Source organism: Emys orbicularis, chromosome 8 (assembly GCF_028017835.1).
Source record: "Emys orbicularis isolate rEmyOrb1 chromosome 8, rEmyOrb1.hap1, whole genome shotgun sequence".
Classification (NCBI taxonomy): Eukaryota; Metazoa; Chordata; order Testudines; family Emydidae; genus Emys; species Emys orbicularis.
Genome location: NC_088690.1, coordinates 20,243,317 through 20,315,405, shown reverse-complemented (window position 1 = coordinate 20,315,405; position 72,089 = coordinate 20,243,317). Strand labels below are relative to the sequence as shown.

General features: G+C 39.6%; 2 protein-coding genes across 3 annotated transcripts in view; one reads left to right on the top strand and one right to left on the bottom strand.

Moving 5' to 3' along the window:
- SERBP1 (SERPINE1 mRNA binding protein 1) overlaps nucleotides 1-23,613 on the top strand; it is a 24,854-nt gene extending 1,241 nt beyond the window's left edge. The window contains exons 2-10 of one of the 2 annotated variants that reach the window (XM_065409238.1): nucleotides 3,851-4,007; nucleotides 4,952-5,098; nucleotides 5,238-5,309; nucleotides 6,495-6,569; nucleotides 13,807-13,984; nucleotides 17,723-17,770; nucleotides 20,243-20,416; nucleotides 21,821-21,859; nucleotides 23,219-23,613. In XM_065409238.1, the coding sequence (XP_065265310.1) occupies nucleotides 3,851-4,007; nucleotides 4,952-5,098; nucleotides 5,238-5,309; nucleotides 6,495-6,569; nucleotides 13,807-13,984; nucleotides 17,723-17,770; nucleotides 20,243-20,416; nucleotides 21,821-21,859; nucleotides 23,219-23,275 (947 nt within the window). In that variant the 3' untranslated portion in view covers nucleotides 23,276-23,613. Of the gene's footprint in view, nucleotides 1-3,850; nucleotides 4,008-4,951; nucleotides 5,099-5,213; nucleotides 5,310-6,494; nucleotides 6,570-13,806; nucleotides 13,985-17,722; nucleotides 17,771-20,242; nucleotides 20,417-21,820; nucleotides 21,860-23,218 lie in introns of both variants that reach the window. The other variant, XM_065409237.1, reaches the window with a different exon arrangement.
- Nucleotides 23,614-36,650: 13,037 nt separating this feature from the next.
- IL12RB2 (interleukin 12 receptor subunit beta 2) lies at nucleotides 36,651-63,235 on the bottom strand. Its single transcript, XM_065410035.1, has 15 exons — nucleotides 63,178-63,235; nucleotides 61,193-61,408; nucleotides 60,049-60,163; nucleotides 59,366-59,541; nucleotides 58,947-59,089; nucleotides 57,789-57,933; nucleotides 53,974-54,053; nucleotides 49,379-49,598; nucleotides 48,030-48,218; nucleotides 46,895-46,996; nucleotides 46,654-46,809; nucleotides 42,267-42,404; nucleotides 40,185-40,272; nucleotides 37,520-37,619; nucleotides 36,651-37,196 (listed from the first exon to the last, which is right to left on the bottom strand). Exons 1-15 carry the CDS (start codon nucleotides 63,233-63,235, stop codon nucleotides 36,651-36,653), a joined length of 2,472 nt encoding a protein of 823 aa, XP_065266107.1.
- Between the last annotated feature and the right edge of the window lie 8,854 nt (nucleotides 63,236-72,089).

The window sequence follows — 72,089 nt, the reverse complement described above, 5'->3', positions numbered from 1 at the left end:
CGCTTAAAGTGTTGGGACGGAAAATTATCAGCCGAGTCTGTTTTTCCAAAGGGAGTTGCATCACTTTTCAAAGCACGGTAGCCGCGTGTTAGTGTTAGTGAAGCTGAGCTAATTATACCTGAGCCACGTGCGTTTTCTGTATGTTGTCGATCCCCTTCCCATAACGCAGTAGCCGAAGCTATCTGCCGCCGCCTTCCACTGGCTGGGAAGCTCAAAATGGAGCCGTTTAATTTGTGGTGCATCTAATGTCTTTATTTTTGTATGTTTGGACCCAGTTGTGGTAAAATTTTCATTGTTGAAGTGGGGTACTCACCGAACTGTCAAGAGAGGCATGAGTAAGGAAACATTTGGGAATATGAATTAGAGACTGATTAATAATCGTCTATTAAGTCTAAATTGCATCTCTAAGGACATGTCCCATTTAATAGTAAATTTAACACTCTTCTTCTGGGTTCTTTTCAGTATTAGTTCATAGCCTTTCAGATTCATTCTGAAATACTGTTTTGGTTTTTTTAAGAATAATTTGAATTTGGATTGAGATTAGTAATAAAAGTACATTGTCTTTCAGATGCATTACTATTGAAGTTACATTTATTTGAGTGTATGGTAAACATTTTTATGGACTGTAATAAAGTTTAATTTTTCTCATGAACAAGTGAAGGAATACGAAAATATAGTGACATTAAATTTAATGTCTTTGATTTACTTTTTTATGGGTTGATCCTGCAAATAAATGCTTAATTTTAAGTATGTGTATAGTTCATTGGCAGATAATATGGCACATTTCATCATTAGATCTCAAAGCACTTTAGGAAGGAAATCAGTATCATTATCCCCGTTTTACAGATGTCGAAACTGAGGCATAGGGAGGGAAGATACTTGCCAGGACAGTGATTGAGGGCTATTTATGTACATAAACTTCAGCACATGCATGATTGAAAGATTGTGGCCTAAATTTGTAATTCTCATCATATAATTTTTGAGTGCATTGAAAGTGCTTGGTAATATTTGGATAAAGAACTATTTGGCAAACTAATAAGATAATTACGACTTAACCAAAACTAAATGAGCTCTTAAAAATCTTACTACCTACAGAAGAGTAGAAATAATTACAGTACTAAAGATTAACACATTGCATTACTTTTTCTTAAAAAGAAATGCAATATTGCAATATTGTCTCCGGGTGCTTTTTTTGAACTTTTGGTAAGTGCGAGAATAGCTTTACCAAAATATGTCACTTTAACCAAGGAAATACTAAGTAATTCTGAGCAGTGGAATAACAGGTTCAGAAAATACCAACTGACAGTTACTAACCTGGTAGCTTTTTTTGGAAGACCAGCTATCATAAATTTGCTCTGTCTTCCCTCATGAAATAGATTTTTAAATGTGGGTAATACTCCTGATTAAAGCTACAGAACAGTAAGATTTTGACCCTTAAGACAACTATCATATTAAAAGGTCCTGACTTACTTTTGTTTCTTCCTGACCAACAGGGGCAAGTCCATTCACTGGAATAATAAAGATAGAGGGAGTTTTAAACTTGGCATGTTGTATTAAGGACAAATTCACTCATGATTGTAAGCATGCCTGATTTGCTATAGAACACACATGTTTTATTTCACTTTTAATGGTATTCTTAATTTTATATGCTAGGATAAATTTGTATATTGGTACATGTGTAAATACAAATGCCAGTCATAAATAGGCATAACATTGTCAAAACTGCCTCTCCAATATATTAGTCTCAAAATATAAGAGCTGAAGAACTGCACCTTCAGGAACTCATAAAAAAGGCTGCTAGAAATGAGGATTTTTGTGCTGAAAGCACTTGACTTGGACTTTTGAGATCTAAGTTCAATTCCAGGTTCTGCAACATATGTCCTGCACGGCCTGAGACCAGTCACTTAATTTCTCTTTGCCTCACCTGTGCATCTGTAAAATTGGGATAATACTTCCTTTCCTCCAAAGAGTTCTATTAAAGTAAATCTCAGTGAGTTTAACTTCCATCTTTTCATATGGAAAAGGATTATTTAGCAAGAGTTTTGGGTCTTGAAAACGTGTTTGTAGGGTAAGGAAGTTATTGTTCATTTGTGTGTGTTTGGCTTGGATATCATTACAAATAGCTCCACCCAAATATAGCATTGCTTTTTCTGCAGGCGGTTGGCTTATTATAGAGATTGAAATTTGGCAGTTTTAAATTTGGGATCAAAGACAACATGGCTTGACGCTTATGAATAAGAGCCTACAAAACAGTAGGTTCATGGGGAATATGGCTATTGTTTTCATAGCTGAATCATAATTTTTTAATAAGCTTTTTTTTTTTTTACAGTTTCAGTGGATGTGTTGCTTTTTTTCTAATGTTGATATACATTGTTTTCCTGCTTGTTTTGATTTTATGTTAAAGCAGCTGATGTTTCATGGAAATGTGTTTGTTTTTTTTTGTTTTTTTTTTTTTTTTAAGCCAGCTTTTGTATATTTTTAGCATTCTGAACTTTGCAATACAAAAGAGATTTGCATAAAAGCAGGGTTGCTTTTTCTTTGAGTTCTTTTGTCCCTTCTGATCATAACTTACGAAGTCATAATGGTCTTTGACATAATATAGATTTGATTATATCAATTAACTTAGTTCCACATAAGGAGTGAACAGCAGGAGGATATTAATACCAATAAACAAAGGTTCCTTTTTCATGAAAATAACCGTAGTAGTGTAAAATGGGGAAATGAAATATCTAAAATTCTCTAACTAGAATGTGTTCAGGAGAGAAACATAGAAATCAAGCTGTTTCTGTTGCTTTGAAATGATGTGGCTTGTTATGGAAGGTAATGGCAGAGTGGGAAACGAGCTTATAACAAATTTGTTGTGGTGAACTGACTTTTCATTCTAAAGAGCAGTAAGCTAACTTTTTTTCTAAAAGAACAATACCATACAATTGTCCATTTAGAGTCCTCCAGACATCCCACAGTGAAAAACTGGTGTAATGTCCCTTTAAAAGTGACCTGCAAATGGGAGTGGGGAAAGTGAGCTTCTGCAGGGAGAAAATAACTTATGCTGGTGGCACAAAGTGTTCCTAAAGTTTATAATGGTTTGGGTGAATCCTTCGCTGTCACAGAGCCAGAATAGCTGGTTCTACACCATTTGGTAGGCAGAGGGAAAAGTTTATCCATTGTATATCACAGTGGGGTCTCTGTCTATGAGTAGAGCGCCTAGGCAGCACAGTAATACAAATAACAAACAATATCTGGGTTAGGAGGATGCTTGGTTAGAGCACAGGGGGCCCTGGCAATCCCCAGCCACTTTACCGGTCCTAGGATGAGTGAGGATGGAGCAGAAAGGTGATGTAAGGCACTTTCATCCATCCACACATCAGAGCAGAGCTCCAGTGCATCTGATGCAGATGCTAACTTTCTTTAATGTGACACATCTGAAGCACAGTTGCCAACTTTCATGTGATAAATAAGCACCCTGACTTTCACAATAAGCCAAAAATCAAGCCAATCCCATTTCAAAACAAGGCCAAAACGAGCCAATCCCTAAGAACCCCAACACTCTATGTGACTAGATCTCCTGCAGTCTGGGACTGTGGTGGGCCTGCTGTGCACCCCTGACTCTCTTGACACCCCTTGCCCCTGCTTGCCAGGAGCCAATAAAAAAAAAGCCACGAGCTGCTACATTGTGGTAGTAAAAGGACAAAACATTACTTGTAAAAGGAAATCCTCCCAAACCCCTGGCCATCAGGAGATTGGAAGTAAAACCTAAATGTTAACACTGTATTGTGTGTTGCTTTTGTGCGGTAGTCACAATTTCTTGGTTGCTCAATAATTTGCTGATGCAGATTGTCTACTATTTTAGGTATAAGACGAATTGGCAGACGGCCTGATCAGCAGCAGCAGCCTCAGGGTGAAGGCAAGCCTATTGAGAGGAGACAGGAGAGACGACCGCCTCGTGAACGCCGATTCGATAAACCTGCTGAAGAGAAGGGTGAAGGAGGGGAATTTTCTGTGGATAAGTAAGACTTTTTCATCTTGCAAACAATCTTTGTGATGATTTGGGTCAGTACTCTTATTTCCCTCTACTGGTGTACAAAATTAATAAAATCTTTGAGTTGGTTGGATCAGAATATTGGTATCTTAATTTTGTTAACTTCATCAGAAAAGATTTGTAATCATGCAAAGTAGAATAACGATCTTTATCGTTATTGCATGATTTTGTTTATATACTTGATCCAGATTACGGTGGACCCAAGGTCTAGTCTAAAGACACAGTTGAACTGATTTTAACTAAAGGTGTGGGTTTTTTTTTTGTTTTTGTTTTTTTTTTTAACTTGTGCAGAACTCTGTCCTGACTCTATTATAGGTCTAAATCAGTTTAGCTTATGTCAATTTACAGTTATTCAATTTACAGTCAAAAGCTAAACCTATAGATCAAGTTTTAAGCCATACAGGGGATTCTGTCAGTTTAATTAGAGGTTTTCAAACTGATTTTAGTTAGACCAATGCTACTTGTGTGTAGACAAGGCCTAAGTTATGTGAATTCCAGAATTGTGTGTTTTAAATATAGTGCCACCAGGTATTATAATTTTTAAGCAATTGTACCATAATGAAAACATCATTACTTTTTAAAGAAATAAGCTGGGGGAGAATGGCCATTATTAAAGAGAATATGTGGTTCTTGTGATATTTGTTGTATTGCTTGCAAAAATATGGTTGATTACTAGATGAAATAAAGTATGCAGTTGACTTCTAAAGCATTGTTTCAAGATTTTAGAACTCAGGCTGCATTTAAAGTGCTATTTTTTCATATAGTAATTAGATCATAGTATGCCTAAATGGATGTTTATATTCGACTAACGATATACAGCATAGAGTTTAAAAACAAATATATTGAAAGGCTCTGTGAGCTGTGCTTTACATTTTGGAAATGTAATATTTAATGGCCTCTGTTCTATGATAGACCCGTTATTGACCGACTTGTGCGTGGTCGTGGTGGTCCAGGCGGAAGAGGTGGACGTGGTGGTCGTGGACGTGGAATGGGCAGAGGAGATGGCTTTGACTCCCGTGGCAAGCGTGAATTTGACAGACATAGTGGAAGTGATAGATCGTAAGTCTTAAACTCTTCCTATTGTGTTTTTCTTTAGCCTTTAATAGAATACAAATCTTCATTTGCCTTTGAATTTCTGTATCCAGACACTATTATGTTAACTCAGTTTTGTTAGTTCTCTCTCACATTCCCATTTCAGTGGCCTAAAGCATGAGGATAAACGTGGTGGCAGCGGATCACACAACTGGGGAACCGTCAAAGATGAGCTAACGTTAGTAATCCGTAATTTCTTGAAATTTTAAATTAGAAAAATGTAAACAGGTCCCCCAGTTTCCACTATTTATAAAATATAAAAAAAGTATTTGCCTCTCTGGAATTTGTATTTTTTGGTGGGAGTTTTTAAGTCTCCAGTGTTAGTGGAAACAGCATTACTTTGTTTTCTTAAAATCGGTTTTGAAACCTTATTAACACTTGACAAGCAAAAGGTTACCTAATAACTTGCTAGTAACATTTGAGGTTGACTCTAAGATGTTTTTCTTTTCCACTTTTTGAAAAGCAGTGATTGTCACTTTGCATCATTTTACATCTACACTTTTTCAAGGGCTTCATTGTCTTTCTAGTCCTCAGTTTAATGCCTGGGTCAGTTTTACATTTGAGGAAGAGGCAGGGCACTTGAAGTATTGGGGATTGATACTAAGAGCAATACAAGTCTTAGGAAAATTGCCCAGAAAATTGCAGCAATTGGCCTTCTTAAATCTATAAAGAGACTCACGTTTTTCATGAAATAGTGAGAAAAGCTCAACTTCATGACTTAAGGCTCTGTGTTTGACATGGATTCCATGACCTCCGTGACTTCTGCAGCGGCTGGTGTGTCTTGGCCAGGCGCGCCAGCTGCTGCTGGGGCAGTCTTGGGGCCCCCCGTCCCCCAGCAGCAGGAGTTTGGGTGTGTGGGGGTTCCAGGGCTGGGGATAGAGGTTGGGGGTTGCTTGCCTTTGGGGGGTGAGGGGGCGCTCCCCGGAAGGGTGACAGCAACTCCTTTCCCTCAGCTCCTGCAGGCACCGCCCTTGCAGCTTCCGTTGGCCACAGTTCCCAGTCACTGGGAGCTGCAGAATCAAGGCTTGAGGTGGAGTGGAGGCAGCAGGTGGAGCTAGAAGCTGGGGTCCCTGCTTCCCAGGAGCAGGGTAGGGGAACCAGCCCCCCAGGGCCGCCCTCCCGAATTGCACCTTCCCACCTCTCCCCAAGTTTTAGTCAGGGATATATAGTAAAAGTCATGGACAGGTCACAGGCCGTGAATTTGTTTACTGCCCGTGACCTGTCCATGCCTTACTAAAAATACCCGTGACTAAAACGTAGCCTTACTCATGACTATTAAGTGAGTCTGAGTTAGAGATTCAGTAACATCTTAGTAGTTTTAAACAGTTAGGTGGTGGTTTGAAGAAAAATCTCTTAATTGCAGTGATTTGGATCAGTCAAACGTGACCGAGGAAACACCAGAAGGAGAGGAACACCCACCTGCTGATTCTGAGAATAAGTGAGTACTATCCTTTTTACAACTTTCTTCAATTGCTTCACGTACCATTTTTTCACTATTTTACTTTTTAGTTTCTTGGTTTCTTTGGCCATGGTGCCATTGGCATGAGCTGTTACCCATGGGACCATTGGTATTTCTTCCACAGATATGTAAATGGTCACAGTACTGTTGAAAGACTGGGGAGAAGAGGGGCATGTTCTAAACTACCTTTATTTCTAGATGTTTACATGTTAATGGTTCATCAACTACTAGGCCGCCTTCAGATTTATTTTGCTAGTAATCTGTTAAATTATAGTTTTAATATGCTTCCAAAATAAGATCTTCAAATCAAAACAAAAAAACTTGAAAGCTACCCAGCCACATCTGAGCAGAGTAACTACGCAGGAAGAGATAGTTGGTAGGCAGCACTTCTTTTTACTTTTGGGTTTCCAAAATAGTTGTATTGATGATGGCCAAACTTCTGAAAATATTGCATGTCTCCCCAGTTCTGTTGCTGTGTGTATGTGTTATTTGCAGATAACTTGACTACTTTTAATTTAATTTAACTTAACCCTCAAAGAAAGAGGGAACCAGAGAATTGGAAATCAGTGATTTTTTAACACCTGTTGGATTGGTTGAATAAAAGCAAGTGGCTATATAGGAAACAAGATAAGCAGTAGTGGGACCTGGGATTCATGAAAACGTAATGTGAAACTTTGATAAGATAATAAATGTAGTAGATGAATGAAATGTAGTTTGTCAATTTTAGTATGGCATGTGATACAGTTCCATGTGACAATCTCTTAAGAAATGACAACTGGATTAGAGGGTAACTCGGAGTATACATTTGTCTAAGAAAATTCTAATAAGGGATGTAGTACCAGTCAGTTTTCTCATTAATGACTTTGGGGATAGTCATAAAGAGGAAGGCAAAGTTTTTTTATTCAGTGAGGAAATTTAGATAAGAACAGTCAGACCAAAGGTCCATCTAGCCCAGTATCCTGTCTTCCGATAGTGGTCAATGCCAGGTGCCCCAGAGGGAATGAACAGAACAGGAAATCATCAAGTGTCCTTGTCCATTCCTAGATTGAGTATTAAAGGCCAAATTTTGCCCCTGTAAGGCTGGGGAGACTCTGGTACAGCCGAAGTGCAGTTTGCCCCATGTCCCATGCGTCTCTGTTGTGGTGAAGATCCCCACCTTCTAGGGTGTAGGTGAGCAGAAGTGGGGTCAGTGGATCCACCAGCAGATTTCCCGTGCACTAGGGATGGCAGGGAAGTGCTCAGGATGTGGAACATCTTGATTGGTCCTCCAGAGCCTGAGGCGAGTGTATGTGATGCATTTCCAGGGATTTCTGGCTCAGTCTAACCACTTGCTGCATGCTGGTGTTTTGAGATTTGGCCCCTAAAACAACAAAACAGTAACACAAAAATCTGCTGTGGAAGGGAGACTTACTCAAGGTTAGAGTAGGGATCCACCCAACAGGGAGGGTTTACAGATAACTACATTTTCCACAGTGCTGCAGAATTGAGTATATGATGCACTAGATTCCCACTACCCAAAATGATAAATCAGTTGTTAATATAAAAATGTTCTTTAAAACAGATTATCGCTGAAACACTTGGTGTGAAGTTGGGTGGATGAAAAACTGCATGCTTCTGTTTGTGGCTTTAATAGTAATACCTTTTAAATGTTAACATTTTGTTCTTTACCCAAAAGTAGCTCTTGACATCACTCAAAATGCTCAACTAGTAAGTCAAACACAGTTTTGGAAAAATCAGCGTTGAGAGCAATAGTATGATAAACATATTATTGATAGATTATTTATTTAAAATTACATTGATGTAATTGGAGTTTTGATACTGAGTCCATTTCTACTTGTTACAGCTGTTTAAACAGTTTGTCTGGTTCATGTTGAAAATCATTTTTACAGTGTGAATCACATGGAAGTCTTGCATTTGCCTCCCAGAATTGCATTCAATATATACTTTATAGGAAAACAATTATGTTAAACTAAAACCACTAATTTCAATAGCTGTAATGTTAAGCATATTTTGCTGGGCGTGTTAGAAGCTTAGTTTGTCATTATTAAAGCTTGTGTTAAAAATGAAGTGTTTCAAACCAAAACAGACTAATATTACTAATATTAAATATGTTTAACAGTTGATCAAACAATTTTTGCTTCTCCTGGAAGTTATTGGAGTAATATCCTATTCTAGCATGCGTCTGAGTAGCATACTAGTGTGAATCTCAGGTGAGCTGCATTTAGTGGAAATCAGGTTTCCCCTGCAGCATGGAGTAGCTTAGGTACCTTTGAAGCAGATCTGGAGTATAGAATGCTAAAGTAGGAGAAAGAACTCTAGTAATTTCAATTTGGACAAGTTTAGGTAAAAGATGGGTGGGATAGAAAATAAGAAAGTAAGTTTGCAAGCTCACACACTGCTATACATCTTCAAAGAGCAGTACACACATTTATTAGTGTTCTTATTGAATTAGATGTGTTTCTATTGAACCATGGGGTGGTTTACATAGAATTTCACCCTAAATTTGGAATAGCAATTTGTAATCTGTTTAAATAGCATGTAGACACTTTCCATTAGTAAAATATGCAGAATGCCAACAGAAGGGACGTCCTTAGCCAAATGGGGACAAATAGGTAGAAGGTAACTCAGGCATTGGACAGTAAAGTTAACTGTGGATGTTAGTTTACATAAGCTTCATGGAACAGATTGGAAGGGAAACTATCCATTGGGAGGCTGCCCCCACCACCTGAGACAGCATAGAAAGTAGCATGGAAACTGGGAATCATGCAAAGAAGAGAAGAGGTGGTTGGTCAAACAGGCTTGAGTGGGAGCATAAGATAACTGGATGAAAATGGAAATGATGTGGGTAAGTGGGGACTGATGTTGTGTTCTCACATAAATAGGGCTTCTGTTTGTACAGAGCTATATATATCTTGGAGTTTACACTGAACTCATTTATTTACGTTCGATTTATTTTAAATGTTTGTTCAGCACTCTGGAAGCATGATCATACACTTCAACATTATTTTCCTTGATGTTCTTTAAACTATCAAATTAAAATTATTTACCCCTTGTTAATGAGAGAGCTTTATAGAAAGCTCTCTGAGGTTTTTAAAACTTTAGAATGAGGTATTTGGTAAACTTCTTGTTGGAAATGGAGACTAGGGAGGCAAAACTAAACAAATCCAAACTACTTTGCCGCTAATTTATTATTTTGTTTATTCCTTTGGTTGTAAGTAAAGACCTTTGAATTCAATTTTCTCCTTCTGATTGATCTCATATTGAAGCCACTATGGCCGTATGATATGCCACAACTGATTATTTCAGTGTAGCATGAACTAACAGGAGAGGAATATACTTGAATTGAGAAAATTCTGGCTTGAGCGCTAATAACTTCTAAAGTCCCTCTTTAGGCATAAGAATGGCCGTACCGGGTCAGACCAAAGGTCCATGTAGCCCAGTATATTGTCTACCGACAGTGGCCAATGCCAGGTGCCCCAGAGGGAGTGAACCTAACAGGCAATGATCAGGTGATCTCTCTCCTGCCATCCATCTCCATCCTCTGACAAACAGAGGCTAGGGACACCATTCCTTACCCATCCTGGCTAATAGCCATTAATGGACTTAACCACCATGAATTTATCCAGTTCTCTTTTAAACGCTGTTATAGTCCTAGCCTTCACAACGTCCTCAGGTAAGGTGTTCCACAAGTTGACTGTGCGCTGCGTGAAGAAGAACTTCCTTGTATTTGTTTTAAACCTGTTTAATACCAGTAGGCACATCATGACCTACTGGTATTTGTTAGAAAAGGCCAGTGCAGTGACTTACTGTAGCTTTTTGTATTGCTAGAGAATTTTCCAGTGCTGGAGGAAGAGACTAGTCTCTTGTTGTGTATTTTATTTATGAGGTGCAAAGCTGTCTGATTCAGTGGCAGTATGTATTACATCCAAAAAACCTACACTAAAAGAACATTAAGGTTGCAAAATCAAGCTCTCAAAATTAGAAAATGCCAGAATTAAGGCTGCCTGTGGAACCTTAATTTGGTGCTCTTGTGAGTATGCATTATGAAACAGTCCTTACTTACAAGAGCACACGACCTTTGCTTCATGCACGGGACAGACTGTGCTCTGGGGGATGAATCAGGGGTTTGTAGTTGTCTGTAAGGACCCCTACCTTGTTTGTAGTGGAAGTTGGAAGATGTACAGTGAATGAGGCATGGAACTGCAGGTAGAGAAAGGATGTGGTTAATACAGTTGAAAGCCACCCTGGAAAGATAGGTTCTATCCCTGCCTATGCCAGAGAGGAATTATATGATTCTGGGCAAATCGTGTAAACAAAAATTTTCATAGGCAGTCCTAGGTTTCTCATTTTCTGGTTACCCCATGAGACACCCAGTGTCTGAGTTGCAGCAATTGTGAGCACTTACAACTGCAACTGTTGTAAATGGGGGCTCTCCTTTGAATGTATAAAGTGCTATAAAAAACTAAGTAATATGAAAAAACAGGCCTTAAATGTAAATGAGGTAATACATTAAAATAAAAAATTAAATTAAAATTTGATGCCCAAAATTAGTTTACATTTCTGACAATTTTGGCTTTAATCTCTTTCTCAATGGATATAATGCTTACCTCACTTCACATGAGTGTTGTGAAGATAAAATTATTCATGTTTGTAAAGCAATATATTATCATAAGCACTATAGAAAGGGCCCAGAAGAAATTAATGATACTGTTTTCAGCACAGGGTTTGGATGAAGATAAAAAAGAAATATTGAATAGCTTCCTTATCAGTGAGTGCTGTTCATCCTGTGTTGAATGAGGCTGGGTCATATGGGGGAAAATATGTGATCATGTAATTAAAGACAGTATCATCATGCATATGCACGAGAGGGGCTAATGCTGTACAAGCAAACTTAATTTTGGAATTTCCTAACTTTTGAGTGCTTGACTTTGTGACGTTCATGTTCTTTTAACATGATTTCTGGATGCAGTTTCCTAAGTGGTGTTTTTTTTTTTTTTTTTAAGTTTAAAACTTGAAAGAAAAAAATCATGTGGAACTATATTGATAACCCTGCCCGTGGGTCATCAGCAGGTTGGGATCTTTAAATTCACAGTAGTCCTCTACTGCTTGAGCTAATAGAGTAACTGTGGTAATGGAAGAAGGTTGTGTACCTGCCATTAGAAGGAGATGGGGAGACACTTTGCTAGTGGGTTTCAGAAAGTTCACTCAAGAATAATTAAATCAATTCTAGGTTCTCTAAAGGCACATCTACACTACAAAGTTAAGTCAACCCTACGTTAGGTCTCCTTACAGCACCACAGTAATTACTGCAGTTTTTCACGTCCACGCTGCCGTCCTTCTGTGTGTGGTGTGTGTCCTCATTAGGAGTGCTTGCACTGACTGAAGAGGGGCAGTGTGGGGGGCTGAGAGCCTGGGCTCTTGGCTCGGTGCCAAGCTCCAAGCCGGAAGCTTGGCTGCTACCCAGGTTCTCAACTCCCCATGGAGCTCCCAGTTGGAGGCCAGCTACTGCCAGGGCTCTCAGCTCCCCACTCCCTGCGGCAGACAGTTACAGATGCTGCATCACCAAAACTACATCAACCTAAGCTGTACGCCTCTTGTCGAGGTGGATTTACTAGGTTGGTGTAGCAGGCAAGTTACGGTGGCAGGAGGAACACGGTTGTGTGTACGCTTACATAGTTAAGTTGATGTAAGCATGCCCTAAGAGAGTGTGCTTTAGTGGTTACAGACCCTTTTGCCCTTGATCCCCCCCCCAGCGTCTACCTGCCACTTCTGCTCCTGTCCCCTTCCCTGCTACTCCTTGTTGCCTCTAGTCATCTTCCCTATGCTTTTTTCCTATCTGCCCAGCATCACTTCCCTTATCATCCTCTTCTGCATTTGAGCTTCTTCCTTTTCCATCCATGCTGCGTGGGCACCAGGAGGGGGTAGTATTGAGGGTGCAAGGCAGACATTCCTGTTTTTTAGTTCCAGTGCCCCTAGAGGCAGCATGCTTAGTTGCTCTTTGGGGATGGCACATGCAGTCTGATCTCAGGAGCTGTGTCTTTGCTGAACATGTGCAAACTGAGATATTTTTGGAGGCTTATATCTTTCCACATCTGTGCAAATTTTCAGAGATGGCAAAAGGCATCCTGAAACCTGGGTGATCCTCCTTGCCAAATTTCAGATCCTTCCTCCAAAGCATGGAATAGTAGAGCTTCTTAGCAAAGTAGCTGAAAACAATTTTTTAAACATGGACAAACATATTTTCCATAACCTTGTTCTTTGAAACAGCTGAACTGTTTCAGCTGAGTACTTAAGTCTGAGTCAAACTTTCTCATTTAGTTGATGCTTTTATAGTATTTTACATATGCCTATGTACACTGTTCTCCCAAGAAGTCCAATGAAATGTAAATACTGAATGTTAGTGGTATAATTTGCCCTATATAAACATACTAGGTGAAATAGGTACAGCATTGTGTTCTCAGTATGGGTAATTAGAGCACAATCTGTTACTGAACACAGTGACTGAGTATTTAAAAGTTACAAAATAGGGTGGTTTTTTTTGGCAGAGATCAGAGACACTTAGTGAGTGAAACTGCAATACTTAGGAATCAGATCTTAAGTTGTTTACAATTATTGTTTCAAGGCAGGTGAGACTATAACTGTGATCTGGTGGAGGTGTAAACCATTTTGTGCATTTTAAGATTAGAAATTGAATGAAGAAACAATTATTAAAATACGTATTTGAAAAATGGCCAAGACTGAGAACAGCATATGATCGTGTCCCTCACTTAATTTGCTTGCCATCCCAATCTTATTTTCATCATCTGCCAGGGGACATCTGAAAAACTGATTCCATGGCAAAAGGTAAAAATCTCATTTGCTGTGAAAAATAGCATTAATGGGTATAGGAATACATAGGGCCTTACTAACTTGAAACTGTTTACTGTGCTATACTCCCATTTTGTTGTTCAGAGGCACTTTGCTCTGCTGTTGCTGAGTTTTTATTTGTTGGTTAGGGTGGACATCCCATCTTACTTTTGAAAAGCAACACACCCTTTCTGTAGGGCAGAGTTCTGAAGATTTTCTACTCTGTATCCTAATAACTACTACTAAATCTTTGACACAATGAATTCCCCTATATTCTGATACTGATGCACTGTTTTTGGATTTGCTATGCATAGTTATTTAAAATATTAATAGAAATTAAGTAATCATAATAAAAATGAATTTCATTCAGAGAGAATGAGGTGGAAGAGGTTAAGGAAGAAGGCCCAAAAGAAATGACCTTGGATGAATGGAAAGCTATTCAGAATAAGGATCGTGCAAAAGTTGAATTCAACATCCGTAAACCAAATGAGGGTGCTGATGGGCAATGGAAAAAAGGATTTGTTCTCCATAAGTCAAAGAGTGAGGAGGTAAAGTAAAACTTAATGGTATTCCAAAGTGCCTAGATCTCATGCTGTTAAAATATATTTACTGTTTGACTTGCAGATTTTATTTCTTGACGTGAAGATTATGGCAATAAAATTGCTGTTTAAAAGCAGGAATAGGGTGCTTTGCTACTAACATTTTTAAGCAGCATAAATAAAACCGTTTAGTGCAGTCAGTTTCAGCTACTGGGCTGTCTCTTTTTAGCTTAGAGGGTATTATATTTTTATCTACAAAAGTAATGTGTTAAAACTGGAGAGGTATTGCAGTTTTGATAGGTTCATAAGGAAGTTCTTTTTGAGCATTTAAAATAAAACCTTACCTTATCAACATGCAAGTCAAATTATAGCTTAAACTTTGAAAGGCATTTGATCAAGTATCAAATAATGCATTCAGTAATTTTTTATTGTTACTGTCATGCCCAAAGGTCTCAGTCAGGATACGAGCTCATTGTAGTAGGCCCTGTACAAACATGTCTGAACATATAGGCCCTGTCTGTAACATCTAATTTCATAATGTCAGTATCCTGATGTTTTGCAGTGCTACCTAGAGCGCCTGTAAAGAATATTAAATTAAAGAAACCACGGAGTACTTGCTATTTTTCTGTAATGTTCATTCTAGTAACTGTTTTATGAACCAGAAACAGGGCAATCCAGTGTTGTGAAGAATCACAGTATCCAATCCCCACAATATCTAGCAGATTATCGGACCTCGCACACTGGTGTTAGAAGCTTCACAGATGCAAATTCCTTTGAATTTGCTTCCTCTCCTGAAACTTAAACAGCATCGTTTTCTAATGCAGACTAGCCAGTGGTTTAAAACAGCTTTGCAAACAGTCGTTAAGGGGCTTTTTAGTTGGTCTTTGTTTTAAATATTAGCTTCAAAAAAGGATGAGTGACGTGGTCTGTGACAAGCCAAGGATCTAGAACTTTGTTCCGTAGTTTGCACTGACTCCCACTAAGCCAGTAAATTGTAATTACTCTCCTTAGTTTTTCTAATTGGATAAATCGATGCTCTCAACTTTTTACATCTGTCACTTTTGTTAAGTATACATACCTAATTTATTTTTCATAGAATTTAAACTACATGTATGGATAGATGAGCACTCTAGCCGCAGTTCGTCATCTATAAAATGAGGGTACTAATACTAGCCTCTTGTTGAAGAGTACATTCTGAGACTAGGCAGTACTTGGATAATACTGTGATTGTGGCTATATAAGTGCTTAGATCTGTGTGCTGTTACAGACTCAGTACTTGCCATTTTACTTAAACTAAAGAATATTTAAAATTTGTCAATAAAAACACTTGAATGTGCATGGCATCAGTAGAAAAGACAGGTTTTTATTTTTTAGTTTAAATTTTGCCTCGCAGTATAGAAATAAACAAATTCACTCTTCTGAAAAGCCTTTTGGAATGACATCATTGGGAGTCCGTATTTTATGGGGAAAGTAAGTTGTAAGCTGCGGCAGTGACTGTCTTTTTGTTATGTGTTTATATACTGCCCAGCACAGCGAGGTTCTGATCCATCACTAGGGCTCCTAGATGCTACAGTAACAAAAATAAAAAAAATAATTTCCTGGGTTAATTTGTTTCTATAAGACCCAGCTCTTGCTAGAAAGGCGAAGTGGAGAATGATGAGATTATACTAAGAAAAACTGACTTCCAAGGCATATAGACCATATAATTCTTTCAGAGAGAGAGAGAGAATTTTCTAATTGCTGTTAGATAATTGATTTTTTATTTACCTATATGTTTGTGTGTTAAGACAATCTAATATTGTTTTGGAAGTTTAGCAGCTCTTGAAGTCATGCAGACAGTCTGGAACCTTTTTCTCTAAACCAGATCAGTTTGGCATCTGGCCAAGGAGACTTGAATTTTATTGTCTCCTCTAAAAAATAAAATAAGGATAAAATACTGCGGCAATACTGTTGAGCACATGCAAAGGTATATACATACTAATTAAGATAAAAGATATGGTAACTGTCTTATTTTCTGGAGTTGCAATTTTTAATTTTTAAAAATTTATATAAAGACTCTCAGTATTTCAGCTCAACAAACGCCTCTCCCCATCCGTATTGATTTGTCATTGATTCAAAGAAGGGAGGTACATTTTTATTAGCTAAATATGGAAAGGGAGCTTTTCATAACATAGAAGTCCAGAATAGCAGTTGCATGAGCTCTCTACCAACAGATTGAGGAGTACAATAATCCAAAAGTTGTCAAACAGAATCCAGAAATCGATATTTCTGGCTATTTCCATTCCTCCTTCTTTCATACCACCTGATCAACCATGAAAGCATGAAATCTGATGATGTGATATGGAATAATTCACATTTAGGCCACTGGTGCAAACCTTGCTCTGATCGATAGCAATCAAAAGTTGCCATGCAATAGTGGTTTGGCTTGTATATAAGTTTGAGATTTCAGTCCAGGTCCTTCTGGACTGTTGTGGACAATGCAGATGATCACAGTGTGCCTCAATTGATAGTCTCAACAGAGTAATCAGGCATTGAATGGGCTTAGTGATGGAACAATTTTCAACCCTTCAAATACGTTTTGAGATAATTGGTGGGCAAGTGCCACCCGGAGTCTCTAAGGATAGAGGACTTAAGTGTCCAGTGCTCGCCATCTGCCTTAAAGTCATGAAAGAATTGCCCCCCATACCAACCTCAATTTTCTTGTTTGCTGTTTCAAGGAGTTACAGCCAAGCATTTATCTAGCTGTTTTATCCTTTTCAGATTTTCCATGAAACAGTAAAAAAAAACAACAACGGGTGGTTGTCTAGTAAAATTCACTCAAAAGTGTCTCTCATTGTTAGATTTAAGATGAGATCTGTTGAATTTTGGGAATCTTGATCCAAATCCAATAAAACCCTTTCCAGGTACACATTAAATTGGATTGTGTGACATAAAACAAATCTCAAATGGTTTCCCTTCAGATTTGTTTTACTGAGTCAAATACACAAATTCTGTTGACATAGCTGAAAAATCAAAATGTAAATGGCATTGTAAAAAGGATTTAAAGTTTCAGGTTTAAATAATTTTAGTGGTGAAAGACTTGCTGGCAAATCAGTCCATATCATACATGGTTGCTATACAGATTGTTTGCTATGCTTCCAAGCTTTCTTGCCTGTCCTAATTTTCATAGTGAGAGATATAGTGTGATGGGAGGTACCTGAAAAAGCTTTAAATTGTTTGTTGGAAAATACCTGAGATCTTTGAAAATTCAGAAAACTGTAAGTCCTCTTTGTAAACTTTTTCTGGTTCTTTTTTTTTAATGACCCTTTGTGAAAAACACAAGATTTCTTATATCAGCCTTACAGTTGGAACAGTGACACACAAATCCAAACTATGTTTAGATATTTTTTTACCGGATGAGCAATACTTTAATATACCAGCTTAGGTTCTTATACTGTACAACTCACTGTGGTGGCTGAGAACCTGAGATGTGAATTTGCATCTTTGTTTCCTCACTGGGTTTGCAGTTGTGGTATTTTAAATTTGACCACTGTTGAATCAAGATACGTCACTCCATGAATCTGCAATTGTACGCAGAGTTTTTCTATTTGTGGGTACTTGTGTAGCCTTTTGTTGTTTCATGTACTCAGTGGCGTATGTATTCAGCGGGTTCACTTAACCTTAGTGTCTGGTATTTCTGTATGTAATGGAGTCTCATTTCTTCCTTTTGTTTTTATCCCTTTGGTGTGGACACACAACTTGCATCAGACAAAGGGGATGACAGAAATGCCGGGGAGTCCGCTGGAGTCAAATGAGGTACCAATCCTTTATAGCTGTAATTAGTGATATTTATCGTATATACTCATTCATTAGCCCGTTCGTTTATAAGCCTACCCCCCAAGATGGTTACGTAAAAATAGCAAAAACTGTATGTCCCTTTCATAAGCCGACCCTATATTTCAGGGGTTGGCAAACTTTGGCTCCTGGCCCGTTAGGGTAAGCTGCTAGCGGGCCTGGACGTTTTGTTTACCTGGAGCATTCACAGGCACGGAGCCCTTCAGCTCCCAGTGTCTGCGGTTTGCCGTTCCCAGCCAATGGGAGCTGAGGGGCTCCATGCCTGCAGACGCTTCCGGTAAAAAAAAAAAAAAAAAAGACAATGTATTAGATATTCAATTCAGTGATTCCAAAGAGTTTAAAATCATCAAATTTTGGTGTCGACCTGTTTATAAGCCAATCCCCGCTCTTTGATGCGTCACATTTTACCAAAAATATTCGGTTTATGAACGAGTATATACGGTATGTTTTGATGTGACCTCCTTAATCAGCTAATCATTATATGAAAACATTTATATGCAAGGAAATTAATAACAATAGAGCATATAATATATGGTGTATAACTCTTCTGTCCATGCCTGGTGCCTTGCTGTGTATCATGAAACGGTCATACATAACTAGAATGTTTGCTCCCCACAAAATTACAACCCTTTTGCTTCCTAAGTGTCTGCTTGTCTGCTTCTTTCATAAGTCCCTCTTACTTTTTTCATACCACGCCTTATACACAGAAGCCACCTCCCTGAGATAGTCCATAAAGTTATTTTTCACAACCCACCTCAAGAACCACTTCTACCATGATGCCTACAGGAAATCATCAGCTGATAATGGCGAGATAGTGCCAGAGAGAATTGCTGTTTGTTCGTTCATACTTAGAATAGCTTTCAAAATGAGGTGGAAACATCAAGCCATGCATAAAATGTGCCCGTGTAATCATATGTTCTTATTACTATTGCCCTCATTTCCCTCCTGTTTTTTTACTCTTTTGTTAGTTTGTCTTAAATTAGATCGTAAGTTCTTTTGAGCAGGGACAGTATCTTCATACATGTTTGTATAGAGCCTAGCACAGTGAGGCCTTCCATGATCCTCACGGTGGGGCTTTTATGTGCTACCCCAGTTTACTAAAAATAGATTCATTTTCTGATGTGTTATGCAGCCTCTGGTTGTTCAAGCCATAATGTATATTTATTGCAATAGTTGAATCATCTCCTCCTTCTCTCCCCCCCTCCCCCCCCAAAATCATAGTAGAAAATAATCGGTCTGAAGTCAACAAACATTTATTTTAACTTCAGCGAAAAAGGGGGGATTATGTTCTCTTTGAAATTAAATTAAATTATTTAATGTTAACTGACAATTGCTATTTATGGCTCTTTATTCTGATAAAATCTGTTTTTGAATAAGCTGACTCTTTTGATAAAACTAATACTTCTGGTAGGCTATTAAGTTTTCAGTTACAGTAAGTACATTTCAGGAAGCCAGCTCAAAAAAGATGCATGTAAATGGCTTTGTAATGTTGATATAGTTTTCTAGACTTCCCACTGGTTTTGTTTTTTGTTTTTTAATGATTAATTGTATTATGCATGTGTTTGTTAATAACACCCCCAGCCTTACTGACTTGCCAATATACATTTTGGTACTGGTACTTAGGATTCCTCAACACAATAAATGCTGAATACCTTGGGGGCCAACTAGCTCCAGAAGATTTTTTTAAGTATGCACTAATATGGCACAAGGTTAGGGCTCTTGTGTAATTTTCACTATAGCTCATGATACCAATTTGTTCTTTTTTAAGCATGGTATGTTCGCTGCCATCATGGTTGCAGTATATTGTGCGTACATCTAATCCATTGGCCATTTGGGGCAATGGTATGGTGGGTGAAGTACTATAAAACTTTTTTTCTTGGCTTTAGATAGTGCAGAGGGATATGCAAATAGAGAAAGTTAAAAAGCAGTCATGTTAAATATGCAAAGGTTATCGACACTCAATGAATAACAATTGAAATATAGAACTAGCAGGAGTCCTGGAAGAGGAAAGAGAGAACAATAGAAAATGAGATTCAGTATTGCCTTTTTATTGTTCTTAGCAAGAAAGATATGGATGCTAAGTAAATTCTTTCAGTTCTGTTTTCAGAAAAGCTAAATCAGCTCTTGTTCCTTTAATGGAATACAAGAAAGATCTAGGAATAGCCCAGTGTGTTCCATTTAAAGTTCTTTTGGTAAATGTTTCCTTTGCTGTAAGCTAGCTTGTATGTTAGTGGAATTTCTGTATTATTCAAACAAAGTTGATATATTTCTCATAAGGAGAAGAACCTGCTGGTTTCTTGATCTTAGACTCTGAACCTAGCATACTTATGTACTTGCTTAAAGCTAAGCTCATAGCTAAGTGATTGTAAGAGCAGGGCCTTAAATCGGAATTTTTTTTAAGTGGTGTGGTGGATGCTTTCGTTTTAATTTTAGGCTCATGCTGAAGACTCTGTAATGGATCATCACTTCCGTAAACCAGCAAATGATATTACGTCCCAGCTGGAGATCAATTTTGGAGACCTTGGTCGCCCCGGACGTGGTGGCAGAGGTGGTAGAGGTGGCCGGGGGCGTGGTGGAAGGCCCGGACGTGGAAGCAGAACTGACAAGGTAAGTAATCTGCTTAGATCCACAAATTATTTTCTTTTAAACAGTCTCTCTCCCAGCAAATTGGGTTAATAGATCATAAAGCTTTTCCAGAAATCTCTGCCATTTTTAGATAAGCTATTATTTTTAACATGAGCAGTTAACCACTGCAACAGTTTACCAAGGGGTGTGGTGAATTTTCCATCACTGACAATTTTTAAATCAAGATTGGGTGTTTTTCTAAAATATATTTTCTAGGAATTATTTTTGGGAAGTTCTGTGGCCTGTGTTGTACGGGAGGCCAGACTAGATGATCAGTGGTCCATTCTGGCCTAGGAATCTGTGATATATGTGTATTCTTTTTATAGAGATCATTGTTTTAGTAGTCCATCCTTCCTCCTCCTGTTGGAGCGGAGAAAGAGCTTGTCACAGCTAGGAAACACATAATCAGCACTTTTGAGATACTTAAACTGCACAATTAGCATGTATCCCTGTAAGTTTCAGGTAAATTAGTTTTCTACTAGAACTTAAGGATGCAACTTGGCAATGTTTTCATTATTGGCAAAATTGACTCTCAAATGTTAGTATCTCTCTACAGGGATTCTTTCAGGTTTCATTATAGGTTACACGGTGCCTAGGAATGCTTTGTCATCTCTGATTGTCTATATTATCCCTGACACACAATTCACAGTTTATGGTTGCATTTTTTCCATTGACTCAGACATGTTCCAGAAGATGTAAATTTTCCTCTAGAAAAGTATGCAAAGTTAGCAGACTGTAGAAACCAGGTCTTCATGTTTTCACTTAAAATACTTCTTAATTCCCTCTACCTTTTCTTGTCCTCGGTAGACTTCCGTCATTACTGCTTTAGTAGTTTCTATTTTCCTGGTTTCTGCAACAATTCTCTCTTACTAGAAAGCGAAAGCACCTAGGGCTTGTCTGCATTAGAAGAACTGTACCAGTGTAACCCTAAAGCAAATCATCCCTGCTATAGATACAGTATGAGCAAGTTGAGTTGGTCATTTAACCAATTTAAGTGCATCTATGCTAGAGGTTTGCACCTTTAAATTTATTTAGTTGCAGCACTGGTGCAATTTTTCAAATGTAGGCCAGCTTGTAGTCACTCCTTATTCAAAATACCTTGCTCACTTGCACCACTCACAGAAATCTGGTTTTCTTTTCTCTTCTGCATTAGCTCATCTTGGATGTTTAGATTTAGTAGTTGGGAAATGATTCTACAAATGCTGTTGAATTGGTTTTTCTTTCCTTAGAATCACACCCAAATCACACCCAAAATCCAGGTATTTCTTGTTCTAACTTGGTACTCCAGTATGACATCTAATTTCTTTGACTGTTTTTGTGATGGCATTCTTGAAGGCTTTCAGATCTTGCAGCTATTTTGTGTTGACTTTGTGTGTTTCCTTCCAGTTGGTGAAGGAGTTTGACGTGATCCACACACCCAATCAGGTTGGTGATTTACAATGATAGTGTTTTGTTTATTTTACCTTTGAATTAGGCTAGTCTATTGTGGAGACAATTGGTTTCTGCATGGATTGGCTTTTATGGCTTATCTTTTTAGTTTTGATGGAATGGAAAAACGGGAGGGCTAGAGACCTGGCGTAGCAGATCCTTGCCCCACTGATGTCCATACTCCCAGCGATGGAGGGGGGTGTGTGGGAGTGGGTGTGTGTGTATGTGTGTGTGTGTATGTATGTATGTGTGGGAGTGGGTGTGTATGTATGTATGTATGTATGTTAAAAAAAAAAAAATAGGGGACTGCTTTCTTGCCTCAGTCTTATATTTGGATTTTGGCATTTCTGCCCTTTCTGTTTGTTTGAAATTCCTTCTTGCTTGCAATTGCAGTTGGGATTTTTGGAACATTTGGGTTGAGGTTGAAGCCTCTTCATTCCTAATTTAATCATTACATCCTTATTCAGATGCAGCATAGCAACCTTCATAAAAGATGGTTGAAGATGTGCTTAAGGGACTCTTCAGTTCAGCTTTAGCTTGCCAATTGTTGCTTGGTGTATTTCAACTCTAGTATATGTTAGCACAGGTTTCCACTTGAACTCAGACTTGGGTTTAACAGAATTCTATTCCTGAAAAACTAGTCTTATTTAAATTCTGTGAATTCCCAAGAAACTTATTTTCCCCCAGTTCTATTGTATATCTCTGTGTTGGCATAAACAGTTACAGATTTTAAAGTGACAAAATATTTACATTTTCATCTATGAATAAAAACTATACATACAGTCAACAACACTGTTGTGACCCATCCCTTCATGCCATGACAAGACTTAGAATTTGTGTCAATATATGGCCACATCACAGGTTGTCACTTCGTTCATGTCTAAGGCTGTACTTCTAATAGAATGGGATCAGCCATATGCACGCACGCACACACACACACACACACACACACACACATATACACGCACACACACACTTTTTTTTATACCTTTTGAAAAACACATGGCACTATGAGAGAGATGTACTATAACTATAGTGATGCCCAAAATGGATAACTGAATAGTGGAGTAGCAGCAGTAAAATGTTAGTGTGAGAGATCTGACAGTACTTAGAATAATTCTCAGTGTGATTTACTGTGGAAAAAATCATAGGAAATTTCAGTAATTTTATTTTGACTGTTTTATATACTATTTTGAAAACCCATTGTTTGGCATTTTAGCCATTTTCTTAACTTTAAGCTTCCAACTTGCTAGACACAAGTGTATCATTATGCATAACATTAAAAAAGACGAAAAGTGTAAAGATTAAAAACTTTGTGGTTCTCCAGTTAATTTCTATAATATGTTTTTCTTTCAGTCAAGTGCTTCTGCTCCTGATGTAGATGACCCAGAGGCTTTCCCAGCTCTGTCCTAAACTGGATGTCATAAGCCACCTCTGCCCCCTCGCTGGGCCCTCCTCTACGAGGCTTGCATGCTTAAGGATCCTAAACAACTAAGAAATTTAAAAAATGAGACTGTCATTCATACCATTCACACCTAAAGACTGAATTTTATCTGTTTTGAAAATGAACTTCTCTCGCTACACAGAAGCAACAATATGGTAGTCAGTTTTGTATTTAGAAATGTAATGGTAGCAGGGATGTTTTCATAATTTTTTCAGAGATTATGCATTCTTCATGGATACTTTTTTGTATTGCTGCTTGAAAATATGCGTTTCCAAACTTGAAATATAGGTGTGAACAGTGTGTACCAGTTAAAGCTTTCACTTCATTTGTGTTTTTTAATTCGGGATTTTAGACATTTTCTCCAAACTACAAACTGGTTTTTAAATATTGCACACTATTTCTGTTTCCTTTAATACCTACTTAGCAGATTTTTATCAACCCATGGTCAGTTGGGATACGTAGAATTTAATTTGGCAAATTGTTAGTACCATGTGGAATACTATTCTGGAATACTTTAATTTAGTTTTTAATACTTAATTTCAGACTTGGAAAAACAGTCATTTTTCATCTATCTTTGGTAGTTTGTTGTGTATGCAGAATCTTTATACAAAGTTGATATCAAATACTTGAAAAATAGTCAAAGCACATTAGTTTTTGGTCAAGTACCTGCATATTGATCCAGCAGTGATGTGCAGATGATTGGTCTAAAGTTTTTTAAAATTATATTACACCTTTCACTCACTCTTTTTACCTTTATTCCTTTCTCCTTTCAACAAAACTAGATACTTTATTGGTAAACGTTGTTTATCCTACTTAATATTATTCTTTGGGAAAGTATCCTCTAGACTGGGGCAATTCTAATTCTTTCTGTTCTACAGGACTGGGAGGTGGGAAAGGGAGCATCATCTATTTCTAATACAGTCTATTTAAATTTCATTTGGACTATGGAATTTTGGCAGTGCAGTATGTTTATATAAATACATCACCATCTGATGTATTTACACACTGTTCCATTAGCTGCAATTCTTGTTCTGAAGAGGAAAACAAAGGACACCATCTAGGTCTGGGAGGAGAATATTTGACTCATTTAAGTCAGAGAACAAATCCCTTCAATAGGAGACATCTGTGGTCTGCATTGGATACAAACCAAAAAAAACCTTACCTTTTTGCTCTAAATTTTGTTCTGAATTTTTGCTCCATTTCTTCACCCTTTGATCTCTGATTACTCGCTGACAAATAAATGTTTTTCAGAGGGTGATTGTAAGAAGACCCGCTACGCCCTGTAGAAATTCCTTCTAGGTTAATTTAATCCCTGTGAACAGGAACATTACCACTTTCCAAATATGAAAGGACTTGAGAGAATGACTAATAAAAAAAGATTTCTTAGGTTTTTTCTTTTGTCTGCAGCATTTGTTAGGAGACTAGAAACAGGTTGCTCATTTTATTTAATGTTTTATTCTTAGAGCAGCTTTAAAATATTTGTAGTTTCTTAACCAGGTAGATAGAAAACAAATGGTAATGCCCTATTTTTTTAAAAGCTGTATAGGACAGGCAAAAAATATTGGAAACCTTTGGATATGAAACTTTTGCTGTTTAGCTGGCTTGCTTTATCTAAACTATTTTCTACCCAAAAAACCCCAATACACACTTGTGCTGATTTAAACAAATGTTAATACCATTGGATTAGACTCTTGTAGTGCACTCACTTATCAGTTTAAAATAGTTGGCTCTGTGAAGGAGTACATTTTTCCAAACAGTGGATAGTAACATTTTTTGTTCCTGGATCAGACACTAAACATGTTTTACACAGGTGCTTAGCATTGGGGTATTCCAGTTCCTGGCACCAAGAGGTAAATCTTCATTAATTACTTGTGTTCCCTTTGTAATTGCACATTCCACACCATGGAATATGTTGAAGGTTATAATGGCATCTGTCAATTAGGAATACAACTGATAATACAACTGTGCAAATAGCTTGATTTCCAGAATCACCTTAATTGAAAAGCTTTTGCTGTAATAGAACCCCTTCCACCCAAACTATATATTTGTGCTCTCCACCATGAATCTTAACTCTTTATTCAGACTACTCCTGTGCCAGTCGAGCATTTTGAGCCTTGCTACCCCGACATTGTCACAGAAGTTGTCTGCCTCTTTGCATATCAGAGTATAGAGCAATACCTTGAATAACATGTCAGATATAATACACCTTTTAAAGACAGCCTGTACATAAAGTTGGTCCATCTGCTGTTCTGATAGATGTAAATTTGCCTCTTTTAGTCCATTTATGTCAAGAACTAAAACTGTGAAGTTATCTCTCTCTAATATTAGTGGGTGTTAACTGACATAAAGGTTTATTTTCATGCTCTCTTTAAAAATGTCCTAAAAACAGACATAAGAATCCATTTAGGTTCAGGCGTCTCTTCTAGTTTCTGTCCCAAGTGTTCTAAATCTTATGGTGGTAGTGCCCTGGCATATCCATTGCCAGCAATGGACTTTGCTTTGGGTAAATGTCTCCCTCCATTGAGTAGTTCCAATATTTGCTATTGATGAGCTTCTCTTCAGTAACTTGTCTTGTCCTCTTGCTTGCTCATCATGCTGCCATGCTATGACCAGAGCTTGTTCATATTTAAAAAAGCTGGGTCAGAACAGAAAAGTTCACTCAATGTTTATGGAGGGAAATGGACAGAATCACAATACAAATTGGCTTATGATTGTACTAATTCAAAGGATTGAGCATGAAAGTTCATCTTATAACCTGAATACCATTGATCCTGGTAGAAAATATTAAGATTGATAGATAAATACAAGTGTTGGCCTCATGGAAAAGGGCATAAACTATTTTAAGGAAAATTAAACAAGGATGATAAGCCTTTTTTTGTGGATATGGTGTCTGCACCTGTTACTTTCAAAGAGAAGAGATTACTGTCATTTGACCCAATACCTTTTGCCCAATGACATTGATTTGTATATCCATGTCCCTTAATAAATGCAGTACATATGCTTAGGACTGACCCTTCCAAGCATTTTCTAACCTATTTTATGATTGATTATAGGAATAGCTTCAACCTCATTTAGCCTCAGTATCCCTCCCACATCTACATTTATTTACGCTTGAAAAATTGCTAGTTGTAAAATTAAAAGCTACCGCTTTTGTGTGATGTGATAACACACACTGCAGTCTGCATAATGCTCTACAAGAGCTCTAATGGATGCACAGATTCCTGCTGGTGTCTTACGATCCTGGTACACTGATCCGTACGCCAAGGCAGCTATGTTGGCTTCTGCAATAAAAACAGCAAAGTAACAGTCTTGATAGTGAAATAAAGAAAAGTTGGGGAAAGAAATGTTTTATTCTCACGAGCATTTATACAGACTATGGAGTTTAAGTACTTTACCTCTGGGTCTGAATGTGGATTTTATGATTGATGCCAATCAATTTTTCAAGCTTGAAACGAGGCTTTTAAGCAAGTTTCACATTGAAACTGATTACTGGGTCAACAGACTTCGTAGAGCTTAAATTCTATAATAGCAAAGAATATATTAACTGCTTAATTACAGTTATTGATGCTGGACTTCTAGAATCAGCTAGCTGTACATGAAGTGGTGTGCAGCATTATGTGGATGAGTGCTGGGAGAATGTCAAATAAAATAGCTGTTTTTAGACTCCCATTCTCAAATGATTTATAATACAGGCATCTAATTTGGTTGTGGGAAGATGCCATAAGGTACTTACCCGTGGGTACTACTTTTTCTCTGACATGCCCTACCAGAATCTTCTACCAAAGTTATTAACAGATGAAATATGCAGCTCTTGAAAAGGGAGAGATCTTCTTGGATGTCATAGCCAAATATGTTGTTTTCCCTGACTGTTAAGTCTAATGATAAACCATTGGACCCACAGGACTGAAGACCTTTGCATGTACTCCTGGCTGTGTTGCTGATAGTAGTTGTCGAGCAATAAGCTTCTGGGACCTGAAAATGAAGCAGATAGGGTAAAAAGCCGGTAGTATTTCCTTAGGGAGAAAAAATGTTGTTTCTGTTTTGCAGACCACTTTCATTAGAATGACTAATAAGAAAGTGGCCCTGTATAAAGCTAGGACAAAATTCAAATGTTGTATTGGCCGTCTGCAAGGCTGCCTGAAGCCCATATGGCATGATGATTTAAGTCTACTTTGTTCACAAGTGAACTTTCAGTTCCATTGTAAAGATTGCTGTTCCTTCAGAACAAATCTTTGTCATGGCTTAAAGCTATTTTCATTTTGCCTTCAGCAAGCTTTAAATTTTATATAGAATAAGAATAAAAGAGCAGTGATTGCAGTGCGCACTGCTCTTATAAACAACTGGCCATCTGCTCAGAGTCCTGGGGACTATTAGAGCGCTTCCAGGGTAAGATGCATTGGCACTCAGAAGAGGCTTGCAGAATACCACACATCTGCACTACTTGGTTTAGCCTAAGGACACAAAAAAGCGGCGGTCGCACTTTGACTTGTAGCCTCATAGGCCACACTTCCACATGAGAAGTCAGTGCTCTCTATCAACATTCCCACTTGCTGCTGGCTGGAAATTCAGTGGAACCTGCAGGTGTTCAGCATCTATGACATGCATTTTAGACACTGAAGAATGAGAATTCTGGCTAAATTTGAGGCTTATAGTCTACCAGGGTTTCAGGCAGCAAGGTCATTATATGACAGCTTCTATTCAAAGATCAAAGTATTGTTTGCTGGCCGCTGTGCTTTTGAGCTGAAAAGAAACTAATGTGCTATGTGGCCTCATATGTACTTGTCTTTTAAATGTATTTAGCAGTGACTATAAATACTAAAGGTTTTTCATTTTTTTTCAGCTCTGCTGCAAAACAGTGCTGGACATATACCTGTTACGCATGTGTGAACAGTTTAAAATGAAATAAGGCCATTCTTTATTGGATATAATGACATAAAACTACTTCTGTTTCTGAGAAAATTTGTCTGTGCATCAAATTGTGTAAACATTTGAAATAAGTTTGGCTGTTAGTGTTAGACAGGGCCACCATGCTGCTTAATAGTGCCGAGTGTGGGTGGCTTTACTCTTGCCAATGCTGGCACTCTCACTTTCATAAACACTGAATTTTCCCAGTGTTTAATGGTGGAGAGAGAATACAAGTGACATGGGATTGGTCATAGTCTATTGCAGTTGAGTTAAATTAACATGTGATCAGTATATTAAGCAGCCTTTAAGATGTGCACTTCAGAGAGTTCACATTGCCTGCTGTAATTTACTCTTTATACAGAACACTGAATAAAAATAAAGACTTGTCTGTTCTCTCTCTGATCACAAGGCAACAGTTGCCCGGTTTTTAAAGTCAAATTGATTAAATCCAAAATGAAATACTGGAATTACAAGATAAAATGGCAATGAGAAACTTGCATTGCTACATAGAAGATTAACTTTCTAACCATAGATATTTAAGACCGTTAAGGAGAAAAGAGGCTGAATTGTCCATTGCTGGTGGTGATATAAGATAAACATGCAGTTTTTTTCTTTTTTTTTTTTAAATTTCCCCTTCAAGGTCCTTCCTCCTAATATCACCACAAGTCACCATCTTTTTGTTCTGTGTTTGTATATTAGACTGGGGTCCTGGTCCATGACCTGGTTTCCTAGGTGATAATACAAATCTGTTCCAGAGTTCGAATAGCTTTATGTTGTACTCAAGAGAAAATATGCTTCATCAGTAGCAGCACAAATGTGATGGTGATCTTCTCCCTTGTTGCAAATTTTTGTGAAACTTCACTGAGCAAGCAAGTTCTTTGGGAATGAAACGACCAATTTATTGCTGCATTCGTTTTCAATTGCTATGACTGTCTCCATCTTTAGCTATGGTTTGGCCATCCTAACTGCAACAATAAAATGAATATTGAAAGTGATCCTAGTGATCTTAAAACACTTGCTTATCATGACTCCCAGGATCAAATGGGCGGGAGGGGATGAGAGAGGGGGAGATCCAGGTTCCTTCCACTGATCTCTGTGGGGATTAGAGGGAATATTCTGATCAGTGCTAATGGGTTTTGGGCATAAATACCTTGCATGTCAGTGGGAGTATACACCCCCAAACACAAGTGGTGGGCTAGTAGTAATTATGTAGATACATTGGCATAGGTGGGGTGGGGAAGCTTGCTTTCTGCCTTTCCTTCGTCTGTATATTGTGGATAATTTCTGCACCATGTTTTATGACAATTAGGCTTGGTCTACACTTACCCCCCAATTCGAACTAAGGTACGCAACTTCAGCTACGTGAATAACGTAGCTGAAGTTCGAAGTACCTTAGTTCGAACTTACCTCGGTCCACACGCGGCAGGCAGGCTCCCCCGTCGACGCCGCGGTTCCCCCGTCGACGCCGCGGTACTCCTCTCGTCTAGCTGGAGTACCGCAGTCGACGGCGATCACTTCCTGGTTCGACTTATCGCGTCCAGACAAGACGCGATAAGTCGAACCCAGAACTTCGATTCCCAGCCGCCGAACTAGCGGCTGGGTGTAGACATACCCTTATTGTCAAAACACTTCACTCTAAGGGTAAGTAGCATCTGTCATCAAGGGAGCACCATACACTTTACAGTATAATAAATAGCCTTAGAAGAGTAGAAATAACATTCCAATTGTACCATGCAGACATGCTAAGGGGCTTGGCCGGAGTGACACAGTGAGTTGGGGTTAGAACTTGTCTCCTAACTCCCGGTACTGGGCTTTATATTAAGTTATAGTCATAACAGAGAGAAACTTTGTGAAGCCCTTGACACAGAATTAATGTCAAGCTGTGTAGTTCCTCTGCTAAGGCTTGTGATTGCCTGATCTTTTGTATTGGAGTGGTGGTGATGGAGCCATTACAAAGCTTTGTGAAGATTTCCCCAGCAATAAAGCACATCACTTTAATTGCCAAATTAAAAAGCAGACTGGAAGAGTTGTTTAGAACTGCCCTGTCCCCATTTTTTTCATTGCAGAGCAGCCTAAAATATGCATAGGAAAGACTTTTAACCCTTGTATGATTTGAGTGGCTTTGAACTTTTTGCTGATGGCCATTATCTGTTAAGTGATATAAAATGAGGCTCCTTTTTGTGTGTGTACTCTACACTATTCCAATGTGCCTTTTTGTGGTACAGTTATTTTGCTGAAACGTTTCTGGAGCTTCTAATTGTGTGTAATCCATTTTCCTGTTCCCAGATTTCCTTCCAGCTCTGAAAAATTGCCTCTCCAAATGACGTAGAACCCTACCTCTTAAAGGCCAGCAGACTCCAGATCTCCCGAACGTTAGTTCAAGCCCGAATTAGGTGCAGAAAGGAGACAATGAGGACAAGGTTACTTATTTTTGCTTCAGTGGCAATTGGCAGATGTTCAAAAATAGACTTTAGAGCTGCTAGACAAGCTTTGTGGTATATTGGATTGAGTTGTCATTCATTGATCAGATATTAAAACCTTAGGTCAAATGTCTTTAAAAGTGGTTGTAAACTTTTCTACCTTATAAAGGACCTTTCATCATTGGGGGAAGAATAAATTACCAATTCTAATTTTGAAGTTCAGTGACTTACTGCAGAGTAGCAGAAACGTGTAGCACTGAAATAGTAATGTTTGAGAAGAGACTGGTTACTTGTGATCAGACTATTGTACAATTTAGAGTTGGGAAAACATCCGCTGGAATTTTTCAGGCCACCCACTGTAAAGGTAGGTTATAGATAGGATAAAATATTAAATGGATACTATGCCTGATGTTAACCAAAAGGCCAAGGAGGAGCAATTGTTGAGGTAGTCGGTTTGGTCACATTAAGTCTTGTCTACACAAGGGAATTACTGATTTAGTTAAATTGGGGCAACTCCCTTGTGTAGACACTCTTACTTCAGTTAGAGTACAGACCTTAGGCCTAACGCTGCAGCTTCTATTATTATGCCATTCATCTGGAACAATATGTACTATAGCAGTTTGTGTACATTTTTGTCAGTTTTATTCCTCCCTCAGGCTTACTTGTTATAGACTTGTTGATTTTATACCAAAGCACTTTTTTTAATATATCAGTTTTGCTACCCAAATTTAGAACTAGGTGTTCTAAAAAAAGACTAATAAATATGATGGAAATAGACTTTATTCAAGAATGTAGAGTTGTATCTATGACAACTGGCTAGATTTACTTTATTTGTATGTAACCTATTTTCATGAGCCTAAGTTATATTCATGTTCATTAAGATGCCATGATTGGTTGTATGAAGGTAACATATGCACATTTCTAATCGTATGACAGAGAAGGAATTTGATGCAAGACTCTTAACTGAGTCGTCTTCTCAGCCCAGGAATAAAGAGGAACAAGATGACAATTTTTCAGAAGGGATTGTAGTTTAAAGCAAAATTTATTTGAAACCCTGCGGGAACCATTTCAGAGGTGATCATCATTTGGCTATTTTAATTCTAAGACTAAAATTTGCTTTAAAATGGTTTAGAATAAATATTTGTACAAAACTTAGCTCAGCCTTTTTGATAATGTGGACATGGAAAACAAAATAGTGTCTGAAACTAGGCCCTATATATATATGGGGCCTAGTTTCAGACACTATTTTGTTTTCCATGTCCAAATTATCAAAAAGGCTGAGCTAAGTTTTGTACAAATATATAAAAATAAAAAATCATGTATGCATGCACAACACACCTCACGATATAATAAGTATATAGGTATAGACAGACAATGTCCTGCTTGAATACAATAAATGACTTAAATCTTGCAGGCATTGGAGCCTAATTCTGCTGCTAATCTGTACAGCAACCGGAAGGGTGCTCCATCTAAGAAGTGCCTGCAGGCTCAGTACCATGGACCTTAGTTTGAACTTCACTTCTCTCTTTTCCAATTAAAAAAAAAGCTAAATAACGTACATATTGAAAATTAGCAATTTCACATGCACAGCCACTAATTTCATAAAATGAATTCCTATGTACAAGCAATATCAAAATATTAGACTGATGTATAAGACCATAAGACAGTATTATGTTGCTAATTGTTTTCTATTGTTTTGATGCTTGACTACAGACCAAGTGTAATGACTATAGGGAAATGTGTGTGATTGTGTTTCATGCAAAATCCACAGGAATGTCATGACAGATCTTTTGATGTTGAAAACAGATGTGATAGAAACTTGCCATTATGGACCCTATGTTGACAAAGAGGCAATAGTTGGAATAAAAAGTCTTTTGAAAATCTGCAGACAAATAAAGGGCTTCCTCCCTGACCTGCAAGAGTTACTTGAGTTTAGGTCCTTCACTTCTGAGTACAGATGCTATGTTGGTCTCAGTGGAAAAAGCTATGGTCCAAATGCAGCAGTCTTTTTCAATAATGGTGCATTTCTACTACGTGTGGGGGGGGGGGGGGGGGAGAAAGAGAATTCTCCTTTATCATTGCTTTGGGAGTATAGATAGATCTCTTCAAATTCACTGAGGATTGTTTCATCAGTAAATTAGAAAATAGCATTTCAACAGAGACAGTTTGGGATAGTATTGAAATAGTTGCAATGGAACAAGCTAAAATCTTAATCTATTTGTTGAAGCACTTGCTTTACCTGCCTTGAAAGGGGAACTGCTGTTATAAATGGTGAGTAAAGAAGGTCAAAGGAATGCATTAAAGGTAAGTCAAAAATCTGAACTACTTAGATCTGTTTGAAATGTCTACATTTAAAAAAACAACAACAACAAAAAACCACCTCGTATTAAAAACTTAATCTGTGGCTGTAGCCCAGAACGTGTGATCAGTCATACGGTAGCTAACAAGTCAGTATCGAATGGAAAAGAAGATTATGTGAACAAAGCAACGTAGTTTTCAAATTTCCAAGATTTTTAAGTGAATAAAATCATAGAATGTATAGAAAATATTTTAAAATCTGTATCTAGACTATTTTAATAAACAGTCAAACATTTTGCTGTTGGCAGATTCTTGTTGCCTGTTTCTTCATTCCTGGAAACTATTCCTCCTACCTGCCATTGGTTCACCCAAAAAGTCAATCTGACTTTTGCTTAGTGATTCATATAACCTGCTGCAAAAATGTAGTAGGAACCCCTTTCTCCAGTTACCCATGTACACATCTGTAACACAGTGGCCAATAGCACCACTATAGTTAAGTTGAGACTAGCGTACTGGTTAACCGGGGCAAAAGAAAAAATCAGTGAAGTGCTAAAATCGTGCCTAATTCGATTGCCTTGAAGTGAACTGTGCTTCAGCAAGGCTCAGGGTGTGGTGTAAAGCTGGAGTTTGAGCATGGCATTTTAGTGTCCCTTAAAAATATAAAGACCATGTGACCTTAATTTTACAGTGGTTTTTTTGCTCATACTTGGGACTCAAAATGGTGATTCTGATTCACCCGTGGCCCTGAGGATGTCACATTGGCCACAGCTGTGTGCTGATTGGGCTGTGGGTAGAGAACCACTGGTTTAGAGACAGGGCAGTTGAGAAACGCATTTCTTTGTATCTCTGTCCATGTACAGGTGCAAGTAGACAAGTGCCCAGAGCCATCTAGAAGCCAAGGCTGGTAGTTTCTGAGCAGATCAGTGTTTTCCCATGGGCTGGAGAGTAAGTTTCCATGGTAGATGGAGTCATAATTGGAGAACTGAGCCAATCAGCACTCAGGGAGAAAAGCTATAAAATAGGAGTATGAGACCACCCAGTGGGCTCCCTGTATGATCCTGATGAGATGATACATAATGGTGTCTCCTGGAGTCAGAGGCCAGGTCCCAATGCCTGTGATGACTTTGCCAGGGTCTTGCACCCAGTAGCACAGCGCCTGGGGTCCTCCATAGGATCAAGCCCTTAATACCGTACATGACCTATTTGTGCCATATTTATGAAGCTTGACCTCAAAAGTTAGAATCGGGGGGGAAATATCCTTGATATAGCAAAACAGCCTTTAACTCAAAGTTTTAGGTAGAGGGTCCACCATGGATTCAGCATAGTTATTTAAAATGTTTTAAGAGATTATCATAAATTTAGGCTTTAACATAATTAGCATTCAATTCAGATTTCATTTTAAATAGGTTTATTTTTTAATCTAAAATTTAAAAAAATCCAATTGGAAAAAAAAAATTCAAAAAAAATTTTTTTTTTTTTTTTTTTTTTAACATCACCCTGGTCAGGGTGGTTCCTCCTTCTCTCCTTATGGTTCTGCTCCATCAGAGAAGTAGCCCCTTCGGTGGTGATCCCTTATGCAAATAAGGGACAGTCCTCAAAACGGAGAAGAGTGCTAAGGGGCAGGGAGGGAGCCCCTTCCCCTGACACTCCCTCTGTCACATTCTGGGGTGCAATCCAGGCCAGTGAGGGGTTGTGTCACCACCTCCCTGTAGGCCTGGCTGCCTCAAAATGTCTTGCCGCTGCCATACCCAACCTGGGCCACTACCAGCATGTAGGTCACACCTTGAGTATCTGGGCATGGCTGTAGCTGGTCCAACAGCTCTGACCCCAGCAACCTGTCAGCAACACTCCAGTCGCACTCTGGCTTCCACCAGACTTAGTTACAACCTGCAGGTGACCCCAATGCACTCCCAGTCCTGGATTTCCCCAAAAATGTGTTCTGCAATGTCCAGCAGACATTATGGTTTATTGCTCCTGTAAAGAGTCAATATTCAACAATTTGTTAATTTAACTGAAGTTACCAAACAGCACTGGATTGGTTTAGATTAAAAATAAAACAATTTTATTAGCAAAAGATAAGATTGTAAGTGAATTCAAGTATGAAATAAAATGAGAAATTGTTACAAGCAAATAAAAATGAAACCACATGTCTAAAACTTAAGCTAGCAAATTTTGGTTGAAGGCTTTGTTTTAAGGTGGCCTTTCTCACCCCCGGTCTTCCAGCAATAGGGGACTGACCCTTTCCTTGGTTAGGATCTCGCAAAGGTGCTTGTGCCTTTGTTGTCTTAGGTGAAAGATATAGCTTGGGTGTCTCTACCCCATTCTTTTACCTTTGAAGTGGATTTACCTTGAACCTTTGAAGTGGATTCTTCTGAGGGTCACTCTTCAAAGTAAAGTTCATTCCATCAGTAAAGAAGGAGACATGGAGTCTGGTGGTGAAGGAGGCTCCATGCTTTCTTCCCCTACTTGTGTTTGCTGAAATCCAAATTGTTCTGTTTCCTGCCATCATCTTCCCCTACTGTCTTGAAGACCCTGTTTACATCTTATATGTAAACTGAGGTAAACTCACACTTCTTTACTTAGAACAGGCTTGTTTAACAACTTTTGCCTAGGCAGAGCTGGTTGGTTTTGGAACATGTGCTAATATCAGACGGGGAATTCACAACTTTACATATAATGTTGCTACATACATTTCACCATGATAATTTGACCAGCGAGTTACTAATTTTCAAACGATACTTCACAAGGCATAGTTTGTACAAAGATTATTACAGTGATGTGTAGGGTGTGAATACAGGGATGCTTTTGATCAGTCTCCCTCCCCTAAAATAATTTGAGCCCTCAAAGATGGGGGGGCACCGTCTAAAGTTGATGAGAGGGGGTTGTGTGGATCTGCCCTCTGTATTTCTTCGTTTTCAAAGGTTTCAGTTTAGCCACGTTCTGCACAGGTACGAGGCAGGGATGGGCAGCCTTTACCCCACATCAATGGTGATCGCACCCCTCCTCTCCCACCCTGCTTTGTGTCTGTAGTAGTCCCCCACACAAGTACACATACCAATTTTAAAAAAAAACCCACTAAATATTAAAAACAGTAAGGCACTGATTCAAACAGAGCCATTTAAATATAAGGGACTTCCACCTTCAGCTCTGAAGGCAGTGGCGCCACCAGCAGCAGTGCGAAAGAATGGCGTATTGAACAGCTGCCAAGGTGTAAGATGGATGCCGTCTCCCTCAAACCTCGAGTTATTCATAGCTGTGGGTACAATGTGCGCAGTAAGGGTTCCCCTTCTCCCCCCCCCCCAAAAAAAACTACTCATACATACCCAGAATACATTCAGTGCCTCACCCAGTTAGAGAACCTCTGCTCTACCTTAAAATGGAACTTTTGGCAGTTAATATATAAATATGCTCTGCTGTAAGAACTCTCAACTTCTTATCTGTATGAACATGTCACCTACCTCAAGAGCAGGTTCTCATAAGATCCACACAAGAAAGAGGTGCAAAACATGTACTATCTTACAAAGTCAGACACAAAACACAACTCTAACCATGTGTATGTTGTTTAGATTTTACACCTTTCCTTTAAATTACATGAAGTGGATGAGTTGGTACTATCAAACTAAAAACAATTTTGTGATTTGTTCATTTGACTAAAGTGCACAGAACCTGGCCAGAATACAAAAAACAAACAAAAAAAAGACAGACATACAAGCTGGACTGCTTAGTCTGTGAAAGAATTGCAGTCAATTTTTACTGCATCCAAAGTAAGTTTCCCTCCACAAGAAAACATTGGCATCAGAAGAGGAGTTGGTGGGAAAATGGAGAAGGATTTGCATTCAAATTCATTGCTTTCTTCATTCGTGTCCATAATGGGAGACAATATGTTTGAAGGCAAATAGTTCACAGTCATGTCTGTAAGTGGATTAGTAAGGTACTCAGAAACAGTTTGAATTTGCTCTGTTCCCTCCAGTACTACTTTTTTGTACAAGTAAGGCAGGTGACACTTATAATTGTCTCCATCATCTGGTGTGCTGGGGGCCAAAGGTTTGTACTCAGAGTTCTTTTCAGTGGATTCCCGTTTCTCAAAGCTGTTTTCTGTTGTTTGCCAATCATGACCTTCACTGTTTTTAATGTTGTTGAAGATGGGTATGTCCTTGAAAGCCACTGGTTCCCTTTTTATGAAGACTTCCTCTACTTCTATAGTTTCAGGCTCTTCAAAACTGCTGAAGTAGCTTAGGAACTGATTGGAATCTAAGTTCAGCTCATTCTGATGGGTGAGAAAAAATATTCATTATTCAGACAGTATCTTCTACCCTGTCAAAATGCAAATAGCTTTCACACAACATCCTTTCTAATACTGCTAATCCTAAAAGTAAGTTTCTGCATTGTCCTTGTATCAGGCTGATACGTGATAATTTTAACAGGCCATAAGATAATCTTAACAGGCCAAAGTAGTTTCCTGCAATCATCCCACTGACCATAAATTCACACTTTTTTTGTACCAAGAGATTACGGACATGTATGGCCAAAATCATTTTTAAAGTGAGCATGACAAGCTTAGTATAAAAATAATTTTGAAAGGTGACTTACCTCTACAGAGGAGTACTTTTTAGCCCATGTCGAGTTAGCTGGGTCTGGAATGGCTTTTCTGTACCATTGAGGTACAAGGACAGAAAGGAGTGAGCATAATCTACAAACAAATGGAACATGTTGGCATTAAAATCACGATTGCTATGCAAATCCTGCAAATGTAATGGCTTCAAACTATAATCTATACATCCTCACATTTAAATCTGACATATTAAATTGGGACACCACACAATGCCAAGATACCAAATAATCAGTGTTTTGCTCAGTGTAGACTGCTTTAGTCTGGGCCAGTAGAAATTCCAGCCTGCCAGTATTTGGTAATTTGCAATTTACCTTGTTGGAACTTGTATTAAAGCAATTTAGTTTAAGCTCAATCTGGATAAAACTGTTGTGATGTTGACTGGTAGGTTCTCAAACTCTTCCCTTTGTTAACATCTATGGCTGCTCTCTCAGCTGAGGGCACCTGCCAACCTACACTCAGATGGTTTGCAGACTTAGGGTCTTGCTATATTTATTGCTGCTCCTGGATTCCCCAGATGGCAACAGTGACAAGAAATCTCTTATTCAGATTTCAGCTGGCCGAGACATGCACTTTTTCCTCTCTGAGGTGGACTGCACATCTGTTTACCTCAAAACTTGACTATTGCAGAAACCTCTGCCTTGAGTTAACCTTGAAGAAGCTAGTCTGGAATGCAGCTGCTTGACTTGTCAGGAGGGAAGATAAACAGGAGCACTCTTATACCTGTACTCTGCCCCAACTGCCAGTGACTTTCTAAACCCACGTATGACCACATTTAACCCTAATGGAAGATGCATCTCTGTCTAGGCTTTCCATTAGATGGACTTTCAATCTAAACCATGTAAAGTGTACACTAACATTGCATGATGTACACCTCTACAAGCCAATAAACTCTTCCCATCCCTGCTCCTAGTGCTGGGATGTAAAAAAGGGTCCTCGAGCATGTTTTTCTTAGCCCCAGTGATTCTGTGCAGAACACCTGAGAAGGCCGAACTTTCACCTTATAGTGTTCCAATAGCTTCTAGAGGCTCCAGTCAGGGATTGGGGGGGAGGCGCGCGTGTGTGTGTGTGTGTGTGTGTGTGTGTGTGTGCGCGCCCACCCAACAAATAGTCAATTCCTGCCCCCAAAAGCTTAGAATCTAAATTTCTGGCCAGTTCTAGTAGGGATTGTAGTTCAACTCTACATTCTGGGCTGCTGTTTTTATATCCTACGCTAATTTTTCACAGCTGCAAACACTACCCTCGCTCTTGTGGCCAAGAGGGCAAGGGACTGTTTCTGAGACACTGATTCTGCATCATAATTTACCACTAAGTGGACAAAACACTGCAAGTAGCTCCCACCTGTAATGCATCACCTCTGTGATGCTGCTCCCTTAGAAGTATAGGAATTGCCATACTACATCAGACCAGTGGTCTGTCTTGTCTCAATGGCCAGCAACAGATGCTTCACAGAAACTCCTGCAGTAAGCAGTAATGGAATGGTCTGTCTTCAGGAAGTTTCATCCTAACTCTGATAGTTACAGGTTGGCTTATGCTCAGATGCATGAGGGTTACATCCCTTCCATAGGTCTTGTTTTCTTAAGAAATCCTTACTAACGTAACACTGGATATTTTTGTTAATCATATAGGCTATGTCTTCACTACCCGCCGATCCGGCGGGTAGCAATCGGTCTATCGGGGATCGACTTACCGCGTCTAGTGAAGACGCGGTAAAATCGATCCCTGATCGCTCTGCCGTCGACTCCGGAAATCCACCTCGGCAAGAGGCGGCAGCGGAGTCGGCGGCAGCGGTCGACTTTCCCGCGTCCTCACCACCAGGTAAGCCGACCTAAAATACGCAACTTCAGCTACGGTATTCACGTAGCTGAAGTTGCGTATCTTAGGTCGGACCCCCGCTGTAGTGTAGACCTAGCCTTAGACTGAAATTTACTAAGCTGGAGGCCCAGATAGTGACACTTCTGATATAGCTCCCAAACTTTGTTGTCTCTGCTGTTAGCATTTTGTGGTGGTCACTGAGTCAACAAGCTAGTATATAATCTACTTTGCCTTTTACCTTTAAGTATATCTTAAAAAAAAAAAAAGTGGCCCCTTCAAGTTTTTAAATGAATTAAATTTGGAAGGTAGCTGATATAGGGAAATCCCTGTGGCATCAAAACTGTTCTGTAGCAGCAGATAATTAGAGAGCTCTTCTGTTCTATGAACTATATTTTGTTCTGGTCTCTAGACATCTATTACTTCCTTGGTGTGTGTTGCTTTATGAAGACAAATCCCTGCTCTTAAGAGTTTTCAGTCTAAGGGCTGGATTCTGTTCTCAGTGAAGTTACCAGGTGTCTCATTTCAATGGGAGAAGGATTAGGTCCTAAGGGTTAAACTTGGGGGGGGGGGGGGGGAAGTATATATCGGGGGGAGGGGTGCACATTCTCGATTGGTGCATTTCTGAACCTGCATCTATTTACATGTACAAATATCTAACTTTGTGCTGTGTTTTTATTTAATATCATTTATGCAATTTGTTTGGCATCTTGTAAATTTCAGGTAAAATTTCAAAGGAGTTTAGAACAAGTTGTAAAAAGACATTATTATACATTCTAAAGAGGAAACTACTTTATTTTTGGAGTTCAGATATGATAAAAATAATTCACTTACGCTTTTTGAACAGATTGCACAAAGCAAATGCAGGCTGAAATACCGAAGAAGATGCAAGCAGCCGAAACAATAATCCATTCAGAAGCACCTGTAAATCCAGCAAACCCATGTTGATAAACAGCAAAAATCAGATTTTAAATATGCTAACTCAACTGTATGGATGGTTGACCTATGAAAGTCCTGGGGTATGCTCTCTTGCTCATAAACGAAAAAGAACTGAGTACATTTAAGAACTGGAATTTGGCACTGCTGAAATGCTAAGAAAAAAGAGAACTTTGTAAGATGGGGCTCTCCATTGGGCAATTTCACCCAAGACTGATTGTCTAATATATGCAGCCCTTTAACCTTTGTCTTGGGCCACTGCACTTAACATCGACATATGCAGCAAATAAACCTAGAGTCAGTAAGATGGACTATGCTAGTGAACGCTAGGCTAGACAGAAAAGCTTTTAAACAGTAAATATACTATGTTGTGTCTGTGGAACAATCAAAATTAGAGCTGGTCAGGAATTTTTTTGACAGAAAATTCAACTTCTGCAAAATCAAAATTCATTGGGGGAACATGTTGATTTTGCTGAAGTTTTTAAATTTTTTGTTAGGGAAACTGAAACACAATATTTTGGTTTAGATCGACCCAAATCTGAATACTTCAGTTTGTTGAACTGAATCAAAATATTTCATTTGGGGTCAGTTCAACATGAATCTGTGTCTGCCGCAGCTGCCACAGTGCCTCATGAGAACTGTACTTGGAGTGCCTCATGCCCCCATTCTCTACAGGCCAGGCTCCCTACCTGGACATCTCCCATGATGCACCATGGCCTCTCCTCTGAACTGCTGTGGTGCATGATGGGAGTCACATAACCATTGTACATTGTAGGAGAGCTGACAAACCAAAATGAAACTTTTTGATATTTACTAATCAAAATTTTTCTGAACTTTCTAGTATATGTGTAAAATTTTGTTCTTTGACTTTCTGTCCCAATTTGGGATGAAAACAAATTTCAAACTAAGGGAATTTCCCATGGGTTTGAAAGTCTGATTCTACCAGCTCTAGTCAAAAAATGTAGAAAGAGGTCTGACTTTGTAACTGGTATTACAGGCATAATTGTGTGGAATACACACAAAGGGGGAAACTTCTGAATATGGGAAACCTCTGAAATAGCTGAGAATTACAGGAATTCAGAAATAATACTATTTTATTTATTTACTAGAGTCTGGGAATTTTGCCATTCATAGATTCATAGACTCTAGGACTGGAAGGGACCTCGAGAGATCGAGTCCAGTCCCTTGCCCTCATGGCAGGACCAAATACTGTCTAGACCATCCCTGATAGACATTTATCTAACCTACTCTTACATATCTCCAGAGATGGAGAATCCACAACCTCCCTAGGCAGTTTATTCCAATGTTTAACCACCCTGACAGTTAGGAACTTTTTCCTAATGTCCAACCTAAACCTCCCTTGCTGCAGTTTAAGCCCATTGCTTCTTGTTCTATCCTTAGAGGCTAAGATGAACAAGTTTCCTCCCATCTCCTTATGACACCCTTTTAGATACCTGAAAACTGCTATCATGTCCCCTCTCAGTCTTCTGAAATAGCTGAGAATTACAGGAATTCAGAAATAATACTATTTTATTTCTTTACTAGAGTCAGTGGGAATTTTGCCATTCACTTCAATGTGAGCATAATCAGGCCCTACTTTGTCCCTAGCTTAAATATGTAAGTAGTAATTTGAGGCCAATGGGACTGTTCACATTGAAGTCTGTGCCAAAACTCCTATTACCTTCAGTGAGGTCTAACACTGCTTGCCTTACTTATGTGACCAGTCCCACTGGACTCAAATTACTACTTGCATATCCTAGTTGTCTCTACAGATGTCTTGTGGGAAGGTGGGCAATTGGAAGGAAAAAAAAAACATGCACAATTTTATAACCAGCTGAAAATATCCAATTATTTTCTCTGTAAGGATTAACAGGAGTAGGTACAATCCAAATCTGTGTGAAAGGGCTGGGGCCAGGGATAGCTAAGGTGTCTTTCTGCTGGCTCATCACACAAAGGTCTTAAGATGAAGCTATTTGTTACTTTCTAGGTAAACCAGTTCCTCGTTCCCTATAGGGCTTTCTCCAGCCATGGTTGAAGCTGTCATCCACAAAACGTAGTTCACACCATGCTGCAGGTTTTTGATTAAAAATGAATTTCTGGAAGTCTCTTTATGGATGACTGAAAAGAGAAAAAAAGAGAAATCAACAAAGAATCCAGTGTTTTTATTTCTCTTGTTTAATTCTAAAGAACTGAACCCTCAATTCTCCATCTCACTTTTTCTCCCTCCCTTTCCTTGTTCTCCGAGTCTTGTCTTCACTGCTTTCTCCTACTCTTAGCTACCCATCTTTATTTTTCTTCATAACCTATGCTTTGAACAGGATCCTCCTTCACCAAGTGCCCTGCTTTCTCCTCTAAATCTCTGTGCAGCTTCTTTCATGAAGCTTTTCCAACCCAGATCTCTGTCCCCTTTGCCCTTTTGAATCTGAGTCATTGTCTTGTTATCCTATTTGTCTGAATTAGATCATATGCTGCTCAGGGTAGGGACTATGATTGCCATGTTTGCTAAGCACTATGTATGCGTAAAGGACTTTGTAAATAACCATGTCCTGTACATAAAGAATTTAACAGTACCATTTTCTGCCCTGTTCTAACTGGTGTGATTCCTAAATTGTAAAGGAACACTAAGCACAGATTAGCAGTGTTCATATTTGAGCAGCTACTTTTACTTTCTATGGGCTGCTCCTGCAATGAGCTCCAAGAAGGATGGACTCAAATTCCTATGCAGAGCCCTACTTCAAGTCAGTGCAGCTCCATGTGGTCACAGAAGTCTGCCTATGCAGCATTTGTAATAGGACGGGGGGGGAGGGGAGAAGGGGAGACAGGTTTACAAATTATATACACCTGCTTTCATTTTCTACCCCATTTCTATTTTTAGTAAAAGGCAAGGACAGGTTGTGGGCTTCCATGAATTTTTGTTTATTGCCTGTGACCTGTCTGTGACTTTTACTAAAAATCACCTTGATCGATCGGTCCTTCAGCCCTCGTATAGATTGCGCCGATCACAACACATCTTCCATTCTTCTCATATTCTGGCCTCCCTTCTCCATGTACGGCCATATCTTTTCACAATAAAGTTTTCCCATCTCTTTGGAGGTCGGCCGAGTGGTTGTTTCAGTTCCCATGGGTACCACTCAGCGACAGCTGCAGTCCATCAATTGTCAGTGAGCCTCGCTATATGCCCGGCCCTTCGCATTTTACTATGCCTGCTCTCAACAACGTCTTGCACTCCACTCTGTTGTCTGATCACTTCTTTGGGGATTCAGTTGCAGACTGAAATTCCCAGAATTCTTCTTTCCATTGCCCTCTCCGTGACAGACAGCTGCTGCTCCTCTGACTTCATCAGCACCCATGTTTCGCTGCCGTACAATATTGCTGGCAGTACTGTTGAGTTGAAGAGGCTGGCATGTGTTCCCTTGTTGATTTTTCTTTGGAGGACATCCTTGATAGAACTGAATGCGCACCAACCTGCTTTCTTTCTTCGCAAGAGTTCACCTTCCTGATCGTGGCGCATGTTAATTTCTTGGCCCAAATAGACATATTGCTCAACTTCTATTTGTTCTCCCTTGATCTGTTATTTGGGCTTTTGGCATGGTATCAGACCACATAAATTTCGTTTTGGAGCAGTTAATTTTCAGTCTGACTTGGCTGCTTTTTGTGTTGAGTTCTCGCAGCATTTTCTGTAGTTTGATAGTATTTTTGGCCATCAACACTTACTAAAAATACTGTGACAAAATCCTGTTCATGCTCTCTGTATGTGTGTATATATATCTCCTCAATATATGTTTCACTCTATATGCATCCGAAGAAGTGGGCTGTAGCCCACGAAAGCTTATGCTCTAATAAATTTGTTAGTCTCTAAGGTGCCACAAGTACTCCTGTTATTTTTTAGCCTTACCAATGATTCATTACTGGTTTTTCTGAATGTAAAAAATCCCTGCCAGTAGCTCCAAATGGATCAGAAGCCCCCAGATCACAAACTGGTCTGTTCACAGAATTAGGAGCTAGCTAATAGATGCTCATTGAACAGATCCCTAGTGAGTGTCATTTTTAAGCTTTTATTATTTTATTAAACCTCATTAAAATCCCTTATGGTAGCAAAACTATTCCTCAGATTGTGAACTTGGATGTAAATCAGTGCAGACGTTGGCATGTTTTCTTCTAGACAATAGCTCTCTTGTACTGCCCCGTTACAGTAGTACATGAACACCTCACACTCTTTTAATGTATTTATTCTTACAACACCTGGTGAGGGAGGGGAGTACTACTGGCTTTTTTTTTTTTAAACTGACAGGGTGTTGAGGCACAGAGAGGCTAAATGACTTGCTCAAGGTCATACAGGAATTCTGTCAGAGCAGGCAACTGAACCTACATGTCTCAAGTCCTAAGCTAGTGCCCTAACCGCTGTCGTCCTTCTCTGTGTTAGCTATTTGTGTAGCAATAAACTGCATTTACATAAGGAAGAAAAACAACTTGATAAAGCACAGAGGACAAAATTAAAAACTAAACTTGCTCCTATAAAATTACTTTAAAGGTGAATGAGCGTGTGCTTTCTTTTTTTTGCTTCTTTCCAATATTTTTTTTTTAAAAAGTTCTGAATGCATTTTGTCAGGAGGCTGTTGGGAGGGAGGGGGAGGGGGTTGGCCTTTGTTTGTTTTTAAGTGTGGACGTGGGTTTTACCTTTTTTCCCCTTCTTTCTTAGAAACAACAACTCTTCCCTCTGTCTGTTGGCATTCTTGGATGCCTCAGAAATGTGGACTGGGAGGGTTCTAATTCCATAATGGAGGAGCCAGCAGGCCAAATCCTTATCTAAGAAGTTTTCTCCAATTCTTTAGTTAAAAGGGGTGTTGTTAAAAAAAGAAAAAAACCCATAGTTTTAAGCAGTGACTATAAACTGCTTCCACTCTCAGGCTCCAATTCTACAACCACTTACATTCTTAACTTTACTATGTGCTGTCCTATTGATTTCAGTGGAACTACTCACAATAATAAAGTTAAACACATGCATAAGCAACATCAAGGTCTCAATTAGGTTTCGGTTCCGTGATATCTCTGATGCCATAAACTTACTACTTCTCTGGTCACACAAAATACCTGGGTAGATAAGACCTGAATTTCATTTAAAGGAAGTCCAAAAAAAACATGCCTTGTAGGCCGTCTTCATACATACTTAATGAGCAGAAAACCCACCCCAGCATCATGGAGATACTACAGCCTGAGATTTGTAGCCTTCCCACAGTGATTACTTGACCTAATCATACCCACAGGTGCTGTCAATAAGGAACTTGAGAGCAGAGAAAAAAGAGGAATTTAGGGTTTGTTTTGTTTGGTTACAGTGTAAAAGGTGAGTCTATATATGGGCTGTAGCAGAAAATAGCTGCTTTTTATTACTGATTCTATGTAAAGACAAAGATGTTTAATTGGGCAGGAGACACTTGAGAGATATAGTGTTATAAAACAGTAAAGGACCTTTCAGTTGAAGTGATGAAAGTAGGAGTAAGAAGAACAGAGCATGTGTGGCTGCAACAGAGGTAAGTTTTTTGTTTTTTTATTAGTCTTGAGAACCTAGAAAGAATACAGAAGAATTAACACTATTGTGGGTGTAGTAAGACTTATATTATCCTGCAGTACAATGATTACTAGATATTGCCTGAAGATTGGATTTTTTTATCCTCGGGATATCACTGGTTAGTGGTGAAAGATCACTCTCACCTCAAAAGATGTTTGTGAGGTGACATTTTGAAAGGCATGTTTGTGTTTTAAGAACTCTGTTGTTGCAGTGCTTGGATACAATTGAGAAAGGAATGTATATGGGTTTGTTTCTTCTGGGAGGGCGTGGTGGATATAGGAATTACAGTGTTCATGGGATAATAGATGACTTGCACAATAAGAAAGTGGTGTGTGTGTATATGTATGTACTGATTAAAACCTTCATTGGTATGTGTATATCCTGAGTGACTTCTGAGTAAATCTGTTACCTTATCCACTCTATAACTAAAAGGGACTAAATCAATTACTGTTAAGTAGCTTTAAGTAGATAATTCAAGGGTAGCAGTGTGCACAGATATCAAATTGCATTAGTTTATTCTATTTTTGTCTTGCTAGTAGAAGTGACACACTTTTCAAAACTGACTCTCCAGTCCCTTCTGCAGATCTTTTTAGTCGAGAGAGGCCCAAACCAAAACCGGGAATCGGTTGGCTCCAAACTCTGGGGAAGTTCAGCTCTGGAGCCAAGCCTTGTGGCTTTTGGGCGCATGTGTATCTTTCTAAATGCATTTTTTCCTCTTACCTAGAACAGTGGGGTTCATATTTTCAATGTCCTGTACAAGAACAGGGTTTATGTTCTGCTTATTTTTTGCCAGATACCTACCATAAACTTTAGGGCCTTCCTCTGAGTTTTTCTTCTGCAAGTATATATTGTAGCTAGTGATACAGCCCATTTGCTGGTGGCCTGGGATTTCTTCCCATGAAACCCAAACACCATCTCCTTTTACTGCTGCATAAACCTGGGGGCCAGCTGATGGTGCTGCAAAACACAAGATTTTATTTTTAAGGACAAATGTTTAGGCTAGTTTAAACAAAATGTCTCAGACTGAATAGCCAGAGCTTGCCTTCCTGTTTCGAGTATCCTCTAGCTGAAGCCACTTGTCCAGCTCTGTTCCTATAAAGTGCAAATACGTTGATGTCATAGCATACATCATGCTTTATGTTCTCTGAAACGAGAGAGATCAGATATGTGGTCAATTGAAATATTATTAACACAATTACCTAACCATCTAAAGTGGAGACTAGGCTTCAATTTTATTACATATATTCTTCAAATTGAGCAAGAGGCTCTTTATGTTCTCCTCTCTGGCAACTTTGCTTCATCTCTCTGTTTGTGTAAATAGCTTTAATGTTTGTGAAAGCTAACCGTCCTGAAGACTGAAGTCCTTTATATAGCCATGGAGTGGGTATAGCATGAGTCACCACAGTGGAAGAAAAATCAAAAGTCTGAGCAAATCTCTTCAGCCATTTTTGAGTAATGGGAAAGCAGAGGAGGAAACAAGCTGTTACACAGTTCACAGTTTTAATATATATGATTGATGGCTGCTATAGCAAAGCCAGATTGGAAGCAGTGCCAGTGATGGCCTCCTATCCCACATTCAGAACCATGGAATATGAGCACCTCCCCACTAGAAGGGTCTCTGGGGGTTGTGAGATGCTGCTAGTAACTCACTCTCCTTCTGGAGAGTACAAGATAGTAGCATGAGCTTGCTGGTTGTTTTCTGGTCTACTCCAGAGACAGCAGGGTCCTTACTCCTGAAAGGCCTAATAAACCAACAAGGTACAGTACCAGTACAGTATATTGGAAAGACTATTTATAATAGTAATGAGCAAAGTACTACTGCCTAGATAGTCCTTCAGCATACTTTGTACTGATTCTAAGTTCCCTTGCTAATCTGTTTCAGTGTTCAAACTTTGTGTAGCACTGTTCTTAAATCATCTGGAAGGGACTACTACTTATGGAATGTGAGAGAACTGACACAGAACAGTCCATGTACCAGTTACAAACATACAAGGAGTCACTGGCAGTCTAACCTAGCGCAACTAAGATTATTACCTAGCAGCCACTAACTATTTTTAAATGCTTTCAATACTGTAACTGTTCAGCTTGGTCTAGTAGAAATTAACATTGAATCAGATGGTTCCTAACACAAAGCTTCCTAATTGGAAGGAGAATCCACTTCTAAACTGTACAATTACCTGATATTATTGTGGACAAATTGGATGCTGGAAATTTTATCCAGTTCAGATGGGGTTCAGGGCTACATGTCTTTGCCCATTCCACTATATATCCATTGAAGGCTGCAGATTCAATGGGAGGCGCCCAAATGACAAAGATGCTGTTATTCCCCATTGGTGTAACAGAGATGCTCTGCGGAGGAGGTAAGTCTTAAAAAGGAGAAAAAAACACACACGTTGCCTGTAACACTCCCTTAAACAATATCCCTTATTTGAATCTGTTACTCATGGTCTGTTGTATTTTGACTTGGTAGATTGGATATGTGCAGTTGCTGCCCTTCTTCATCTTAGTGCTACACAGTGTACAGAATCCTTCATCAGAGAGAGAAGCTCTTTGTGCTAGTCTGATTACAACTAAGCTGCTAAAACGGTGGGGTTTGTTTGTTGTTTGGCTGGGTTTTTTTATTGCCATCTTGCATCATGGTACAGCAACAGGAGCACTGCTACCTTTACTCCTTAATGTCCATGGTCTTCACATGGTTTCTACCTACCAACCATTCTAATAACACCCATGCTTCCACCAAGAGTCTGGAACATGTCTGATCCACATAAGTGTAAAATTTTGCTTTCAGACACAGGGCCACATTACTCTCTTCTGCAGGAAAAAGCTGTGGGAGGGAAGTTGGTGACAAAGGTGGGTTAGTAAGTTGCTATCTACCACTGAAGTATGACCATGCCACATATCTGATCTTGGTATAACAAACATGGTTGAGTTGTGTCCACTCAGCAGCTTTTTTCACAATACAGCCATGTATCAACTGTCTCTATCCATCTTAGGCAGCCTAAGTAAAGAGGGCCTATATCAACCCATTCTCAGCAGCTGATATGCCATACTGTCTCAGTTGGGGAGAGAGTGACTAGAAATAGTAATGCAGAGCAGAATAAGCAACACGTGGAGCAATGCACCCTGTGAATATCCTACTACAAAGTTAGGACCGGGCCCAGTAGTGGATCCTATCGATAGTTTAAAAATAAGCATTACTCCTGGGCTACAAGAAGGCAATTATGTGCCAGCCTAAGTTGCAGAGAAGGATGAAACCTGGCTAGTTGAGTCCAGCTGCTGAATATTAACCATGATACGTGGACACAATGTGCTTAGAGCCAATCATATTGCTCATTAATTACAAACTCTGACAAATTATTAGCAGAGACAGCAAGCTTCATAAGCACTAATCGTAATTGTATAAAGAGGTAACAGGGCTTTGAATGACCTTCTAACTTAAAAGCTGAATACTTCAGAACACAGAGTTCTGCTCTGTTCAAAAGCAAGAGCCAATATTTCTCGTAACTCAAGCAGCAAAGGTGTTTACCTAAAATACTCAGATCAGTAATGATGGACGTTGGAGATGAGTTTCCTTTTGAATTATGAGCATAGACCATTATGTTATAATCCACCTTGGGGAGGACTCTAGTGAAGTGGGTTTGTGTGGTGGTGTTCACATCTGTCGTTCTAGGACTCTTCTGGTTTAGTGCTTGAAAGGTCAGTGTGTAATGCAGGATCTTTCCTCTTGCTTCTAACTTGCTCAGAACCTACAAAGAAATATACCTTATTACTTTTCCCCATTATTTTCCTGGCAAGATCACAAATATTCAAAAAAAGGAATTTGCCAAAACTGTTAAGAGCACCTTGCACTAGCACCGTTCAATTGAAATTAATTAACTGAAGTGCTTCAAGAGACTTTAGAAAGTTTTCACGTCTGCTCTTCGATAAAGATGTTGTTAACTGTCTGAGAACTATGCATCTTACCAAAAGCTATGGCTAGTAGTTCACAGGAGCGTCTGGTGCCTTTACAATAGCCTGTGCATAATGCATGTACAGTATAAAGGTTCAATATAGTAATAATTAAACTCAACAGAAAATGTACGATACCTAAAAAAATTAGCATAAAAGTATATGCCAGCAGAAGAGGCTGTAATAACTGATGAGAAATCCTGTCTAGAAAAAGACATGAATTCAGATCAAATATTTAGAATATAATTAGGGAGTTATTTGTTTTTATATACATAAAGGCTTTTCATATTCAAGATGTACCAGAGCCTTCTATACAGTAACATTTTGTTTCTGATAATTCTGTAATTATGAAACAAATGCAGCAGCTACTAAAGAATCACCATTGGATGTTAGAAAATATATTATGAAGACTGGAGAAAGTTTGAGGATCCTGCCATTTCCACTCCGTATCAAAAACAGCAATGAGCTCTTCCAGCAGACACAAACCGAATGAGATGCCACAACCCCTACTGTTGAAGGGAAGTGTGCTGGTGCAAGCCCCATCTACTGATGGAGAGTGCTGCAGCTACACTGACATAGAATCCTCCCAAAGTAGCATCAGGCTTGCAAAGACAAAAAAAACTGTAACAAAAACTGAGACTTCAATAGTACTTTTGTTATGAACCTGCTATCTTCTGTTTTTTAAAGAATCTATTTAGATGGCATAGGCATATCTTGTTTTGGTTTTTTTAATTCATATGCAGACACTATAGCGATCAAAGGGACACTACTCTGTAGTTTAGATACCAAATACGACCTACCTTAAATTTACAATCTGACAACATTCTCTAGTTCACTCATTTTTTATTATTGTTCATAAGCCCATTGCAATTTATACAACAAAATATATAGCAAAGAGATGTTGGCTGAAGTTCTATGGCCTGTGTTCTACAGGAGGCCAGGCTAAATGATCATCTAACGGTTCCTTCTGGCCTTAAAATCTATGCCAAGATACATACTAATTCTATGGCAGAGAACCTTAATTAATTGCAAAACTTTTAGCTCATAAATGAACTATTTGAGGTGCAATTATACCTTTAAGGAAAAGTCCTAGGGAACTCAGTAAGGCTGTACAGACTGTTATAGGTCTTATATCCCTGCTCCAGGATTTTATAGGTTGGTTTCAAATGATACAGAAAGGTTATCATTCTGTTAAATATATTTATTTCCCTTAAGGAAAAGTTATAAAACTTTAATCCAGCTTTCCCTCTCTGTAGGGAGAGGGATGGAAAGCTGGTATTTGTGGGACCTGTGGTAAAACAATGGCTTATGTCCTGTGTGGTGGTTCCGTGGAGGCTAACACACTTTGTTTCCCAGAGCTGTCTCTGTAAACTAACAAACCTGAGATCAGCAATGTTGGTTGACTCCATTCAAAAACCATGCAAAACAATGCACTTATTTGCTAGATAGCTTTGTGTGCATTTAAAAAAACCCACTGTGTTTTTGCTTCTGCTCAAATGCATCTTCTACCAAGTAGCTACACGTAATTAAAGTAATGCTTATGGCTAGGGTTTTCAAAGGAGTTTAAGGTCGTTAGGCACCTAAATCCCATTCAATCAAATCAGTTCACTGGGAATTGGTCACCTAATTCCTCCTTTGAGAATCCCCATTGCAAAGTTGTGCCATTCGCTACTACCTTAGCTACACTTCAGTGCTGAAAGGATCTTTTTTGGTGAGAAAATGATTCATTAGATCAGGGGTTGGCAACGTTTGGCACGTGGCTCGCCAGGGTAAGCACCCTGGCGGGCCGGGCCAGTTTATTTACCTGCTGACGCGGCAGGTTTGGCCGATCGCGGCCCCCGGGCCAATGGGGGCGGCGGGAAGCCGCGGCCAGCACATCGCTCGCCTGCGCCGCTTCTCGCCGCCCCCATTGGCCCAGGACGGCGAACCGCGGCCAGTGGGGGCCGCGATCGGCCGAACCTGCCGCGTCAGCAGGTAAATAAACTGGCCTGGCCCGCCAGGGTGCTTACCCTGGCGAGCCGCGTGCCAACGTTGCCGACCCCTGCATTAGATGCTGCTATCCAGGGGCAAGGGGAGAGGGAGGTGGAAATCCTGTCACTGAGAAATATAAAGAAGAAAAATCATTGCTCATGTAAGACCTGCAAAAAGATATTCTACCTGTGCTCCCTCTGCTGTGGAAAATTACTAATGAACACCATCTTGGGACCTGTGACGGTTCTGGAAGCACTGATTAGAACAATAGAAATAGTAATTCCTAGATCTGTCTGTCTGCCTAATACAATGAAAGAAAATAGATTCTTGTGTCACCTCGTATACAATCTCCCTGTTGTAAGTTTTTATAATATGAACACACTACACATGGGCTATAGCTTGTCCATTAAAGGCTCGATTTCAAGCCCACTGTCCTCCATGTAGTCTTTCCATACAAGCCAATGAGCTTTGAATCAGGGCCTAATTCAGAATCTCCTCTGACGACAGCTGGGAGAGCTGTCATTTCCTGGAAAAAATATACCAGCACATCTTTCCTCCTTTCCAGGAAGGGGTATAGTCTGATCTAACACTTCTCTCATGTGCGTATATTCCTTATGAGAATAAAGAATTGGAAAAGAAACTCAGGAAATCAGAACGACTTCAAGAACAACTGCGGTGGCTACCAATCATCACTACTGTGGTCTGTCACTAATCTGAATGACAAACTATCTGTTTGTTCAGTGCTTTTCACATCTTCCACATCTTGCTTCAGACCCTCAAGATACCTATATTAACTAACTCAGCCACTGTTCCTTCCAATACCCATTTCAAGATGAGGTAACATTTTTCTGAATCAGACAGCTATTTATAGTAATAGTCCTCTTTGCTAGAAAATGATACTCATATCAACAACTGTCCTTTAGTAACCCATTTTCACTTCCTTCCTACCTCTGTTCTAGAAACTGGAGGAAGTACAGTAACACCCTAGGCATTATTTGAAAGCTTATTTAGACTGGTTAACTGTAACTCCTTATCAGAAATTAGCAAGGCAGCAGTGGCACTTCATGTTGGAGAAGGTCTGAATATATTGCTTTTAATTAGCAGAAGCATATTTGTTGTGACTAGAAGTAGCAGCTGCTGTGTCAATAACTTACCAGATACAAAGAAAGTGTTACTTCTTCATATAACACAAGAACCTGGGAGTCACCCAGTGAAATTAATAGGCGGCAGGTTTAAAACAAACAGAAGGAAGTATGTCTTCACACAACGCACACTCAACCTGTGGAACTCGTTGCTAGGGTAAGCTGTGAAGGCCAAAACTATAACAGGATTAAAAAAAGAACTAGATACACTCATGGAGGACAGGTCCAACAATGGTTATTAGCCAAGATGGTCAGGGCTGCAACCTCATGCTCTGAGTGTTCCTAGTCTCTGATTGCCAGAAGCTGGGAGTGGATGACAGAATGGATCATTTGACGATTGCCTGTTCTGTTCATTCCCTCTGAAGCATCTGGCATTGGCCACTGTCGGAAGACAGCATACTGGGCTAGACTGGACCATTAATTTGACGCAATGTGGCCATTCTGATGTTCTTAAATTTTGAAATGCCCCATGAAACTTTCCGCATTTTAGAAGATCCTCAGACTAAGATATTATAAATAACACCACAAAAGCTATTTCAAAATGTCTTCCCCACAGCAGGGTTGAGAGTTGAAATGTTGGGGAGGGAGATGAGAACATGGGTATTGTCTCTCCTATCTCCCTGGAAGAAAGGGGGAAGTAGTGATGGAGAGCATCCTTTTTTAAAGGAAAGGGGTGGGAAACCATAGCTGGAACACTTTTACTCCCCTGTATCAAGTACTGCTACTCCTACTCCATCCACTGGCAGGAAATGTTGGGACCCCAAAAACTCTTCAGCCAGGAACTGGCTCCCTCTTCACATTCCCCTGCCTGGTGAGTCTTTGCTGCACTGATCAAAGAGGAGAAGAAAACTCACAGGTAGCTGAATTTCCTCTACTCCTTGGTCTGTTCTCTTAAGAAAGGGAGGCAAGGAGGTAGCTCTCTTTCTGCTGTTAGCAGGGGAAGCGGAGCTGTGTTTTTCCTTGCTCTAAGCCCTTTCTCTTCAAACACATAGTAAAACACAGTCCCTGCTTCAAACTTGACTATATACTTTTAAATTCACTTAGATTAGTAAAATCTTACCTTCCAAAAAAGAGTGATATTCTGTGTTTGGGAGTCCATATCCTGCATTATGTACCAGACATCTAACAACCCACTTGGCACTGGTTGGGGGAGAAAAAATGTGTAGAGTTTATGACTGCACTTTGATACAAATCTGCAAAATGTTGAAAGGTATGAGGGAAAACAAAACTAAATTGAAATAGAAATGTTTTTTAAATGGCACAAAACCATACAGCCTGGAATCCTTGAAGGGACCCTTCTGAATTTTTCATTCATGTATAGTACTTAGAGGCTACAGTGAGAGGCACTTTAGAAATGTTTATAGATGAACGACAATATAAGTACTACGACAGGTAGGTTATGTTAGTGGTGTGATTAAGTACAAAGAAAACAAGATTCTAGGGCATCCATCCAAACCATAAAACTCAGATACATTCTTAAGGCTACATCCTGCCATCATTCAATTTATAACAGCATGCTAACAAGATCAGCTGCTAATAGTTGCATAAAACTTGGAGAGAGTTAAACCATTTTAGCACTAAAACAATTAACCTTGTGGTTATGGCACAGCACTCAGGCACTGGACAGTTTTTTATTCTTACCGGCTCAACGTCTGCAAACTTTTCTGTGGCTACTCAAGACAGATCAACAGCTCCATAGATAACATTCTGGTAGGGTTTTTCTTGTATGATTTATATCTATTTGTGACTTATTTCTTGGTAGAAAGAGCACTAGATCTAAGCTCAATGGGAATATACTGTTTCTTATTATGTTACTGAAAATAATAAATGTTCATAATAAATAAGTAGGGATAGGGTAGAGGGACCTAGACAAATTAGAGGATTGGGCCAAAAGAAATCTAATGAAGTTCAACAAGGACAAGTGCAGAGTCCTGCACTTAGGATGGAAGAATCCCATGCACTGCTACAGACTAGGGACCGAATGGCTAGGCAGCAGTTCTGCAGAAAAGGCCCTAGGGGTTACAGTGGACGAGAAGGTGGATATGAGTCAACAGTGCCCTTGTTGCCAGCAGATTGAGGGATGTGATGGGTGAGGTCTCATCTGGAGTACTGTGTCCAGTTTTGGGCCACACACTACAAGAAGGATGTGGAAAAATTGGAAAGTGTCCAGCAGAGGGCAACAAAAATGCTTAGGGGGCTGGAGCATATGATTTATGAGGAGAGGCTGAGGGAACTGGGATTGTTTAGTCTGCAGAAGAGAAGAATGAGAGGGGATTTGATAGCTGCTTTCAACTACCTGAAAGGGGGTTCCAAAGAGGATGGATCTAGACTGTTCTCCGTGGTAGCAGATGACAGAACAAGGAGTAATGGTCTTAAGTTGCAGTGGGGGAGGTTTAGGTTGGATATTAGGAAAAACTTTTTCACTAGGAGGGTGGTGAAGCACTGGAATGGGTTACCTAGGGAGGTGGTGGAATCTCCTTCCTTAGAGGTTTTTAAGGTCAGGCTTGACAAAGCCCTGGCTGGGATAATGTAGTTGGGGATTGGTCCTGCTTTGAGCAGGGGGTTGGACTAGATGATCTCCTGAGGTCCCTTCCAACCCTGATATTCTATGATTCTATCATTAGTGGTGTCAAAAGTTGTAGTTAGCCCAAAGAAGAAAAATGTTCATGAAAGACCTTTTAAGATTTAGCAGAAATAAGATATCTGATAAGCTTTACCTAAAGTTTTTAATAAACCCACAGTAGCAAAAATCAAGCAAACTGAGTGTGAAGAAAGGCCAAAAGTTGGTGGGCAATGTGCTCAAGTACTTCAAAATCAGAAAGAAGTAGCAAGATAAGAAGAAAACTAGTAAAACAAAAGATACTACAGACTGGTTCTTCAAAACTGATTTCACTAGTGTATGCTGAAAGAAAAACACCACAACTCAAATAAGCACAAATTGTTACTAATAACCCTAAAACAAAAGCAAGGAGCTCATGGACAAATCTGACTGGAATGTGATTGGGATTGCATGCAAGGCGGAGATAAATCCTTAATATAAGCAATGCTAAGAACTCTTGCCCCGTATCACCTGTAAATCTCCCACAACTTTATTAATCTTAGCTAAAGGAGGGGGGAAAAGTAGGATTTAGTTCTCCCAATACTAAGCACTATTAGACGGTGAGATTGGGGGGGGGGGGGTGTTTCAAAGAATCAAAAATGAATTTATCAAACTCAAATATTCCTTCTTCAAGGCTACTTTCACATATATCCTATACAAGGTGCTTGAATGAACAGAAATTCCAGAATGGTGCTTCAATGTAACATGTCCCACGGCAGGACCAGACCCTATAGAGACTTGAAAATAAGTAGCTTTTTAAAAAATTCATTCTAATATTAAAAGCAGAGCTTTGAATTCTGCACATTAGTTATTTTAGGTAGTAATGGAGCCATTTTGTACCTATGACTTCTCACTCACGACTCCCATTGAGATCAATTGGAATGAGGCTAGAGCATACTTGCTGATTAGTTTGAGATTCTTATTTCACGTTTAGCTGGGAAAAAGACTAAATGCTCCTCCCCACCCTAACATTTAACTGAAATACTATAGCAACCCAACGTGGGTACAAAGGGTTACAAGAAGGAAATTGTTAGGGGGGAAGAAAAGTTCACACTTCTCTCTTGCATCAGTCAACGTTTCATACAGAAACTGATGCTGTCAATGGTGGTAAATTGCATGAGTCATAGTAAAATCCTGTAGGTTTTATAATAACTTACAAATATATCAAAGATATGTGTAAGATCAAAGGAGTTGGTGCCAAACTAACACAACTTTGAGAGACAAACTGCTGAGAAGTTTTCTTCTTTAAGAAGAACTGAAAAGCCTGTACTAGGTGATTTCATGGGGGTAGTTTGAAGCCAAGCAAGCAAACACATGACCCAATAGTGAGCATCACACATCTTATATTAGAGCTGGCACAAACTGATTAATACCAATTCTCTTTATGGTCTTACTATGTGTTCCTGGAAACTGTCACCTATTCCTACAATATGGAATAGTGGCAACATCTCCTGTTCACCTCATACTTTATTGTGTGTTTGATTGTCAGAACACATGGCCAGATTCTGCTCTGTTACAACAGTGTAAGTCAGAAGTGACTCCACTGACTTCTGGATAGAGCTGTTGGAAAAACGTTCTGCTGGAAAAATTCTCATCCGAAAATTCCAATTTGTTTCAATCAAAATGTTCCACAGAAACATGTCAAGTTAGTTGAAACTGACAACAGAAACCAGGGAGGTTTCTAATGGAAGCCTGCCTGGATTTCCTGCCACCATGCTTAGCCTCCCAGCAGCCCACCTGGTAGGCTGAAGGTAGTGGAGATCCTGAAAGTCCTGGCTTTCAGGGGTGCAGCTCCTTGGCAACCTCTGCTCCCAGGCTTGTGGCTCATTGGCAGTCCGGGCTCCCACGGTCCCCAGCTCCAGGGCAGTATGTCAGGCAGATGGCCCCAGAACCAGGGCTTCCAGCATTCTTAGGAGCCCTGGCTCCTGGGCTCCCTGCCTGTGGGCTCCAAGAGCCTTGGAAACATTTCAAAAAGATCAAAATGAAATAATATTTCAGCTTTTAACAAACAACATTTTTGGAATTCCTGTTTTGCAGGAAACTTCAAAAATTTAATTTTTGTTCCATTTCCAAATGAATTATTTTTTCTGACATTTTGGAATTTCCCAATGAACAGGAATTCCAGTTTCCGACTACCTCTACTTTTGGATTTACACAGCTGTAACTGACGGTAGAATCTGCCCCACACTTTGCATTTATTAATATTAAACTCTTCTCAAACAATTTCTAAATACATTAGACAACGGATTAACGTGGGAAACTGCATATTTTATTACCTGCTTCTGGAGTCTGTATTCGAAATGTGCTCCAGCCACTCCACATTCCTCTGTTGGGGTGAAATTTGCAGCAAACCTGAAATTCATAGTCTGTATGTGGCTTCAGATCATGTAGATTATATCTTGTAGAATTTAAAGTTTCAACCTTTAATGGCATTAAAGCATATGTAATGTTAAACTTAAGAGGAAATAAAGATTGAATGAAGTAATACTCTGAATTATGGATAATTTATATTCTGCCTGAAGCCTGTACTGCTACCCAGGGTTTTCAGAACCCAAAGCAGTGGTAACTTAACGGTCTTTTTTTATGTGGTGTGAGGAATAAATCAATGGGGACAGCTCCTCTGTTTGATAAATAATTGGTAAAAACAGAAATATCAATTTGGGAGTTACAGTACCAGCTATCCTCATGTAGCAAAAAAAATTAATACAATGCTTAAAACCAATGGCAAACTAATTCAGTGCAACCCTGAATAACCTTTTCAAAAAGAAAAGTGTAATGAATATTTTGGTTTGCAGTTTTCCAACAAAATTCTATAGTTAATAACCTGGAGCTAACAAACTCTTCCATTGTTCACAAATTCTGTCCTCAATACTTTATATGATTTCTACTTTTTAAAAACCCTAATATGTTTATTTGAGGTCCGACTTGGATCCTGTTAAAATAAAAGGAAAAACTTCTATTGACTTCAATAGGAGTTGGATGAGGCCCTTCTTCAGCTTAACAAGCGTGGTAGTTTATATGTTTATATCTTGTAACTCTGAAAGTGTAATAATTTTCTGGCTTTTGCTGAGATGCAGCAAGTTACTTAATATATGTCTGAACACAGGGCTATGTCAGACATAAGGGCCGTGATCCTGAAAAGACTCAAATGAATATTTGACTTCACTGAGGTTATTCATATTCATAATATTAAGTACACAAATACGTTCTTGCAGGATTAGGGCCTCACATGCAGAAAACTTCAGACCAAAGATGGTGTTTATGATGGACGTTTAATTTAAAGTTAATTTCCGATATGAATTATTGCATTATCCTAAATTTGGTGCCAACAAGAAGAGATGCAAATTTGAAGAAATAAAACCTGGTAAAAATAATTAAACAAAACCAAACATCAGTGACCAGCAACTTCCTTTTTTTCTTGAAAGAATTATTACCATATTCCAGGAGTGACTGTTAACCGGTCGGTATCTTAGTCTAAAGCTTTGTGTCTGTTGTTGATCCTGCCACAAGACAGTGCAATTTGTTGCAGAAACGTTGTCAAATTTCACTAAAATATCTGTTGGAGAATGAGGTTTCACTAATAATAAAGACCAAAAATAAAAATACCAGTTAGATATGCAATGTGATTAGAAATTGTTGTGTAAGATATGATGGAATATAAATGTCAGGTAAATTTACACTGGGTTGCTTCTTTATTTATATTGCTGTTACTTAACAATAAGAACCCCCATCCAAAGCTCTAGGTGTCTTTGGCAACCTTTTGAAATTTATTCACTAAGGCATATATTGGTATATTCGACCTCTTCTAACCAGCTCCCTACATCTGCTCATTTCAGAGACGAGTAACACTTACCTATGTCTATCAACATGAATGTAAAGGGTAGGGAAGAAGCATTTCCTAGTCTATTTGAGGCAGCAACTACAGCTGTATAATTGGATTCAAAATTCAGCTTGGTCAGATTCAGTGAGCCGTATTTAGGATTCATACTTTCTTCTGCAAAACGTAAGCATTCTGTCTCATTTGTTAGCCTAGAACAAAAGAGAAACCTGTGATTAAAATCTTCAACACACACTCTGTGGGCCAAATCCTCAGATGGTGTAACTGAGCAGAGAAAAACCTGCCCTGGACCTATATTAGGACGCTGGACAGTTTGAGAATGTTCCCTAGGAAGGGGCAAGCTTAAGCAGCTGTTTAATACCAGTTCCAGTATTAAACATCCAGATTCAAGGGGGAAGCATGTCTAGAAATGGGGTGTAGTCCCTGCACACTGCCTAGCGCAGAAGGTGCTGAGTTAATGTGGTGCAGTATCTGCGGGGAAAAATGTGAGCTGAATAGTCTACTTATGCAACTAGACTCACTTTCATGAACTTGAGTCATATACTGTCTCCATTGTGCTTTTCCCCAAATAGTTTAAACGTAAGCCAATTGACTTTTTGGGGGCCTTAATAAAAAGAAATAGGCCTACCAGAAATAGTAAGTTTTCAAGCTATTATTCAACTGTAGGCTAAAAAGAACCTTGTCCATCAGTTACTTACTGTACCACATAGGTAGTGTCTATGTGAGTAAGTCTTCCTTTATCCCAAGTGCAAGTAAGGTTCCCATCTCTTCCATACTGAATACAGGATACATTTCCTGGCTGGTCTGGAGGATCTGAACAGACACTCTTGTCAATATTTGAGGTAAACACTGGTAACAGAGGTATTAAGAAACCCTCTTCTAAACAGTCTTGAGTTTTGTTTTGTTGCCTTTGTTTTTAAAAACAGAGTTCAGGGTTCAGGCTGTCTTTTAACCTAGCTCTTTTATGGGAGACTGGCTTTTTACTTACTTAGAAGAACAAATTAAAGCCTCAATTTCAGCAAGCTGTTTTCATGGGCTGACCACTGTGCGGAGCCCCAGTGAAGACAATAGGATTCCACATAGACGCAGGGGCCTCAATGTGCACATCCTGGATAGGATTGGGGCCCAAAAGCCTGCCTACAGCAACTGATGACTGTTCTTAAAAAGCTTTCTTTCCCCATGAGACAAAAGAGAGTATTAGCTCCCATAGGCTACTGGAAACTCTGTGGGATTCCCATTGCACAGTTTCTTATTCACACTAGGATTCATAGGGGAACTACTGGGAGTTTGTGCCCTGAATCACAAATCTTGGGGATCCACTGGATGCTAGATCCATCTATGCCGAGACCCTATGCCTGCATTTTGGGGAACCCTGCACCCTCCAATGGAGCAATCTGTTGGGGATTTTTCCATCTACCTCTGCCTTGGAATCTTCTGTCCCCTTCACACTAAAAGTGGCATTCCACTGAGGAGGGTGGGATAGGCACAAACATTAATAAAGCCTCATGTAATATTTTACAAAGGGGGGAGGGCCAATGTGTTTACAGTGGGCTGGTGATGCATGTGTCCAACCCCTTCCCAAAGTAAAGCATATGATACTACAGTGGTGAATGCCCACACATGCATGGGGGGAGATCAGTGTATGGAGGACCCCTGAGGCACAATCTGGCCCAGAGTAAATAATTAACTAACTCTGACTATAATAACCTATCCATCACCCAATGGACTCACTAAAGTAGTTATCCCACTACCACTTCGTGATGTGCTTCTCAGAGGTACATCACATCTGATACCCTAGGAAGAAAGTGTTAGAATAAGAAATAGGAAATGGCTTCTCCTTACTTCCAACATAGATGTCAATTCCACAGATGATTTTTCCATTCGATTTACATTTGCAACTAAATGTGTGTCTTCCATATGCAAGGACCATTTCAGAATTATTGAAAATTAGCTCCTTGCATTGTTCACCCTGTTTTAGCCGGCATGAGAGGGTAATGTTTGATCCAGGAAGGACTACCGAATCTGTGCTAGCAATCATGTCTCCTCTTTTGCAATTTTCTACAATACAATGGGAAAAACAAACAGTGTATATATAGCAACAAAGAGTCCTGTGGCACCTTATAGAGTAACAAATGTATTGGAGCATAAGCTTTCGTGGGTGAATACCCACTTCATCAGACGCCTGGGTATTTATACTCACACGATCCCTTCTTAGAATGTGCAAAGCCTTTTGTCTGAAATTTCCTAGAAATGTATCAGTATTTATTGCAAAAATTTATAAAAGGGGTGAAAAACGGTGCAAAAAATTAAATTCCGTTTTTTTGGGTAAATATCAGGGTTAATATTGGGGGACAGGAGGACAGAAACAAAGCAACAGATTACTGAGCTGCCATCTCTCTTTCCGCAGTGGGGAGTTGGGTCCAGGGAATTCTGTCACTTTTCTTTTTAAGGACTTGAGCACTGGAGTGCATTTGTATGCGCGCACATCCTTCACTACATTGCCTTACTTTAACAGACAGCATCACATTTATACTTAGATTAATTTATTATTAACACAAACACATTTACCTAATGTAATGGATTGGATTTTCTTAACATAATCAGTATTTTCATGTTGAGTGGTCCAAAATTTGTGTAAAAGTGTTTGTTTAAAAAAAAAAAACCACACAAAAAACAAGTAATAGCTTTAATAAAACTTGGGAATTTTTGGGAAAAAAATCAGTTATAAACTGAAAACCAAGGGCCTTAAGTATAGGGTATTTTACAAAGCAAAGGAGAATCCTCCACCAGTATAATCCTCTACCATAATCCAGTTCAGAACTCTGGATTATGATTTGTGCCTGGCACTACATTTTCATTGATTTAAGGGACATCATGAATGAAAGCCAACCTACTTTCTTACTGAAAAAGTACAATCCAAGGAGCCACCTTAAAGCAGAACTTTATCTTCTCTTTTAACAAAAAACACTATGCGTATTGGTGAAATAGCAGCAATCATGCCCCTATTGAGGTGAATGGTAAAACTCCCTCTGAATTCCATGGGAGATATCCCTTATTTTCCTTTACATAGTTCCTGTGTAGATGCAAGGATAGGCAGGTGTAACACCCAATTCAAACAGAGATGTGCATATACATTTGATGTTGCTCAGTGGCCCTGGAAAATGATGGAGCAGCATTTCTATTTATTTGTTAACCTAGTCAACTCTGTCTATTTGGAAATGGATTGTATGCAAGATGTGCCTCTCAGGTAACCAACAGCAAACCTCTAACTTTAAATAAATAAATAAATAACTTACTAGCAGTTATTTCCTGTAGTAGCCTTGAATTCACACATCAAACAGAAGTGAAACTTTAGTTATATGCAGTATAAACAAATGAAAGTGAGTTGCCAATGGTTGCATGTATTGGCTCTTATCTTGTGCACCATTTGGTTCTGAAAAGTGCATTCAACGAACACCAGCCTGATTCTCCAATGCCTTGAACTTTGTAGGGTTGTTTACAGTTGTGCGCCATGGGTGTAAAATGCTGCCAAATCAGAATAGTAGTGTCATACATCCGCTATGACCAGGTGTAAGTGACAAGGCGCAAGGCAGCAGAGAATCACATCCATTATTCTTAACAGCGTTATCCAATTAACTGAAAATGATTTTTTTTTTTTTATAAGAAAACAATCCAGGCAGGCATCGAAGTTACAGTAGCGTGACCCTCTGGAACTTTAAAAAAAAGGAAGGCATTTTCCAACAAAGCACTCAAAGACTGAAGGAGAAACAAATTAAAGTGTTCAAGATTTTCTAAGCAAAGTTTCTGTTTAGAAATCAAACACTTACCTGTTACTGCTTGTACCAAACACCAAATTGCCATGTGCACAAGCCATGTGGAGAACATTTTGCTCTCTAAAGTGAAATGAATGCCCTGTTTTTAAAAATAAAAAACAATATATTAAAATACTCCTGATGTTACAACATCTGCAACTTAGAACATCCAAAGATGCTTGTTGCAATATTTAATAAAACAAATAATCCTTTCACACACACGGATAAATTGTGGCTTACTGGAGGCATTGGCTAGAGAGCTTATTGACTGCTTCTGGCAGGCACTGTATCCATGGGAACATATGGACTAAGTGTGTCTCCTTCCACAGCACTTTAAAAGGATATAGCATATGCTTTTCCCACTCCACCAATAGTCCTCCTTTACCAGCCCAACAGTCTGAAAAGGCTATGTGGAGGTTAGCACCACTAGCAAGTGCTAGCCATTGTAGTGTTTATGGTTAGGAACCACAAGGACAGACTGTGACTAGCCCCTGTGCAAAGCCGGCGTAAGGGTCCCTGTTCACATCTTACTCTCTTCCCCTTTCTTCCACTACTTTGTATATCTGAGCAGGATTAGTCATCCAGTACTTCTTAAGGGTGACATTCCCCAGCTCCCTGGAGTTCTGCCATATTTTAGTCCTTGCACAGCTACAAGGAAGAAGACCTGCCAAGTAGGGGCACTCTGCAACCCTTGTGTGCTACAGAATTAAACTCCGCAATTTTCCTCTGTAGGAGCCCAGGGGAGAAGGAGTTAACGGACAGGACAGGTGAATGGTGAGAAGAGAACAGTAAGTGGTCTTTCGAACTGGATGATCCACTGGTTAGAAAGCCCATGGGGGAGGGTGGGAGGGACACAGTGTCTGCCGCCACTCTTCAAAGTCTGTGTTCTGACTTTTCTTGGGTGACCCAAGATATTGCCCTAAAGTGAGTGATGCTTGTGGAAAGGACCAGAATGCTGTCCTCTATACACAGAACAGGTAGCAGAGGCAGTGAAAGCTTCCCTGTTAATTAACTCCAAACTCCTCTAGGGATTAGGGCATAGTCCAGCCTCGCTACTGAGAAGGCCACTATGGGAAGTGCTATTCCAGCATGAGGAAATTAGTTCAACCATGCCAAATTCAAAAGAGAGGTTATAAGTCAAAGGCTCTATATTCTCCTAGGAATCAGTCTTGCTGACTCCAAGAAAATCATGGATCAGGTCCTACACAATCATGATTTTTTTTAAACATAAAAGTGGGGTGGTTCTTATTTGCCTTCTGGCTTTTGAGCCTTTAGGGTTGCCAATTGGTTGGATGTATTCCTGGAGATTTCGTCACATGACATAATCTTTAATTAAAGATTAATCTTGAATTCCTGGAGACAACAGGCCAAGCCTGGAGGGTTGGCAACCCTACATGAGGGCCATAAACAATTTTTTTTTTTTTAATGAAACCTGAGACTCTCACAAAATCCTGAGATTCAAGGATCTAGAACTTTACGAAAAACACCAAATAATGCAAGACTCGTAATAAAATTGTGGAAGTTGGCAATACCACAATTCTTTGATCCATCCACTTCCACAAAATGAAAGGCAGCACAGATGATAAAAACACTGCTGACTTGCAAACTGTTAGTTAAAGTCTACCCTACAATAAACAAATGCCCGGGCAGATGTAATGGAGGCAAACACTTTTTTTTTTTTTAAACTAAGAGATTTAAGTTTCAAGCTTCCAAAGGATTGATACATTTTTAAAAATTATAAATATCTGTCTCTTCAACTGCAAACCTATACTAGTTCTGGTCATAATAAACAACTTTAAAATATAGATGATGTTGAAGTGTTTGAACTTTGGCCAGAAAATTCCCAGAAGGGGCCTTAAATATTTCAAGTTCAGGTAGGGCTATTTTCCACCCTATTTTAACATCTAAAAGTGCCATTAGTAATTGATCATTGATCTTTATCCTGTAATGCTGCACATATATATTGGAGGAGTGAAGGCATATCAGGCATGTTACAGCAGAGTGAATCTATTATGACTCTTATCGTTTGACCTTTTGTAATGAAAATACTTCTATTGCAATGTTTTCATGATTTAATTCTTTATTTCCAACAAAGTATTTGTGCTGTTAGAAGCTCTGTGAATCCTGACCCCTTTGCATGACATTTTGGGGGACAAGCCGGAGACATTGTTCTGGAAAATCCAGTCTTTGCTAATTTATTTTTACATTAATATGAAGTTTACTTTCCAGGCTTTTGGGGGGAGGAGGGCGGGGGGAGGCAAGGAAATGTGAACTCTTCCTTTTTTGAGAGGTATCTGAGGATGAAAGACAGGGGAGTTGATATGTGGTGGTTTGTAATTTTTGAAAATCTTATATATTTCATAAAGACTGTATCTTTCATAAAGACTGTAATTATAAGTCCTTCAAACTGAAATCTTAAGTCTCACTGTAAAATTCCTCAGCCTCTGCAAAAACTTTACTTACAGCAGTCACTGAAATCCTCAGCTACCATACCGATGAGCAATCACAGCACTAATGTGATTCAAGTAAATGGCGTGTTTTCCAATAAACTGAAATTGCCCAGTAACTGTAAACATCCTTCAGACAGCTTGCTTTATGACAGCAAAACCATAGCCATAGTACTGCCTGAGTCAATGTGCCAACAACACATCTATTCATATCCTTTTTTGGATAGTTGCTTATTGCTTAAGTTCTAGACAATGAAAGCACTATAAAATGAACTGACCAAGTTACATATGCAAAATTCATACAGCATAAAATGTAAGAGCAAATACCAGAGGAGATCAGAGATAAACGTCAAACTTTCTTAAAAAAAAAAAAAAGAAAAAAAAAAACCTTTAAGATTCTATATCAGGAAGGGGAAATTTTGCTACCTGTACACAGACTGAATAAAAGATAACTGAGGTTCTCTTTAAGCTTGTGAGGTAGCAGACCTATGAAGACCTTTCACTTTTTCCCCCGTGCTTATGCATGTTTACAACTATGAAGTCTACATGATATGTAGAAATGCTGATGAGAGTGAATTCTGTGTGTCCATGAAAGTATTACAGTTGTCTTAAAGTAACTGATGTGATCAACTAATTTTTACTTCTTAAATAGTTTGTGAAGTTTATCCTTCACAAAGGCTTTGCAGTTCACCTTTAAGTCTGATGTTCTCATTCCAAGAGCAAAGAAATTCAGAGTTCAGGCAGAAACTTCATTCTAAGCAGGATATACTGCCATTGATAGGAACATTGAGATGTCTTTCTAATGATAGCATGATTTCTGACACTGCATTACATTACATGCATTACTGCAGACGCAGTATGACAGATCACATACTACACCTCTACCCCGATATAACGCAACCCGATATAACACGAATTCGGATATAACGCGGTAAAGCAGTGCTCCGGGGGGGCAGGGCTGCGCACTCTGGTGGATCAAAGCAAGTTCGATATAACGCGGTTTCACCTATAACGCGGTAAGATTTTTTTTTTGGCTCCCGAGGACAGCGTTATATCGGGGTAGAGGTGTATTTAGGGATCATGAATACTATACTAATAAACCTAATATCTGTTTTTTCAGCACCACTACACCACTAACACTGGTACTGATAGTATAAAATCTAGTGGACACCAAGAATAGGAGTGTTTACTATTGTATCATCTAATCTCATAGGTAGTCTGAAAAAATTGCCTGCTCCTTGTCTATGGTAGTGCTTACACTGCTGGTAGCACCACTGCAGCTGCACTTTTGCTGAAGATATTTTCTAGACAAGACCACGAGGAGTTACGGATAGAGTTGCAGCACTTATGGAATGTCCTTGCTTTTGTGGGTTGACAGACATTGATGTTGAGCAAAGAAAGGTGTGAATATAGCCGTATGCAGATGTCAGAATGATTGGAACTATAGCGTTTATATGGCAGCCTAACCGTTCTGCTGTTGGGTAAACATATCTTAAATAATTTTGTTTTAAAATACCTGTAACTTACTTAATACAATCATATGGTCTTGGAAAAACAACAACCTCCAACTTTTTTTTGAAGGTGGTGCTTTCATTCAAAATATTACATTTTATAGTTTTCATTTGGATTATTGAGAACAGAACCCATTACAGGGTATAGTGTGAATCCAATAATAAGAAACGATTCCATGGTAATATGGATTTTTTTATATTTAGCAATAGTTATGCAAAAGCTCTTTGGGGCAGGGATGGTCTCGTTGTTCTCTGTACAGTACCTAGCACATTGGGGTCTTGGTCTATGCCTACAGTTCCTAGGTGCAATGGTAATACAAATAATAAATGTGTAAAATGTTTTTTAACCATTAATATGGTTACTTTGGGCTTGATCATCCTACTGAAGTCAACAGCACAGCTCCTATTGGCTTCAATGGGAGCTGGACTGGACCCATTAGATAATAGAAATATCTTAAAAAGCAACAGAGAGTCCAGTGGTACTTTTAAGACTAACAGATGTATTGGAGCATAAGCTTTCGTGGGTGAATACCCACTTCGTCAGATGCATAAGAAATATCTTAATTTCCTATGCATAAATGGCTTGCAAAAATTTATTTTAAAAAATGCATATTTGAATTGCGGAAGCATCCAATATGCACTGGTATAACAATAAACATAATTGTAACATAAAAAGGCAGGGTGTCCTGCCTTAGTAACAGAAATAAGTATTGAATCGCTAATAATAGCGTTAAGCAATGGTGTAGTGTCAGTACTTATTAATACTTCTGCACTGTCTGGCAAAAGGCATAAGGAGATCAGACATTCTCAGCCTGGAGTACAATGTCTCAAAAAGGTTTGTGAGCACTTTCTATGGGATAAATATATTTGAACCCATGGTCTGCAGTTTATCATTAAGGATAGTCTTTCCTCCCTCCTGAAACCTTGTCTCAGCTAAATTGAAAACAAGGTGCTGATCCAGCAGGGCCTTTTCCATTTCTAACTTCTGTGGGCAAGACACTCCTCTCTCTCTCTGTCCTTTTATTCTGATCACAGAATCGACTTGCCTGGTTTCACTGATGTGGCTCCAGTCACCAGGGGAGAGCTCCTGAGGTACCAAGAAAGGCCAGCTCCATCTCCACCATTGACCCAACATGACACGTCCCTTCCAGGGTGTCTCTTCACCGCGCAGCTTTCCTGTTCAGAGGGAATTTGGAAAGGAGAGAGGGGGCAAAGTCTCACCCTGCATGAGAATCCCTCAAAGCCCAGCCTCTGGGGCCTGGTGCTGAGCTGCTCCCCTCCCCCCCCACCAACCCCACTAGGCGCCCAGGACAAGGACCCCCCTGCGCCCTGGTTGCAGTGAGCTGAGTTCAGGTGAGGGGCACAGGACCACACCCTCCAGGAGGGGACCCTTGCCCAGGGAAGAGGCTGGAAACTCCCCCCACTCTTCGCAGACCGCGCGGCCCCCCTCCCCAACTCTCTCCCCACAGCCCGGGGGCCACTCACCCCCCAGCATCGCCAGCCGGGCTCCTTGCTTGCGCCGCCCCGCTGCGCTCCTCCAGCTCTGCGCGCAGGGAGCCGCGCACACGCGTGCGCCGCGCAGCACCAGCCGACCTAGGACAGCGCTCCTTGCCCTCCCCCGGCGCCCGCCCCGCCCCGCCGGCCTTTCCGGCGCCCGGCCTGGCCCCTAAGGGCCGAGCTACGCCGCTGGCGGCGGCTCCGCGGGCGCGCAGCCCTCGAGCGCTGCGGGGAAGTGCCGGGCTCCTCCGCTGCCTGCCCGGGTCCTGGGCAAACCGCGCCGCAGGGGCAGCGGGGGAGCTCGGTGCTGCGGAACCCCCCACCTGACCTGGCGCCTGTCTGCCCCTGTAGGCACCGGCTGTGGGCAGGGCTGGCCGCAGGCGGGGGAGGGGACAGCGTTAACACTACTCGGAGCGGCTGAAGCTGGTAAGAGGCGTTGGGTACCCGGCTGAGCCCCCTGTTAACTAACGGAGCGACTGTGCCGAGCTCAGGGGTGCAGGTGCTGGAACTAGGGGTGCGGCTGCACCCCCAGGTTTGAAGCGATTTGCCTCATATTCATGGTTTAGGGGTTGGTTCAGTGGCTCTCAGCACCCCCCCCCCCCACACACACTATACAAATTGTTCCAGCACCCCTGGGTGCTTGTATTTATTAATGCAATCTTTAACCACCCTTACCCGCAATCTGCCCATGCAGGGCCAGCTATATGGCTCGGGAGTGTCCTGCCAGCCCTTTGACTCATACCTTCCGTCCGTCCCCCCATGATTGGGGGTGGGGGGATTGTTGTTTAAAATCTCTGCAGTAGCTTCATTGAATCTACAGGTTCTGCTCCAATGGGAGACTTTCCCTTGACTTCAGTGGGTGTTGGATCATGCCCCTCGTAATGATTATATGATTTGTAGTGTGGTAGTGCCTTGGAGCCCCAGCCACGGACAAGGACCCTATTGTGGTAGGTGCTGAACATATACAGACAGTCACTGCCCTAAAGAGCTTACAGTCTAAAAGCTTGAAATCAACTGAAGCTGCTTAAATCACTTGAAGGACACATTCTATTTTTAATCTTCAAAAATATTCCCAAAAAACCCAGAATGCTTCTGGGGACAGCAAGGAGGCTGGAGCATTGGCAGCAAGATGGAAAAGGACAGGTTAAGAAACAACAATTCTGCTTCTTAACCAACTTTTGAAAACTGTGTATTCCCCGACTTCAGACTGACCATGACATGCCCACTTAAACAGCTGTAATGCAACTTCTAACCCAACACAAAATGTACTGTGTAGGCCCACTCTTCAAATATTTAATTGCTTTTAAAAATCTGTTTAAAAAACACAACGCGCTCTCAAGGAGATGGTGGGCTGAGGGAGGCAGTCTTTTGCCCCCTTTTTTTTTTTAAAAAAATATTTATGGGCTAGGTGACCAGAGCATAGGATGGATGCCTATTGTAACAATCTAGAAATTTGGAGAGAAAGAAAAAGAATTGCTGAAAGGATTTTGCTCAAACATTCACTCCCACCTAATTTTTTCCTTTCTCTGATCAGTGACACAAAGACAAAGCTATCGTCATTATATTTTCCTATAACAGGAAAACTTGAAGAGTAGTTTTTGTTCTGTGCTTAATCCCATGTGACTTTTTCTTTCCATGTGCTGGAAACTCTTTGCCTTATAGTTTCTCCTCCCTCAAACTATGTGTTCCAAAGAGCTTTTTAAGAGTTAATTTTCTATAATCACATGCTCAGTAATATCTGATAGGACAGACTACAGAACATTAAGGAAAATATAGTCAATTTCTACCTAATTTTAGCTTTAAAAAAAAAATGTACTTGTATATTTGTCCTTGCCGCTTCTCTTTTCAGGATCTGACAACAAGAGGGCACTGTTGATAATGATGTCCCCTTGACTAGCTTGAATTTCAGAACACAGGTATTCTCAGGACAGCCATCCAAATGAATGCCCAGAGAAAGATGCATATAAAGTCTGCAGACTCCAAAAGTTTAATCTGTGAACTTTAGCTTCCTCAGCACCTCCGTTTACCAAACCCCAAAGTAGCGTTGGTTTAAAAAAAAACTGCTGACAATTCACAGCACTGGCTTCTGTGAACGGTGCAGTTTTGGACCACATACATTATGAAAACACAAATTTCCCCAGTTTCATTTTAGGTGTGAATTCCCCCCCCCCCCACTTCTACATGTTCTTATACTGAACACTTAATTTTTCTCTCTTATTTGCAGAGTTCTTTACATTATAGTTGGTTCCAACATAGTCTTTCTACCATTTGTAAAAGAAAGATTCCTACTATTCCTAAAAGACCAGATTCTGACTCCCTTGCTCATGTTGGGGCTCAGTTCATCAACAGGGCACTGTGTGTAGTCCTTTGTATCAGTGGAAAGTGGGTGCAAAATGCTTCCAAATCAGAACAGCGCTCACTTCTCAGAATAATCATTTAAGCAAATGTGTAGCACATTACTATACAAGTGGTGCCATTGAAGTAAGGAGCACCTCATTGTGAGCAAGGGTATCTGAATCCAGCTTAGTGTTATGGAGTCTGACAAGAAAGGAAACAAAACAAAAAGTCAAACTAGAAATTAAGATGCAATCTCTTTAGCCTTAAAAAAAAAAAAAAAAACCACTTGCTCAAGTAATTAGATCTCTTATTCTTATTTGTGTATTGTGGTAGTGCTGTGGACTAGTACCCCATTGTGCTGGTCACTGTACAAACCCCACTGCCCTTTTCAAGGCTTTATTATAATTGAAATTATTTTTATTATATCCTATATGCATATATAGGATATAATATACTGACAATACACTGAGCTTGTCAAAAAGGGGAGGCACTAGACAGTCATGAAAGATTAAAGCAAAACTCTTCCCAGTGTATTAAATCAGTAAATAGTTGTTTGTTTATAAGCATTTCTGCTGTGTTCATCACCGTAGTCTCTGAGCATCATTTTGTTTCTCTATAAAGGATTATGCAGGCCAGTTTTACAAAGATCAGTACATCATTTAGCAATTTAAAACAGTTTGGTGCAGAACTGGGAGATACTATTCACAGGGCAGTTCAAAGCTGGAGAACAACTTGAGTAGCCACTCCTTCCAATAGGGTTAAGGGCTCAATCCTGCAATATGAGGAGTATTCTGGCCCCCAATCCAGCTAATCACTTAAGCATCTGGGATTACTTGTGTTCAAAATTAAGCACATTCTTAAACACTTCTCTGGCCTCAGTCTAGAATGTTCTGCACCTTGCAGAACTGAACCCTGAAAGAAAGAACATTTCTTGCTATGTCTCCCACAAATCTGAGAAAAGACACAATACATCATCAACTCTATTCCCCTGCCATGCAAACCATTGTTCTTTGTATTACCACATTGTCCAATCCAATGCAGAAAAGTCCCAAGTGACCATGCTTCCATCTCCACTCCCCACACTCTGCTTGCAAGTTTGACCTCAGTCAACCTACATTTTCTTTTTAATTTTGTA

Bases quoted from the DNA above. Each gene is read 5' to 3' on its own strand.
- IL12RB2 (XM_065410035.1), bottom strand. From the start codon at position 63,235: ATGTTCTCCACATGGCTTGTGCACATGGCAATTTGGTGTTTGGTACAA. The intron at 49,599-53,973 runs GTAAGATTTTAC...ATTTCTTTGTAG, and splicing joins ATATCACTCTTTTTTGGAAG to GTTCTGAGCAAGTTAGAAGC. The intron at 37,620-40,184 runs GTAAGTGAATTA...ATTTGTTTGTAG, and splicing joins GTGCAATCTGTTCAAAAAGC to ATTATGCTCACTCCTTTCTG.